General features: G+C 42.5%; 4 protein-coding genes across 13 annotated transcripts in view; 3 read left to right on the forward strand and 1 right to left on the reverse strand.

The window, feature by feature from the left end:
• The window catches only part of LOC135555919 (uncharacterized), a 28,629-nt gene extending 24,410 nt beyond the window's left edge, over nt 1–4,219 (forward strand). For all 6 annotated transcript variants that reach the window (XM_064988730.1, XM_064988731.1, XM_064988729.1 and 3 more), the window contains 3 exons: nt 440–549; nt 637–696; nt 818–4,219. In XM_064988730.1, coding sequence (XP_064844802.1) covers nt 440–549; nt 637–696; nt 818–847 — 200 coding nt within the window. In that variant the 3' untranslated portion in view covers nt 848–4,219. The remainder of the gene's footprint in view (nt 1–439; nt 550–636; nt 697–817) is intronic.
• A 7,505-nt stretch (nt 4,220–11,724) lies between these two features.
• On the forward strand, nt 11,725–27,986 carry pih1d1 (PIH1 domain containing 1). Of its 2 annotated transcripts, none has more exons than XM_064988735.1 (11): nt 11,725–11,795; nt 13,438–13,526; nt 18,323–18,383; nt 18,481–18,669; nt 25,865–25,926; nt 26,020–26,101; nt 26,279–26,375; nt 26,594–26,626; nt 26,767–26,845; nt 27,626–27,769; nt 27,887–27,986. In XM_064988735.1, the coding sequence occupies exons 2-11, from the start codon at nt 13,446–13,448 to the stop codon at nt 27,920–27,922; spliced, it is 864 nt and encodes a 287-aa protein (XP_064844807.1). In that variant the 5' UTR covers nt 11,725–11,795; nt 13,438–13,445; the 3' UTR covers nt 27,923–27,986. The 2 variants fall into 2 exon arrangements, with proteins under 2 accessions (XP_064844807.1, XP_064844808.1); XM_064988736.1 differs by having other exon boundaries at nt 13,443–13,526.
• Nucleotides 27,987–28,529: 543 nt separating this feature from the next.
• On the forward strand, nt 28,530–39,671 carry tnnt1 (troponin T type 1 (skeletal, slow)). 3 transcript variants are annotated; one of them, XM_064987433.1, is made up of 14 exons: nt 28,531–28,631; nt 33,937–33,969; nt 34,092–34,108; nt 34,572–34,634; nt 36,852–36,875; nt 37,372–37,393; nt 37,512–37,572; nt 37,747–37,863; nt 38,109–38,186; nt 38,339–38,452; nt 38,667–38,779; nt 38,974–39,064; nt 39,276–39,316; nt 39,445–39,671. In XM_064987433.1, exons 2-14 carry the CDS (start codon nt 33,944–33,946, stop codon nt 39,488–39,490), a joined length of 813 nt encoding a protein of 270 aa, XP_064843505.1. In that variant the 5' UTR covers nt 28,531–28,631; nt 33,937–33,943; the 3' UTR covers nt 39,491–39,671. The 3 variants fall into 3 exon arrangements, with proteins under 3 accessions (XP_064843507.1, XP_064843505.1, XP_064843506.1); XM_064987434.1 differs by having other exon boundaries at nt 28,539–28,631; nt 33,942–33,969; XM_064987435.1 differs by lacking the exon at nt 36,852–36,875 and having other exon boundaries at nt 28,530–28,631.
• Nucleotides 39,672–44,461: 4,790 nt separating this feature from the next.
• syt5a (synaptotagmin Va) lies at nt 44,462–58,266 on the reverse strand. 2 transcript variants are annotated; one of them, XM_064988737.1, is made up of 10 exons: nt 58,178–58,266; nt 49,915–50,078; nt 49,677–49,691; nt 48,583–48,761; nt 48,294–48,383; nt 47,560–47,727; nt 47,230–47,397; nt 46,923–47,040; nt 45,298–45,431; nt 44,462–45,130 (listed from the first exon to the last, which is right to left on the reverse strand). In XM_064988737.1, the coding sequence occupies exons 2-10, from the start codon at nt 50,066–50,068 to the stop codon at nt 44,921–44,923; spliced, it is 1,236 nt and encodes a 411-aa protein (XP_064844809.1). In that variant the 5' UTR covers nt 50,069–50,078; nt 58,178–58,266; the 3' UTR covers nt 44,462–44,920. The 2 variants fall into 2 exon arrangements, with proteins under 2 accessions (XP_064844809.1, XP_064844810.1); XM_064988738.1 differs by lacking the exon at nt 49,677–49,691.
• Nucleotides 58,267–71,405: the final 13,139 nt, after the last annotated feature.

Raw genomic sequence — 71,405 nt, forward strand, 5'->3', positions numbered from 1 at the left:
CTTGGTGGTTCCAAACTTCTTCCGTTTAAGAATGATGGAGGCAACTGTGTTCTTGGGCACCTTCAATGATGCAGAAATGTTTTGGTACCCTTCCCCAGATCTGTGCCTCAACACAATCCTGTTTCGGAGCTCTATGGGCAATTTCTTTGACCTCATGGCTGGGTTTTTCCTCTGACATGCACTGTCAACTGTGGGACCTTATATAGACAGGTGTGTGCCTTTCCAAATTATGTCCAATCAATTGAATTTACCGCAGGTGGACTCCAATCAAGTTGTATAAACATCTTAAGGATGATCAATGGAAACAGGATGCACCGGAGCTCAAATACGAGTCTCATAGCAAAGGGTCTGAATACTTTCCGAATGCACTGTACATACTAAGATACTATAAATAGATAGATACTGTATACTCATCTCTCTCCTCTGTGCTCTCTCCTAGGGAAGGTCATATCAGTCAGTACATTGTTAGCTCTCTCTCTGATAGCTAATATCCTCCTTTTGGGTGTTGTCATCTTGCGGACCCGGGGGAGACACCAGCATGAGGGCGTGGTGAGTGTGGTGTGTGTGTGTGTGTGTGTGTGCGCGCGTGCATGAGTGTGTGCTTTCTGTGGCTAAAGTGCTTCTTGTATTTTTCAGTCTCTTGCCATGCCTGAACTGACAGTATTGAACGCAGTAGAGGTAAATCATCTGATGCAGGTAATGTTCTCAGAATGCTACGGATCGATGACTTAGAGCACTCTTCAATCGAACCCAGGAGCGTTTGGATTTGCATGTAGTCAACAAAGTCTCTCTCTGTCTCTCTGTCACTCTCTCTCAGAACGACAACGGAGATGCTCTGCAGCACTGACCCCCGTTCTGTGGAATAATCCATCTCTCTTCCACCTGCCACCATTTCCCCCTCGCTTTCATTGGACAAATATATATCATGAGCCAAAGAAAAGGAGCCAACAGTCCTGCCTCTCTCTCTCTCTCTCTCTCTCTCTCTCTCTCTCTCTCTCTCTCTCTCTCTCTCTCTCTCTCTTGCTCTGCTCTCTCTCTCTTGCTCTCTCTCACACACACGCTTCACACTTCCAGGGCTGAGGCCACAACTCTTCTTCTCCTGCCACTGGGATTCTGGAGTTACTGTTGCAGACATTAATCAAATCTCCCCTCCGTGTGTTTTAATGAGGAGAATGGGAGAACTAATAAATGTCCGTCTGTCAAGAGTCTCTAAAGAACAAGACATGGATTAAGGGAACACGGTGGTCTTGAATGTCACCCCCTGCCTTCAGCTGTCCGTTCAGCCCAAAGATAAGATGTTCACGTAAATGGGAAGAAAATAGTGAGATGAACAACAAGATGAACCCTTTAGGGACGTACATTAAAACTAAGATGGTCGGATATTGAGTATTATTGTACTTTGCTGAAGTACATTACTTTACGAACAGAGCCTGCATCCATTCCTGACTGTGTTTGGATGATGTGGCTGTGTTACTTGATGAAAGGGGATTTTATGACGCAGAGGGAAAGAGAAATATCAAAGGAGTAAATCAGTGAAGAAAAAAATATTAAATAAATAAAGTGAAGACCATTTTATGTACAAAGTGCGTATATATTTAGAGTACCAGTCAAATTTTGAACACACCTACTAATTAAAAAAAAAAATTTTGGACTATTTTCTACATTGTAGAATAATAGTGAATACATCAAAACTAGGAAACAAGACATATGGAATCATGTAGTACCCAAAGAAGTGTTAACCAAATCAAAATATGTTTTGTATTTGAGATTCTACAAAGTAGCCACCCTTTGCATGATGACAGCTTTGCACAGTCTTGGCATTCTCTCAACCAGCCCCACGAGGAATGCTTTTCCAACAGTCTTGAAGGAGATCTCACATATGCTGAGCACTTATAAGAGCGTCTGCTAAATGACCTAAATGTAAATGTAAATGTATGCTGCTTTTCTTTCACTCTGCGGTCCAACTCAACCCAAACCATCTCAATTGGGTTGAGGTTGGTGATTGTGGAGGCCAGGTCATCTGATGCAATACACCATCACTCTCCTTGGTCAATATCCCTTACCCCACCTGGAGGTGGGTTGGGTCATTGGCCTGTTGAAAAACAAATGATAGTCCCACGAAGAGCAAACCAGATGGGATGGCGTATCGCTGCAGAATGCTGTGGTAGCCATGCTGGTTAATGGTGCCTTGAATTTTAAATAAATCGCAGGCAGTGTCACCAGTAAAGCACCATCACACCACCTCCTCCATGCTTCACGGTGGGAATCACACATGCGGAGATCATCCGTTCACCTACTCTGCGTCTCACAAAGACACGGCGGTTGGAACCAAAAATTTCACATTTGGACTTATCAGACCAAAGGACAGATTACCACCGGTCTATTGTCCATTGTTCGTGTTTCTTGGCCCAAGCAAGTCTCTTCTTATTATTGGTGTCCTTTAGTAGGTGTTTCTTTGCAGCGATTAGACCATGAAGGCCTGATTCACGCAGACTCCTCTGAACAGTTGATGTTGAGATGTGTCTGTTACTTGAACTCTGTGAAGCATTTTTTGTGGGCTGCAATCTGAGGGGCAGTTAACTCTAACTTATCCTCTGCAGCAGAGGTAACTCTGGGTCTTCCTTTCCTGTGGTGGTCCTTGTGAGAGCCAGTTTCATCATACTGCTGATGGTTTTTGCGACTGCACTTGAATAAACTTATTTGAGCAATTTATTTACCAAATAGGGCTATCATCTGTATACCACCCCTACCTTGTCACAACACAACTGCTTGTCTCAAATATGCTAAGAAGGAAAGAAATTCCACAAATGAACTTTTAACAAGGCACACCTTTTCATTGAAATGCATTCCAGGTGTCTACCTCATGTAGCTGGTTGTGAGAGAATGTCAAGAGTGTGCGAAGCTGTAATTAAGGCCAAGGGTGGCTACTTTGAAGAATCTCAAATATAAAATGCATTTTGATTTGTTTAACACTTTTTTGGTTACTACATTTATTCCATATGTGTTATTTCATAGTTTTGATGTCTTCACGATTATTCTACAATGTAGAAAATAGTAAAAATAAAGAAAAACCCTTGAATGAGTATGTGTGTCCAAACTTTTGACTGGTACTGTAAAAACACTACCGTTTAAACGTTTGGGGTCACTTAGAAATGTCATTATTTTCCATGAAAACATACATGAAATGAGTTGCAAAATGAATAGGAAATATAGTCAAGATGTTGACAAGGTTATAAATAATGATGTTTCGTTGAAATAATAATTGTGTTCTTTGCGTTCATCAAAGAACCCTCCATTTGCAGCAATTACAGCCTTGCAGACCTTTGGCATTCTAGTTGTCAATTTGTTGAGGTAATCTGAAGAGATTTCACCCCGTGCTTCCTGAAGCAACTCCCACAAGTTGGATGGGCACTTCTTACGTACCATACGGTCAAGCTGCTCCCACAACAGCTCAATAGGGTTGATATCCAGTGACTGTGCTTTGAGTCATTGAAATTGGCTCCAACTATGCGCCGTCCACAAGGGATGGCATGGCTTTGCAAAATGGAGTGATAGCTTTCCTTCTTCAAGATCCCTTTTCCCCTTTACAAAACACCTACTTTACCACCACCAAAGCACCCCCAGACCATCACATTGCCTCCACCATGCTTGACAGATGGCGTCAAGCACTCCTCCAGCATCTTTAAATTTTTATATATATATATATACTTTTTTATATTTAACTATTTGCTTTGATATCTGCACCTTGTGATGAGCATTACTAACAACATAAAACTTCTGTACCATGTCTATGTGTTGCAGAGACTGTACATAGTGGGTGTGTGTGTGAACTATGTTTAAATGACCTATGTTCTCTTTTGGTACAGTAAGAGATGTTGTTTTTTCCTAATCAGTGTTATGCCAAGACATATTTTTTATAGGCGGGACTCAAAAGCCCCAACAATGTTTTATTGAAAGGGGACGTTATTGTTGTGCTGTATCCAATTTGTAAAGAATCTTTACATCTAAAAAAGCTTGTTAATACGTGTTTTATACACACAATCTGTTTAATAACATACTTTGTGGTCTAGTTTCCCTGACACAGATTAAGTCTAATCCAAGACTAAACATTTACTTCTGTGGATATTCTCCATTGAGCATGCTTTTAACTCCGGGACTAGGTTTAAGAGCTATATTCAGCCTTGTCCAAATAAAAACCATGCCCTTCTTTTTAAATCTATTTCTACTTTTTATTTGCTTGATCTCAATGTGGAGGCTATTACATAGACAAATGTCTGTATAGAAAAACGTGCTCCCCGCAGTACTGTTTACTCTTGGGATTTTACAAAATGTAAACACAAGCTCTGGTATTGTAACTGTGTTGGTTATAGACCATATGAGTTCTATGTTCATAGATTGAGCCAGCCAAGTTTCTGCAAGGTAAATAATATAGAAGATTTTCTGATAGGAGACTCTCGAACAAAGCTCTCCATCGAGTGACTGGACATTTGCCAATACAACGGAGGAGAGTGCCAGTCGATTTCCACTTTTCTCTCCATGCGTATTCCGACCTTGATTTTAAGCATGAGAATAGCGTGCTATTCACCTGCGATTCGTTTTGGGTGGCGATCCAATGAAGGAAGTTGTGGCGGAGGTGTATCCACAGATATGCCGTATTCCGACCTTTATTTAATACCCTAATAATTCTACCACCTTTACGCGCGAGGAAACCATGAATAAGGCCTAGTGAACCTACCGGTTCCAAGTGGAACTTTATTTTTCCCGATAGAAATAACATCATTCTCCATGCACTGTAATTTACACCTTGATAAGAGCTAGGTAAATGAGTAAGCCTTTTGGATAAGGGAATTGTAAATACAAATGACTCTTTTTTCGATCTATTTTACATGATTATCGCTGGAGACAAATGTGAAACCAGTCATATGGCAGCAAACTGAAGGATATAAAGTTTTGAAACCGAAATTTATTTGTGTACCAGTTCATAAACAATGTGCCATGGAATCGGCAATTTGAAAATCTATTCTCAACTATTTACAACCTGTATGGCACAGCTGTACATTTTTTGGTCCTTAAATGAAGCTAGTATACTTTTTTATTTATCACAATTTTCTTTAACTAGTTTTGGTCTTTAACGCTATTGCCTCTTTTTTTGTTGTTGCTGAAATTGGTTGGTTGTAATTTTGGATAGGACAGACATTTCCATATATTTTGTTAGCTGCATGTTTGACATAACTCCACCAGTCCTATTCATTATATAATTTACAAAGTTGATAACGTTTTTTATTTTGTATTATTTTTAAATCAATTATTATATTTGAGTTTAACCACAATATATCTTGTAATATTTGTTCTGTTCATTTTTCTGGTAGCTTAAACTGAAATTTCAACCAACTATTTAAAAAAAATAGCAATTTGGAGATGATTTCATTTTCAAATACCTGAAAGTGAGAGATTGTAATCTGAATAAAGGGAAAAAGCCATTGTTACTAATCTGCTAGTGAACCAGTTTGGATTTAAGTATAGCTTTTGTATGACTGCAGCCTTTATTGAGAGGTCTAATGCTTTAATATTTAATCATTTCTGCCCTCCGAATTCATATTCATTATATAAATAGGACTGTTTAATTTTGTCTGGTTTGCCATTCCAAATAAAATTGAATATATTTGGATCATATATTTTTTAACAAGTCGTTAGCTGTAGGTAGGGCCATAAGCAAGTAGGTGAACTGGGATATGACTAAAGAGTTAATCAGGGTGAATTATCCGAGTATCATTATACCTGGTATGTCCACTTCAACCTCAGACCATTTTTAATTGGTAAACTAAACTGTAATTTAATAGTTGTATTTATTTGTGATCCAATATGTAATATATTATCATAGTTCAGTTATCATAGTTCAAATCAAATGTTATTTGTCACATACACATGGTTAGCAGATGTTAATGCGAGTGTAGCGAAGTGCTTGTGCTTCTAGTTCCGACAATGCAGTGATAACCAACAAGTAATCTAACTAACAATTCCAAAACTAATTTCTTATACACACAAGTGTAAGGGGATAAAGAATATGTACATAAAGATATATGAATGAGTGATGGTACAGAGCGGCATAGGCAAGATACAGTAGATGGTATCGAGTACAGTATATACATATGAGATGAGTATGTAAACAAAGTGGCATAGTTAAAGTGGCTAGTGATACATGTATTACATAAAGATGCAGTAGATGATATAGAGTACAATATATACGTATACATATGAGATGAATAATGTAGGGTATGTAAACATTATATTAGGTAGCATTGTTTAAAGTGGCTAGTCTTCTATTGTGTTCCAGTCTTATATTATCTCCAATGTATTGTTAATGTATATATTTTTTTAACTTTCTGATTTGGGTGAATTATATCTGACAATATCGTATTAATTCAATGCGCTATACATTTAGCTAGAATTTTTGCATCACAACACTGAAGTGTAAGGGGCCTCCAATTATTTTTAAATGGACTGGATCTTTATATTTACCATCTAGGTCCTGATTCAGTAATAGTGAAATCAGACGTTCTTGTTGAGTATTAGATAGTCTACTATTTTTATAGGAGTGGTTAAAAAAATATGCTAATAACAGTCCTCAGAGTACATTAAAAAAAGGTTTGATATACCTCAACTGGTATGCCATCCAGCCCTGGAGATTTCCCAGACTTAAAGGCTTTCATTGCAAGAAGTTCCTCCTCTATAATTTGGTCTTCACATGAGCCTTTCAGTACAGATGTCAATTTTACATTATTAAAATAAAAAAAATCCTTACAATTAACTTTGGTTAGTGGAGATGGAGACTGAAACGAAAACATATGCTTATAGCACATTCCTTCCTCTTAAAATATTGTTGGGTGACGCAATCCTGTCTCTGAGCTCTATGGACAATTTCTTCGAACTCATGGCTTGGTTTTTGCTCTGACATGCACTGTCAACTGTGGGACCTTATATAGACAGGTGTGTGCCTTTCCAAATTATGTCCGATCAATTGAATTTACCACAGGTGGACTCTAATCAAGTTGTAGAAGCATCTCAAGGATGGGCAATGGAAACAGGATGCACCTGAGCTCAATTTCAAGTCTCATAGCAAAGGGTCTGAATACTTATGTAAATAAGGTATTTCTGTTTTGTATTTTTTATAAAAAAGTTTCTACAAACCTGTTTTCGCTTTGTCATTATGGGGTACTGTGTGTAGATTGATGAAGGGGAAAAAACAATTGAATCCATTTTAGAATGAGGCTGTAACGTCACAAAATGTACGATGATGATTGAGTGTCCATATAGCTGTACCATGATATTTGCACAGCTACTGACTAAACCTCCAATTGTTCTCCACTACCTCCTAAAACTTGCCAGTCCCAGTGACTGGCATACCAGCACTGTCCATCTGGATCCTAGGATCTTTGAGAGATTGGGACTCATCCTTTGAAAAGTGCACACTGTGCCACCTACAGAACAGAAGCAGATCAACAGCCAAAAGCATTTAAGTCCCCCTCCTTGGATATACTGTATACAGTTATCCCCCCCCCCCCCCAAAAAAAAATGTATATTACAAATTCTTGCTTATCTTAATTTATTTTCACCATTAACAAATAATATGTTTAATAATGTAGGCACGTCCTACTAAGGAATATAACCTATAACCAGGACTGACATTACAAAAATAAAATGTTCATCAAGGAAACAATTATTGTGATTCATCCTATACGGTCCCTAACATCATTACTCCATGGCAACAGATGTGGGATACCTACACGCACTCTCCTAACCCCTCCCCTACAAACAACCATAAGCTCAGGTGTTAAACAGTTGTTCCAGCCCTGAGCCCAACTCAAGAGAAGACTTGATGTGTGAATGTGTATACCAGTGGCAACCCATCATTCAGGGCAGGTGGGGCAGAGCTAATAAAGCTGCAAACAAACATGGTCTCCTTTTTTGCTTTCTTCAGTAAGGCAGTTCCAAAATGCAGGTGTTTCAACCTAACTCAGTCCTTTCTGTGGTGGTGGGGCAGCCAGCAGAAAATACAGAGTGTAGAGGTTGGTAATGTTCTCTAGTTGAGCCGTGATTGGCTCAGTGTTCTGTCACTCATGGGGAAACTACTGTACGTCACCACAAAATCTACAAGGGAAAGCTCTAACATTCAAGCCCCTTGGGTACTGCCATAGAGTTACATTAGAAGTGCCATCCAAAAATTCCCACCAGCAAGGTATGATGTCATCAAGGTTCTCATTAACAGCTTTGAGAGATTTGATTTATATTATGATCACCCTTCCAGGGGCTTTGGCTTTGTTGGATCAACCCTACCAGGCAGGCTAGGACTCTTGAGGGGGCGGTGCTGCTTTAGTGGGTCTCTGATCGCATGTATCTTTCTGTCTTGGCTGCATATAGGCTACTTGCAGTAGGCCTATGAAACAGATAAGGACATTTCCTTAATGTGTGGGTCACTCAGGTGGGTGTCTAGGATATAGGGTTGTCTTAATTATAGACTACCCCACCATTCTCTGTTTCCTATTTCTATCATGTTATGTATTAGCCAATATCAGTATCGACAATCAGTAGGTCTAATAACAACACATATTCAACTGCCAATTTACTGTTAGTTACCTTCAGTTGATATAGCCTATATTATCATTCCATTTAATTACAAGGTTTAATTTACCTTCATGTGCTTCCCCTGTAAACATTGTCGTGACCATGGGGTTGTTGCTGAGGATCATTAAAATAGTTGATAATATACACTAAGTGTACAAAATATTCGGAACACCTTTCCGTCATATAGTCTGACCAGGTTAATCCAGGTGAAAGCTATGATCCTTTATTGAAGTCAGTTGTGAAATCCACTTCAATCAGTGTAGATGAAGGGGAGGAGACAGGTTAAAGAAGGATGCTTAATACTTGAGACAATTGAGACTTGGATTGTGTATGTGTGCCATTCAGAGAGTGAATGGGCAAGATAAAATATTGAAGTGTCTTTTGAATGGGGTATGGTAGTAGGTGCCTGGTGCCTGGTGTTTCATGCTTAACAGTTTCCCGTCTGTATCAAGAATGGTACACCACACAAAGGACATCCAGCCAACTTGTGACAACTGTGGGAAACATTGGAGTCAACACTGGACTTTTGAACTGAAAATGTGGATTGACTTTTGAACTGTAAATTTGATTGGGAACAGAATTATGTGCCTAATGATTTAGGCCAGGGGTATGTGATTGATGATAAGATTATTCCCCACAATTCTCATAAGATTTTCTTGCTCATTTCAGGAGCTACGGCTTTCCTAACTAAGGTCAAACGTTAAAAGCTCTCAAACTGGTAATGTTCCCAAATCACCAATGTCCATCTCAAGTGGATCAAGAAATCTGTGCACTTTTAATTTGAAAAAATATGGCATCATAAAAAACGTTTTTTTTTACAACAACATATGGTACAGTAACATTTGTGAACAAATGAAAAGGCTCAAACATCCTCAACCACACAAGCAAACAACAATTCAACATATTTTTGCCTCAATCGTACAGTCACTCCCCCCTGCCTTTGCTCAAAGTTAAAGATCAAATGGAATGGCCACAAAAACATTTACCATTTGTCCTCAATCTCTAGCTTCATTGAGAGCCAAAGTCAAAATCATTTGACAAAGCCAACAAAGTATCACAACCAAGTAACTATGTCTTGCTTTAACTGTGCTATTCAAATTGGTTGAACTGTGTTCTTTCTGACTCAATAATGTGTGGAGCACAAAGTGCAACATTTATTGTGTTTGTGGGTAATGGGGAAAAATAGATAATAATAGTTCAATGATGGTATTTTCACTATATGACAGACTTACAACCAACAGTTGAAGTCAGAAGTTTACATACACTTAGGTTGGAGTCATTAAAACTTGTTTTTCAACCACTCCACAAATATCTTGTTAACAAACTATATTTTTAGCAAGTCTGTTGGGACATCTACTTTGTGCATGACACAAGTCATTTTTGCAACAATTGTTTACAGACAGATTATTTCACTTATAATTCACTGTCAACAATTCCAGTGGGTCGGAAGTTTGCATACACTAAGTTGACTGTGCCTTTAAACAGCTTGGAAAATTCCAGAAAATGATGTCATGGCTTTAGAAGCTTCTGATAGGCTAATTGACATCATTTGAGTCAATTGGAGGTGTACCTGTGGATGTATTTCAAGGCCTACCTTCAAACTCAGTGGTTTTGTGCTTGACATCATGGGAAAATCAAAAGAAATCAGCCAAAACCTCAGAAAACAAATTGTACATCTTCACAAGTCTGGTTAATCCTTGGGACCAATTTCCAAACTCCTGAAGGTACCACGTTCACCTGTACAAACAATATTACTCAAGTATAAAGACCATGGGACCACACAGCCATCATACCGCTCAGGAAGGAGACGCGTTCTGTCTCCTAGAGATGAACGTACTTTGGTGCGAAAAGTGCAAATCAATCTCAGAACAACAGCAAAGGACCTTGTGAAGATGCTGGAGGAAACGGGTACAAAAGTATCTATATCCACATTAAAACAAGTCCTATATCAACATAACCTGAAAGGCCGCTCAGCAAGGAAGAAGCCACTGCTCCAAAACCGCCTTAAAGATGCCAGACTACGGTTGGCAACTGCACATGGGGACAAAGATTGTACTTTTTGGAGAAATGTCCTCTGGTCTGATTAAATAAAAATAGAACTGTTTGGCCATACTGACCATCATTATGTTTGGAGAAAAAGGGGAAGTCTTGCAAGCCGAAAAACACTGTCCCAACCGTGAAGCACGGGGGTGGCATCATCATGTTGTGGGGGTGCTTTTCTGCAGGAGGGACTGGTGCACTTCACAAAATAGATGGCATCATGAGGGAGGAAGATTGTGTGGATATATTGAAGCAACATCTCAAGACATCAGTCGGCAAGTTAAAGCTTGGTTGAAAATGGGTCTTCCAAATGGACAATGACCCCAAGCATACTTCCAAAGTTGTGGCAAAATGGCTTAAGAACAACAAAGTCAAGATATTGGAGTGGCCATCACAAAGCCCTGACCTCAATCCTATAGAGAATTTGTGGGCAGAACTGAAAAAGCCTGTGCGAGCAAGGAGGTCTACAAACCTGACTCAGTTACACCAGCTCTGTCAGGAGGAATGGGCCAAAATTCATCCAACTTATTGTGGGAAGCTCATGGAAGGCTTCCCAAAACATTTGTCCCAAGTTCAACAATTGAAAGGCAATGCTACCAAATACTAATTGAGTGTATGTAAACTTCTGACCCACTGGGAATGTGATGAAAGAAAGAAAAGCAGAAATAAATCATTATATACTACTATTCTGACATTTCACATTCTTAAAATAAAGTGGTGATCCTAAGTGACCCAAAACAGGGAAGAATTTTTACTAAGATTAAAAGTCAGGAATTGTGAAAAACTGAGTTTGTCTAAGGTGTATGTAAACTTCTGACTTCAACTGTATATGGAATATACAGAGAGAGAGTCTGAAATCTAGTATGAGGGAGAAGGGGATACAGGAAATTAGTTTAGAATATATTGAGGAGAAGGTCATTAGATATATTCTAATTATATATTCTAATCTATATTTTATATATTTTTAAGAGCAACGGGGCTGACAGGTAGGATTTAGTTTGTCCCTGTCTGTCCCACACTCCAGTACAGTAGGTGGCGGTAATGCACCATAACGTTGGATGCCAACCGCCGATAAACCCCACCGAAGAAGAGGTTGTAGCTAGCTGCTGAAACCAAGCAGGACGTGAAATAAGGTACGTGTTATCCTCATTGAAAGCGAAATAACCCCAATGCATTTCTTAGTGTTCTCACACATGTGTATATACTGACGTTTAAATACTTTTTGTTCGACAGATGTTACATAGCTAGCTAATGCTAGCTGGGCTAGCTCGCTAACGTACATTGCTAACTTGTCCCTAGCAACGCTCTCCTGTGGTCCACATTTATAACGGTTGCGTAAATGTTATAGTAATCTGCTCGCGCAATTTCTGAAAAGACTGCACGCACACAAATATTTGAGCAACAAGGCCCGAGTGGGTGTGGTATATGGCCAATATACCACTGCCAAGGACTGTTCATAACCACAACGCAACGCGGAGTGCCTGGACACAGCTCTTAGCCCAGGTATATTTGCAATGTACCACAAACCCCAGAGGTTCCTTATTGCTATTATAAACTGGTTACCAACGCAATTAGAGCAGTTTTGTCATACATGTGGTATACCACGGCTGTCAGCCAATCAGCATTCAGGGCTCGAACCACCCAGTTTATAATGAGAATTTATAGACGTGATGGTGATGTTGTGTTTCCATAAGTGGCTGAATTGGTCTAATTCATGTATGGTAAAGCTTCAGACTCTTCCAATTCAAATGAACTCATGACAAAAACTTTTTGAGCTTAGGAGTCGAAGGTGACAAACCGCCCACCTGGTTTCGGTTGGGTCATTTATAATTCAAAACAATGCATTCTGAAGCATAAACTGGGTGGTTCGAGCCCTGAATGCTGATTGGATGAGCCCTGAATGCTGATTGGATGAAAGCTGTGGTATATTCCGCGTTGATTCGTGTATTGGAACAGCCCTTAGCAGTGGTATATTGGCCATATACCACACCCCCTCGGGCCTTATTGCTTAATTATAAACGGAGTGGTTCGACCTCTGAGTGCTGATTGGCTGAAAGCTGTGGTATATCAGACCGTATACCATAGGTAGGACAAAACATTTGTAATTACGTCGGTAACCCGAATGGCACAGCGGTCTAAGGCACTGCATCTCAGTGCAAGAGGCGTCACTACAGTCCCTGGTTCGATTACAGGCTGAACACAAGCCTAAGATCACCATTCGACAATGCCAAGTGTTGGCTGGAGTGTTGTAAAGCTCGCCGCCATTGGACTCTGGAGCAGTGGAATCGCGTTCCCTGGATTGATGAATCACGCTTCACCATCTGGCAGTCCGACGGACGACTCTGGGTTTGGCAGGTGCCAGGAGAACGCTACCTGCCCCAATGCATAGTGTGAACTGTAATGTTTGGTGGAGAAGGAATAATGGTCTGGGGATGTTTTTCATGGTTCGGGCTAGGTCCCTTAGTTCCAGTGAAGGCTATATACAGGTTATATACAAGGAGTACCGGTTCTGGGTCAGTGTAATGGGGTACGAGGTAGTTGGGGATTGAGGTAATAAGTGCTTGTAGTTTTGGTAAGGTGATTAATTGAAGTACTATGTACATGTAGGTAGGAGCCTTTTGGTCCCAGACTTGGCATTCCAGTACTGCTTACAATGCGATAGCAGAGAGTACATATAATGCCATATCTTCTAGCATCAGTGTTTGGACCTAAGATGTAGCCTTTGGGATCTGATGAAGATTCTTCCAGATTAATCTCTTGCTCTTTCTTTTGTAGAACAGAAGATGGAGGCAGATTCGTGTCTCCTGAGCTCGGAAATGGAACTGCAGCAGCAAGAGGAGCTCTACCAACAGCTTTTAATACAGGTTTGGATGATTGTGTTAAAAGAAATTTGAAGTGTGCACTTTATTAAAGATGAACACCATTGACATCCAATTGCTGCCAAGTGGGCATACACATTGGGTATGCCCATTTGACTCTGGCCTACAGTGCCTTCAGAAAGTATTCTCAACCCTTGACTTTTTCCACATTTTGTTGTGTTACAAAATAGGATTCAAATGTTTAATTGTAAAAAAAAAATTTTTTTAACGATCTACACAAAATACTCTGTCAAAGTGGAAGCAAATTTCAAACATTTACAGTGGGGCCAAAAAAATATTTAGTCAGCCACCAATTGTGCAAGTTCTCCCACTTAAAAAGATGAGAGGCCTGTACTTTTCATCATAGGTACACCAACTATGACAGACAAAATGAGAGAAAAAAATCCAGAAAATCACATTGTAGGATTTTTAATGAATTTATTTGCAAATTATGGTGGAAAATAAGTATTTGGTCACCTACAAACAAGCAAGATTTCTGGCTCTCACAGACCTGTAGCTTCTTCTTTAAGAGGCTCCTATGTCCTCCACTCGTTATCTCTATTAATGGCACCTGTTTGAACTTATCAGTATAAAAGACACCTGTCCACAATCTTAAACAGTCACACTCCAAACTCCACTATGGCCAAGACCAAAGAGCTGTCAAAGGACACCAGAAAATTGTAGACTTGCACCAGGCTGGGAAGACTGAATCTGCAATAGGTAAGCAGCTTGGTTTGAAGAAACTGTGGGAGCAATTATTAGGAAATGGAAGACATACAAGACCACTGGTAATCTCCTTCGATCTGGGGCTCCATGCAAGATCTCACCCCGTGGGGTCAAAATGATCACAAGAACGGTGAGCAAAAATCCCATGACCACATGGGGGGACCTAGTGAATGACCTGCAGAGAGCTGGGACCAAAGTAACAAAGCCTACCATCAGTAACACACTACGCCGCCAGGGACTCAAATCCTGCAGTGCCAGACGTGCCCCCCTGCTTAAGCCAGTATATGTCCAGGCCCGTCTGAAGTTTGCTAGAGGGCATTTGGATGATCCAGAAGAAGATTGGGAGAATGTCATATGGTCAGATGAAGCCAAAATAGAACTTTTTGGTAAAAACTCAACTCGTCGTGTTTGGAGGACAAAGAATGCTGAGTTGCATCCAAAGAACACCATACCTAGTGTGAAGCATGGGGGTGGAAACATCATGCTTTGGGGTTGTTTTTCTGCAAAGGGACCAGGACGACTGATCCGTGTAAAGGAAAGAATGAATGGGGCCATGTATCGTGAGATTTTGAGTGAAAACCTCCTTCCATCAGCAAGGGCATTGAAGATGAAACGTGGCTGGGTCTTTCAGCATGACAATGATCCCAAACACACCGACCGGGCAACGAAGGAGTGGCATCGTAAGAAGCATTTCAAGGTCCTGGATTGGCCTAGCCAGTCTCCAGATCTCAACCCCATAGAAAATCTTTGGAGGGAGTTGAAAGTCCTCTGTTGCCCAGCAACAGCCCCAAAACATCACCTCTCTAGAGGAGATCTGCATGGAGGAATGGGCCAAAATACCAGCAACAGTGTGTGGAAACCTTGTGAAGACTTACAGAAAACGTTTGACCTCTGTCATTGCCAACAAAGGTTATATAACAAAGAATTGAGATAAACTTTTGTTATTGACCAAATACTTATTTTCCACCATAATTTACAAATAAATTCATAAAAAATTCTACAATGTGATTTTCTGGATTTAAAAATAATAATTTTGTCTGTCATAGTTGAAGTTTACCTATGATGAAAATTTACAGGCCTCTCTAATTTTTAAGTGGGAGAACTTGTACAATTGGTGGCTGGCTAAATACTTTTTTGCCCCACTGTATTTAAAACATATATATATATATATATAGTTGAAGTCGGAAGTTTATGTGCATGTATGTTGGCGTCATTAAATCTTGTTTTTCAACCACCTCACAAATTTCTTGTTAAATTAACAAACTATAGTTTTGGCAAGTCAGTTGGGACATCTACATTGTGCATGACACAAGTACTTTTTCCAACAATTGTTAACAGACAGATTATTTCACTTTCAATTCCAGTGGGTCAGAAGTTTACATGCACTAAGTTGACTGTGCCTTTAAACAGCTTGGAAAATTCCAGGAAATTATATCATGGCTTTAGAAGCTTCTGATATGCAAATTGACATAATTTGAGTCAATTGGAGGTGTACCTGTGGATGTATTTCAAGGCCTACCTTCAAACTCAGTGCCTCTTTGCTTGACATCATGGGAAAATCAAAAGAAATCAGTCAAGATCTCAGAAAACAAATTGTAGACCTCCACAAGTCTGGTTCATCCTTGGGAGCATTTTCCAAATGCCTGAAGGTACCACGTTTGTCTGTACAAACAATAGTACGCAAGTATAAACACCACGGGACCACGCAGCCGTCATACCGCTCAGGAAGGAGACCCGTTCTGTCTCCTAGAGATGAACGTACTTTGGTGCGAAAAGTGCAAATCAATCCCAGAACAACAGCAAAGGACATTGTGAAGATGCTGGAGGAAACCGGTTCAAAAGTATCTATATCCACAGTAAAATGAGTCCTATATCGACATAACCTGAAAGGCCGCTCAGTAAGGTCGCAAATGGGTCTTCCAAATGGACAATGACCACAAGCATACTTCCAAAGTTGTGCCAAAATGGCTTAATGACAACAAAGTTAAGATATTGGAGTGGCCATCACAATGTCCTGACCTCAATCCTATAGAATATTTGTTGGTTAGAAATGAAAAAGCGTGTGCGAGCAAAGAAGCCTACAAACCTGACTCGGTTACACCAGCTCTGTCAGGAGGAATTGGCCAAAATTCACCCAACTTATTGTGGAGAGCTTGTGGAAGGCTTCCCAAAATGTTTGACCCAAGTTAAACAATTTAAAGTCAATGCTACCAAATACTAATTGAGTGTGTGTAAACTTCTAACCCACTGGGAATGTGATGAAAGAAATAAAAGCTGAAAGAAATAATTCTCTCAACTATTATTCTGACATTTCATATTTTTAAAATAAAGTGGTGATCCTAACTGACCTAAGACAGGGAATTTTTACTCTAGTTAAATGTCAGAAATTGTGAAAATGGAGTTTAAATGTATTTGGCTAAGGTGTATGTAAACGTCCGAGTTCAACTGTAAATATTCAACCCTCTTTGTCAATACACATTTTAATCACCTTCAGCAGCGATTACAGCATTGAGTCTTTCTGGGTAAGTCTTTTTAGAGCGAGGCACACCCTGATTGTACAATATTTGCACATTAGTCTTAAAAAATTCTTCAAGCTCTGTGAAGTTGGTTGTTGATCATTGCTGGACAGCCATTTACGTCTTTCCATAAATTGAACTAGCCAGGCCACTCGGGAACATCCAATGTCATCTTGGTAAGCAACTCCAGTGTATTATTTGTCCTTGTGTTTTTAGGTTATTTTAATAAAATAAAAAAAAATAAAAAAATTGTCCTGCTGAAAGGTGAATCCTGTTGCAAAGCAGACTGAAGGTTTTCCTCTAGGATTTAGCCTGTGCTTATCTCTTTTCCGTTTCTTTTTATCGTAAAAAAAACTCCATCGTCTTGCCAATGACAAGCATACCATAAGACATTTTTATTCTGTACAGGCTTTCTTCTTTTCATTGTCATTTAGGTTAGTATTGTGGAGTAACTACAACGTTGTAGATCCATCCCCAGTTGTCTCCTATCACACCAATTCAATTGTGTAACTGTTTTAAAGTCACAATTGGCCTCATGGTGAAATCCCTTGAGTGGTTTCCTTCCTCTGGCAACTGAGTTAGAAAGGATGCCTGTATCTTTGTAGAGACTGGGTGTAGTGATACACCATCCAAAGTGGAATTAATAACTGCACGATGCTCAAAGGAATATTCAATGTATTCTCTTTTTTTCTTGCTTTTACCCATCTCCCAATAGGTGCCTTTCTTTGCTAGGCTTTGGATTGAATCTCTGTTTGAAATGCACTGCTCAACTGAGGGACCTTACAGATAATTGTGTGTGGGGTACAGAGATGAGGTAGTCATGTTAAACACTATTATTGCACTTATTTAGGCTTGCCATAACAAATGGATCACATACTTATTGACTCAAGACATTTCAGCTTTTGTTTAATTTAAAATTTGGAAAAAGTCAAGGGATGTGAATACTTTCTGATGGCACTGTATATATTGCCATTTATGTTGTTTTCACAGCTTCTATCAAGATTATAACTTTGGCTTTGGCTCTCAATGAAGCTGGATATGAGGGCCTAGGTTAAATGCATTTGTGGCCATTTGAATTGTTCTTCAACCATGAGCGTAGGAAGGATGAAGATTTTGTAATTAAGCTGTAGCTCTTGAAATGAGAAAATCATAATTTTGTAGTTTTAGCATCATACACATATCTCAGGCACATAATCCTGGTCCCAATCCAATTTTCAGTTCAAAAGTCAATCCAGTTTTCTGTTCAAAAGTCAACTGTGTAAACATTTATCCCTGCATGCATCTATCCATCCTCAACTTAAGCCCTGATCAAACCTACAGTGTCATTGCGCAAAATGGTGCACGGCATCATCTGGATATGTGTGCAAGAAAATATTAATATTCCTCTTCTGATACCATTTCTGCCAAGCAATCTGCACGAATTTGATGCAAATCCAAAGTATGCACCTGACTGCAACTGCCTCTGCAACGCAAATCTCTACTGAGAATGTGCCTGGCATTGAATCAATTTCCTTCTCTCTCTTTTTCTCTCTTACTCATCTTACTCTCTCTCTCTTTTAGACAATGGGAAAAATGCAAAGTGAAAATCCTTGTGATTCTAGAGTCATCCGGCCACAGCCTGGTCAGTCTCCCTTTGGCACACACACACACACACACACACACACACACACACGCACACACACGCATAAACAACAGCGGTGTGTTTGTTGAATCCGTAGGTCTGTGTGTGAAGACTTTCACCCTGCCTGATAAACGGAAGGTATTTGTCAACATCTGCCAGTCTGCTGCCGTCCCGCCCCCGCCCCCCCTCTCCAGGGAGGCACTAGTGGAGCTCCTAGAATCAGAAGACCCCACAGGATACAGAGTGCCCATGAGCATCGGAGAGGCCCACACAGAGGTGGACAACAGTGAGTGAATGGCTACTTTCTGAGGATGTCTTGACTTAACAGTTAATGCAGTTTTTCCATTCTGATCATGGAGTTATATCGAAAAACATGTTTTCACTTAGTTGTTATAGTGTATTGTGTGTAGGTGTGTGAGAGAAAAAACATATTTCATCCATTTTGAATTCAGGCTGTAACACAACAAAATGTGGAATAAGCCAAGGAGTATGAATACTTTCTGAAGGAACTAAGTGTCAGTTGTAGACGTGCATTGATTCTCTACACTTCTCTCGGTGTTCACTCTTACACTGCCCCTCTTGGATTTAAGAATGGACTGGTGTGAGGAATATGGTGGAAACCATCTCCAGCCATGCTTACTTTTCAAAGCAAGAGAGGGAGGGAAGGAGTGTACACTTCTGGAGAACAATTGGAACGCAGCCATGTATCCCAATATTCCTGCATGAATTCCTCTCCTTGTTTAATACTCTCCTTCAACCCGCTTCACTTATCCCTGAAGTGTGTACTTGTACCGGAGCAGTTCTTCCCAACCATTAGTTTTTTCACCCCCCCCAAACCTTTACCCTAAATCGGGGGTGTTCAATCAGCTACACTTTGTACAGTATAGCAAAATAAATGCTGCGGTAGCTGTTTTCAAAGTTTTTCTCTCATTTTGTTTCATAGTTGGTAGATAATCACACAAGAACTACGAATCCTACAATATATCCCACTGCAGCAACACACTACCTGGCAGGGGAGCTGTGCGCACTGTGATTGAGGTGCTGAAGATACATTTTTAGAAGCACTGTGCACAGGCATAAAAGTTGGCCTAATTTACTTGAAAGTCTACTAAAGTGAGACTTTGTCCAATAATACACTGCTCAAAAAAATAAAGGGAACACATAAACAACACAATGTAACTCCAAGTCAATCACACTTCTTTGAAATCAAACTGTCCACTTCGAAAGCAACACTGATTGACAATAAATTTCACATGCTGTTGTGCAAATGGAATAGACAACAGGTGGAAATTATAGGCAATTAGCAAGACACCCCCAATAAAGGAGTGGTTCTGCAGGTGGTGACAACAGACCACTTCTCAGTTCCTATGCTTCCTGGCTGATGTTTTGGTCACTTTTGAATGCTGACGGTGCTTTCACTCTAATGGTAGCATGAGACGGAGTCTACAACCCACACATGTGGCTCAGGTAGTGCAGCTCATCCAGGATGGCACATCAATGTGAGCTGTGGCAAGAAGGTTTGCTGTGTCTGTCAGCGTAGTGTCCAGAGCATGGAGGCGCTGTACTGACAGGCCAGTACATCAGGAGATGTGGAGGAGGCCGTAGGAGGGCAACAACCCAGCAGCAGGAGCGCTACCTCCGCCTTTGTTTAAGGAGGAGCAGGAGGAGCACTGCCAGAGCCCTGCAAAATGACCTCCAGCAGGCCACAAATGTGCATGTGTCTGCTCAAACAGTCAGAAACAGACTCCATGAGGGTGGTATGAGGGCCTGACGTCCACAGGTTGGGGTTGTGCTTACAGCCCAACACCGTACAGGACGTTTGGCATTTGCCAAAGAACACCAAGATTGGCAAATTCGCCACTGGCGCCCTGTGCTCTTCACAGATGAAGGCAGGCTCACACTGAGCACATGTGACAGACGTGACAGAGTCTGGAGACGCCGTGGAGAACGTTCTGCTGCCTGCAACATCCTCCAGCATGACCGGTTTGGCGGTGGGTCAGTCATGGTGTGGGGTGGCATTTCTTTGGGGGGCCGCACAGCCCTCCATGTGCTCGCCAGAGGTAGCCTGATTGCCATTAGGTACCGAGATGAGATCCTCAGACCCCTTGTGAGACCATATGCTGGTGCGGTTGGCCCTGGGTTCTTCCTAATGCAAGCGAATGCTAGACCTCATGTGGCTGGAGTGTGTCATCAGGTCCTGCAAGAGGAAGGCATTGATGCTATGGACTGGCCCGCCCGTTCCCCAGACCTGAATCCAATTGAGCACATCTGGGACATCATGTCTCGCTCCATCCACCAATGCCACGTTGCACCACAGACTGTCCAGGAGTTGGCGGATGCTTTAGTCCAGGTCTGGGAGGAGATCCCTCAGGAGACCATCCGCCACCTCATCAGGAGCATGCCCAGGCGTTGTAGGGAGATCATACAGGCACATGGAGGCCACACACACTACTGAGCCTCATTTTGACTTGTTTTAAGGACATTACATCTAAGTTGGATCAGCCTGTAGTGTGGTTTTCTACTTTAATTTTGAGTGTGACTCCAAATCCAGACCTCCATGGGTTGATAAATTAGATTTCCATTGATAATTTGTGTGTGATTTTGTTGTCAGCACATTCAACTATGTAAAGAAAAAAGTATTTAATAAGAATATTTCATTCATTCAGATCTAGGATGTGTTATTTTAGTGTTCCCTTTATTTTTTTGAGCAGTGTACATTACTTAGGTTGTTTTCCAAGTTATGAATTTACTTATACTGTTACTAGTCAGAATCTCACAGGCATACTTTCACTGATGACTCGAGTGCCCCTCATTGCCACGGTAACCTTCTGCCCTTAAAGGGGCAGCTGAAATTTTTTGCCTCATCGGGTCACAAAAATGTTAATAAAATTGAGCAATATACCACTTTTAACTAGTAACAAATTTATTGTTTTAGAAACATTACAAAGCATTTACCTTATTGCGGATCAAAGGCTGTGCGTGATTTCATGGTGCACATAAGAACTTTTGCATGTAAATTATCATATACCTAATAAAAAATCCAAGTTAAATCGGTTTCCATCACGTTTTCAACTCTACTGATGGTTTTGTCACAAAAACTGTTGCGTTATGTACACCGTTATGCCCATTCTGGTCCTTGCATGGGTAGTCAACCTACATGATGAGATCATTATGGATAAGAGTGAGAGATTTCTTTTGTCAAATGGCAGCCAAGCACCAATCATCATGTCACCAGAGTAAGACCTCTCTGTATTTATTATAACTTATTTAATGTGTAGCATAATAAACTGCATGTTTTCCTGAGTCGTAGTGGGAGGACCACACAACATATCATCACGTTACTTCCAAGTTTACTTTGATATGATGGTTATATCAATAATGATATATGCCATACATATATTTGCGGTAGGGCTGTCCACAACTAAAAAATATCTTGGTCGACCGAGAGCTGTCTGTTCTTTCGACCAATTGTTTGGTTGAAATTTTAAAAGGTGTATTTTTCACCTATACGGTATGTACTGAGCTTTTCTGATGCTTTAAGCACACTGTTTGATTAAAAACCGACCCCACCCCACTGCTGCTGGTCTTCGCAGATTCTGCTTTATGCTCCTGAAGTTGCCGGTAATAGGCTACACCAGGGGTCGGCAATCTTTTTCCGTTTCCTTTTTTAAAATGATCAATCATTAACCACATGACAATCTGAATTATATCTAAATGAAAATGATACAAATCTAAAAGTAACTTCTATCCAATTTGTAAGTCGCTCTGGATAAGAGCGTCTGCTAAATGACTTAAATGTAAATGTATTGCAATTGGCAACTATATAAGAATAGCCTACATAAAGCCAACAAATAAAAACATTGCATCCTGCAGGTAGAGAATATCCTAATTTTGAAAATAAATATCCCATACATCTAATTGGCTATGCATGACCTGTCTGCAACAAACTTAATATAAAAAAAATCAAATATCAAATGGATCCGGCCCTAAGCTCGCCCTAACAAACTTGTTGTCTGGGGCCCTCTGGGTTTCTGGGAAAGCGATATCAGGTATTTCAAGACGTTTCCACTGGATCAGAGCATTACTTTTTTTCCATTTCATTACAAATGGTTATCGAAAGGGAGAGTGATTCAAATACATTAAGGAACTATTGTAATTCTCAATGTATTCTAATGGTATTAGGCATCCCCAAATGGGCACATTTGTAGGCCTACATTTGCGCGCAGGCCAGGTAGCCTAGGCATACTACTATTTGCATAGTCAGGTGTGTGTCCTTACTCAACATTGACATGAGCACACCAATCAAATGACAATCAATTGACTAAATTCGTAAATGGAGTGAAATAAACCAAAACTTGTTTCTCACAAGTATAGCTCTGCAAACAACGTGTCCACTTCGACAATGAGACTGGTAAACAACTAATAATAATATTATATTGAATGCATCAACAGAAATTACCATAATCAAACAATCATTGTAATTTATAAATTATAGCAATTAACGGTCAATGTACTACTGGTGATATGTAATGGGAAATTGATAACCACTAACTTAACCACAATTTAAGTTATGAAACAATGAATGCTGACAAAATGGCGCGAGAGAGTGCATTGTGGAGAGAGACGTGCCTAGTGCATCTTAGCCACACTCCCCTTGTTCTTGGACCATGTCATCCCCACAGCCTCCACGACGGATTAGTCCACTGAGACAGGCGTGAATCAGACAGGTGTTTCGTGTGCCATGAAAATCAAAATCCAGTTCCAAAAATAGTTTGATGATCAAGAATATTAACTATGTACTTAGCAAGCTCACCAGCAATGGAGCATCAAGCAACAATTAGGCCTACTATCATATGTCCTACTGGTCTTTTGGCATGTCAAAATGCCCTAGGCGTGTCTCTCCATTTGCACTCTCCAAACTCCCACCATTGGAGAGCGCTTGTTCTCTTGTTGAAATGTTCGGTGGTGGAAAAAGTACCCGTTTGTTATACATATTCAAACCCCTTGACTTATTCCACATTTTCTTGTGATACATCCTGAATTCAAAATGGATTAAATAGATGTATCTCACCCATCTACACATAATACCCCATTATGACAAAGTGAAAGCATGTTTTTCTTTTGTTGCTAATTTATTGAAAACGAAATGTGAAAATATCTAATTTACATATATATTCACACCCTTTTGCTATTACACTCCAAATTGAGCTCCGGTGCAAACAATTTCCTTTGATCGTCCTTGATATCACTACAACTTGATTGGAGTCCGCTTGTGGCCAATTCAATTGTTTGGACATGATTTAGAAAAATACTAAAGTCTATATAAGGTCCCACAGTTGACAGTGCATGTCAGAACAGAAACTATACTATGAAGTTCAAGGAACTGTCTGGAGAGCGCTGAGAGAGATTTGTGATGAGGCATATATCTGGGGAATGGTATCAAACTATTTCTAGTTTTATACTGTTCCAGTGGGAAATTGAAAAAATATGGAACTAACTATAGCTGGTCGTATGACCAAACTGAGCAACCGGGCAAGAAGGATCTTGGTCAGGGAGGTGAACAAGAACCCAATGACCACTCCTACAGAGCTACAGAGTTCCTTGGCTGAGATGGAGAACCTGCCAAAAGGGCAACAGTCTCTACAGCACTTCACCAATTTGGCATTTTTGGGAGAGTGACCAGACAGAAGCCACTCCACAGAAAAAGGCACGTGACAGCACGCCTGGAGTTTGCAAAAAGGCACGTGAAAGACTCAGAGTGTAAGGCATAAGATTGTGGTCGGATGAGACAAATTGAACATTTTGTCTTGAATGCAAATGTCTGAAGAAGACCAGGCACAGCTCATCACCCGTCTAACACCATCCCTACCGTGAAGCATGGTGGTGGCAGCATCATTCTATCGGGATGCTTTTCAGGGACTGGGAGACTGGTAAGGATAGAGGGAACAATGAATGGAGCCAAATACAGGCAAATCCTTGATGGGGACTTGCTTCATAGTGCAAACAACCTTTGACTGGGGCCTACACACAATACCATATAATGTCAAAGTAGAATTATGTTCTTACAAATTAATTAAAAATGGAAAGCTAAAATATATTGAGTTAATAAGTATTCAACACCTTTGTTAAGGCATTCCTAAATAAGTTCAGTAGTAAAAATGTCCTTAACAAGTCACAATAAGTTACATGGACTCACACTGCGTGCAATAGTGTTTAACATGATTTTTTGAATGACTGCATCATCTCTGTACCACACACAGTATTATATGTATGGTTCCCAATGGTAACTTTTTTTTAAACAGTTAGAGTTTATTGGCGGTGATGGGGGAAAACTGAGGATGGATCAACAACATCATAGTTACTCCACAATAATAATCTAAATGACAGTGAACAGAAGGAAGCCTGTACAGAATAAAAATATTCCAAAACATGCATCCTGTTTGCAATAATGCACTAATGTGAAACTGAAAAAAAATGTAGCAAAGAAATGAACTTTATATCCTGAATACAAAGTGTTATGTTGGGGCAAATTCAACAAAACACATCAATGAGTACCACTCTTCATATTTTCAAACATGGTGGTGGCTGCATCATGTTATGGGTATGCTTGTCATTGGCAAGGAATTGGGTTGTTTTTGACCTAATTAACGTTTTGAATTCAATCGTCTCGAAAATCTATAGCAAGACATAAAAATGGCTGTTTAGCAATGATCAACAACCAATTTAACAAAGCTTGAAGAATTTTTAAAATAATAATGTGCAAATATTGTATAAGCTCTTAGCGACAAAGACTTAAAGCTGTAATCACTGCCAAAGGTGATTAACATGTATTGACTTGGGGGTTGACTACTTATGTAATCAAGATATATATATATATTTTTTTTTTTGTGTGTGTACATCGTTGACAAAAAATTACAGTTAAATCCATTTTAATCCCACCTTGTAACACAACAAAATGTAGAAAAAGGCAAGGGGTGTGAATAATTTCTGAAGGCACTGTACCTGTTTGAGCTCCTGTTAGACAGATTCGATTTGGTTTCTCAAGGGGATGCTGTGCAGTCTTACCCTCTACCTGTGTCCGTTCAGATAGGACAGGTCACACCCTGATACAGAAGCAATCTTTTTTGACCGTGTATATTTGGTCAATCGAGTTGTATATTTTGTATGATATGGCGTTTTTACCATTGGATCACCAAGACCTGTAAATAATATACACTCTGAGCACGTCAACCTGCCTTCTGCTGATTTCATTCCCCTACCACCGTTCCAAGGTCCCTATTTTACAATTACATAGGCTAATCAAAGATTTTCAGTCATTGCATGTATAGATCATTTATTTGCATGACTTACTTGTGACTTGACTAACTCATAGAATGCATGACTTGGGCTTGACTCGAGAGATTACATGTTCTACTTGGGACTCGACTTGAGACTCGGATCTCAAGACTTGCTTGTGACCTGGTTCTGTCCTGTGCCCACAGACTCCCAAGGCTGCACAGCCTACGACGTGGTCATCAGTGAAGAGTTCTTCCAGAAATGCCAGGTGTGTGTGTGTGTGTGTGTGTGTGTGTGTGTGTGTGTGTGTGTGTGTGTGTTTGCAGGGGTGTGTGTGTAACTTATGTCTGTGTGTTTGTAGAAGGATCCTCTATTCCAGCAGTTCCTGATCGCTGTGTCATTGGAGGGGCTGGAGAACAAATACAACCTAGAGCTCAGCCGAGGTATGTATGCCTGTATCTTCAGTGTGCGTGTAAGCTTCAATATGGATTTGTTTTATGTTTCATGTGAGTGAGTGAGTGAGCATTAATCAGACCCATGTTCTGTGTGTTCTGCTCCAGATGAGGTAATATCCATCTGTTTGACCTTGCATCCTGTGTTTTTCTCTCCTTCCCTCCCAGACTGGAAGGTTCTGAAGAACAGGAAGTTTCTGGGCTCTGTGAACGAACAAAATATTCGCACTAAGAGCAAACCTGTGATTCAGGAAATAGAACCCAAGTATGTTTTTGCTTGCTCTTTCTTTCTTTCTCGTTCTTTTTTTTTTTTTTGTACCCTCACTCTCTCTCACACACACACACCACACAACTCACATCTGTTATCATTAATTCACCACTACAGGATGGTGTAGAGTTAACTACAGTCTGTATGTGGAGGAGTTCAATCTCCTCTCTCCCTCCCTCCCCCTTCATTCTCTCTCTCGCGCTCTCTCTCCACAGGGATACTCGCACAGCGCCAGAACCAGCCAAACGGTAGGTCTGTCTGAGTTTTCCGCTGTGGATTTAATTGTCACATACCAAACTGGAACATGTGAATTTTCCCCTTCTTTCTCACTCTCTTGCGCTAACCCACCTCTCTCTCCCTCTCGTCTCTTCTCTCCATCCATCTCCAGGCCAGAGTTCTGTCTGCTGGTGGAGCCCCCTGTAGGTGATCCAGAGTTTCTGATAGCAGAGATACAGCTGCCTGGAGTGGTGAGAGACAAGCCCAGTCCTAAACACATCTCTCTCTCTCCCTATACTCTGTGTTTAACTTCTTCCCCTATAGCAGGGGTGTCAGTCATTTGGCCCCAGGGGCTGCATTCGGAGGGCCGCACTAAAAATCGGTAATTTCTTCACCGTCAAAATTTGCAACGAATAGTCCTCTATCCATTGTTTTTTGGGAATTTCGATGCTCTCTGACTATTTAGTGATTTATTAGCGAGCTGGACACAGTCAAGAAACTGTATGAATGTAGGTCCATTATTTAGTCATTTTAAAGTATATTGAGTTTGTTTTTTATTTAACCCGGGGGGCTGGATTATACCCCCTCGCAAGCCATATTTTATCATGATCATTTATACAGTTTCGACACCCCTGCCCTATAGACTAGGTCCTAAACCCATTCCTTCACCACTTATACTCAAACCATTTCCTCACCCGTAGATCTATAATCTATATACTATTGTAAACCCATTCTTAATTTCATATTCTCAACGTGTTAAACAGCTTCCTCACTCCCTCCCTATACTCTATGCCAGTGTTCTTCTTAGCTGGTCCTGAGGACGCACAGGATGTGCTGGGGTTTGTTCTAGCCCAGCACTAACACACCTTTTTCAAATAATTATCCAATCAACATATGTGGCAGTGATTTTAATAGGACCCAGAGTTTTTTTTACTGGTCAACTTTGGGTGCTTATTCTGACAGTAATACGTAAGCCAGCAATGTTTCCCTTGTCCTCTCTCCTTCACTCCCTCCCTCCCTTATCTTTCCAGGCCTCCTCTCTCTCCCTTGTTCTGGACCTTGGGGAGGACAGGCTTGTCCTGAATGCCCGGCCCTCCCTCTTTCATCTGGACTGTTTCATTCCCTTCTTCATTGACCAGGACGGCAGTGTAGCACAGTTCAACACCAACACACAGGTACACACACACACATTCTAAAACGCAGTACAGCTATTCACTGACACACGGTGTCTGATATTGACACTCTTTGTTCTCCTCTCTCACTCTCTCCGCCTCCCCTTTCTCTCTCCACAGATTCTCACGGTGACAATGCCAGTGGTGTCTTCATGAAGAAGCTGAATGTCAGATATCTGTCCGTTTTTGTTGTATATGAAAATAAAGCTGTTATTTTTAATCACCGTCTGTGAGCGCTTATGTTCAAATCACTTCAGTTCATCTTTGATAAATGAAGAGTTATCACACAAAACATTAGCCATGCATTCTCATTATCACACCAGTCATATTTAGCCATAACAATCCTTCAAACACTCTTGCAGTTAGTCGACATGTATCCCAACAATACCCCATTCAACCGTCTCTTTAGTATGGGTTTTACTCTTTTTTTTTTACTACTTGTTTCTTGGAGTCCCTCTATGAACGGAAGACCCTATTCGTGGAAAGGGATGGAAGAAAATACTCATCCCACCTATTTCTGGCCATTTATTTCTGGCCCTGGTATGCTCCTCTCATCCATCCCTCTTTTGTCTCCCCTTTCTCGCTCTCCGCTTTCATTCTCTGTGTGTCTCTGTCTCTCTCGCCACCTGCCCCTCTTTTGTTCAGTGAGGTCATTCCCTCGTTCTCTTAATCCCAGTAGGCGGTTGTCTTTCTCCCAAAGTTCTCTCCTAATCCGCCCATGGCCCTCTGCCCTACACACACACACACACTGCCCATCACCACCCCTCCCCTGTATAAAACTCCCATTGTCTCACGACAATAGTCATTCTCCGGGGCTCCTCTGTCTATCGGTCTGTCACACCGTTGAATCCTCACCTTGCTCTCGGTAAGTCTTTCTCCAACTCCTCCTGTACATCCAGGTTCTGAATGACCTTTCACCTCTTGATGCTGCTCGCTCAGTTTTGGTCATGTAGGGTCAGTTTCTCAGACAGAGATTATGCCTAGTCTTGGCCTAAAGTTTTTTTGATCCAAGACTCAGTTTCACCTGTGTCCGGGAAACTGGCATCTTAAGATATTCCTAACACAAATATACTTATCTGTCTGTGGCATCAGTTTTTGTGCCTTTTTAGATCAAACCGATACGCTGTCATTGTCTTTAGTTGGTGCATATACAGTTGAAGTCGGAGGTTTACATACACTTAGGTTGGAATCATTAAAAATGGTTTTTCAACCACTCCACAAATTTCTTGTGAACAAATTATAGTTTTGGCAAGTCGGTTAGGACATCTACTTCGTGCATGACACAAGTCATTTTTCCGACAATTGTTTACAGACAGATTATTTCACTTATATCTCACTGTGTCACAATTCCAGTGGGTCAGAAGTTTACATACACTAAGTTGACTGTGCCGTTGAACAGCTTGGAAAATTCCAGAAAATTATGTCATGGCTTTAGACGTTTCTGATAGGCTAATTGACATCATTTGAGTCAATTGAAGGTATACCTGTGGATGTATTTCAAGGCCATACCTTCAAGCTCAGTGCCTCTTTGCTTGACATCATGGGAAAATCAAAAGAAATCAGCCAAGACCTCAGAAAACAAATTGTAGACTACAAATCTGGTTTATCCTTGGGAGCAATTTCCAAACGTCTGAAGGTACAATCTGTACATACAATAGTATGCAAGTATAAACACTTGGTCGCAAAGGGATCTTACAAATGGACAATGACCCCAAGCATACTTCCAAAGTTGTGGAAAAATGGTTTAAGGACAACAAAGTCAAGGTATTGGAGTGGCCATCACAAAGCCCTGACCTCAATCCCATAGAAAATTTGTGGGCAGAACTGAAAAAGTGTGTGCGAGCAAGGATGCCTACAAACCTGACTCAGTTACACCAGCTTTGTTAGGATGAATGGGACAAAATTCACCCAACTTATTGTGGGAAGCTTGTGGAAGGCTACCCGAAACGTTTGACCCAAGTGAAACAATTTAAAGTCAATGCTACCAAAATACTAATTGAGTGTGTGTAAACGTCTGCCCCACTGGGAATGTGATGAAAGAAATTAAAGCTGAAATAAATCATTCTCTGTACTATTATTCTGACATTTCACATTATTAAAATAAAGTGGTGATCTTAACTGACCTAAGATGGAATTGTCAGGAATTGTGAAAAACTGAGTTTAGATGTATTTGCCGAAGGTGTATGTACACTTCTGACTTCAACTGTTTGTATTGCCTGTACTGTACCGACTCAATGTAGGCCTGGTCATGTATGATGGTTTGTGTTTTGGTTATTTTGTCTCCTGTGGATGATTATGGATTGTACTTTAATTGCAGCGGCTGGGATAAGTCCAGGACCCTCATTGACCTTGTAGCTCTTGTAGCCAGCCCTAACGTCCAGTCAGCTAGTCCGTCATACTGTGCTAACTCTCTTCTTCCTCCCTCCTCCTTCTCGTTCCCACCGGGTTAGATAGACATTCTGACAGACAGATAGCTAGGGGCAGTGATCCCCGTTCTCCCTCCCTCCCTAGGACTATTAATACTGTCCTCTCCCCTATAGCAGTGATAATGAGCCGCTGTGACTCACACTAATCTCCCACCGTCTCCCCACCCTGCCTCCCATCCCACGGCGTCCTTGACTAAAATGAACCCATCAGAATTCCACCATCAATGCTCCCTCCGCTGCTGTCCCGGAGAAACTTTACACTTGCCTCAAATCCCGTCTGTCTTGCCGGACCGCTTACCAACCAACTGCCATTTAGCTCCAAATGGTGGGCTTCCACTGCCTCGCCTGGTCGGCCTAGCATATAGGCCGGCATTCTTAACCCTCCCTCAGTTCACACCCTTTTTCCATATCAATGCTGGCTTCTCCTGGGTCGGTCATTGGGGCCACGCAATAGAACATTTTATAATGTTTTGCCACAGAACCACAATGTATGTTTCTTATTGTACAATTCCATTTGTCTGTTTAAAAAAATATATATATATTTATTTACCTTGGTGCCTAATGACCATGACCATGACCCTGTTCCTGGTTGGAGTGGAATAAGCTTGGGTACAGGCCTAGAGTCAGGTCTTAAACAATGGTGGATTTCAGATGTTAGCCCAGTAAAAACAGGGAGAACTGATCTAGCGCTGATAATTGTCTTCAAGTGAATGTGGTAATGGCCAGGGAGAGGGAAGCAGCACCAGGACTAGCTTTTAGGAGCACATCATTTAACTAACCAAATACGTTGGATAAACACAGTCTACTGAGTGAAAACAAAACAACAACAAAAACGTCAATCAACTCATGACGATGTAGTACCACAAACGAGCACGAGAAGTCAAACAGAACACAGCGGAGCTTTGGAAGCGAGGTAACGACAGGACCGACTCTTATCAGCGCTGGACCTCCACCGATGTTGTCACCCAGCATGTGTTCCTTCGTCCATCCGTCAGTGCGTCTCATTGTCCCCTCTGTTGGCTAGGTAAACACACTGAGTAACTCATTAGCCGTGACACAGCGTTGGAAAGCGGAATGGATTCATCTCTGCGAGGCGCCGATGGCATTTTAGGACGGCCGACATTGTTTCAGGCACAAAACCAAGTGAGGGAGAGACAGCTATGTGCCCTATAAATATTTCCTGGGCAATGCTATGCTATAAATTGTTTCAGCTGACACCATTTGTAGAGAGACGTCACCGGGAAAAGAGAATAGAGGTTTATAGACACAACAAAGAATACGGGTTGATAGGCATAAGAGGAAGATGAGAAAGAAGGACTGGGGAAAGAAGGACCAGGATTCAATCGAATTGTCTAATGTGCTGAAACCAACCCCATGCCACAAGTGTAACGTTTTATAAAGCCCTTCCATTCAATGACAACATGTATTGCTGAGGACTAGACCTATAGGTTTTGATTATACAAACCCAAGTATAACCAACCACGGCTATCACAGTACATTTTTGCAGTATTAAATCAACACTTAAAGTACATTTTAACACTGCCACAGATAACATATGGGCCCACTCTACAGAGTGTAAAAAGTACTCTGATTATAGTGTTACATTTTGCGTATTAATGTAACACTTGGTAGTGTAAAAAATGTACTCTACATTACACTTGCCAGTGTTACGCAAATTTAACACTGGGTTAATTAACACTGTTTTATTTATATTCAACTCTAGTTTTAATCTAGAGTTAAGTCATATTAGTGTTAAACAGTCCTTTTGGGTGTTGTTTTAACACTATGGTCTAAATCCTCATTTGCATATTTCCCATGGTGCCTTTCTTGTTGTTGAATGAAGCTACTCCTGAGTGGTGCAGCGGTCTAAGGCATTGCATCTCAGTGCTAGAGGCGTCACTACAGACCCCCGTTTGATTCCAGGCTGCATCACAACCAGCCGTGATTGGGAGTCCAATAGGGCGGCACACAATTGGCCCAGCGTCTTTAGGGTTGGGCCGTGGTAGGCCGTCATTGTAAATAAAAATTTGTTCTTAACTGACTTACCTAGTTAAAAAAAAATAATAATAATAATTAAATACAATTGTAGAGATACCACACATGACTGTATTTGTTATTTACTGAGGCACGGTTGTTGAATTCTTTCTATTTAAAGGCATGTGGCTTTCACTAAATGAGTACCTAGGTGAATGTTATCATTCAACTTAATGACTCTGCTTTACATATATCATAAGGCCTTGCTTTGATGGCCTAGTTTTACTCCAATACAGTGATGTTAGGAGTAATTCCTATTGGAATCCAGCCAGAGGTAGGATGTCATACAGTTGTAATTTCTATTAACCTGCATTCAGCATTGATTTAAAAAAAGACTACGTAAACCATTTAAACCAGTAACAAGTACAATAAATCTTACTACCTGATTGGATTAGTTCAGAAAAAAGATGTTAGTTATATTTGTGCAGTATAAGATTAATCAATCAATCAATGTACATGCAAAAACACAGATACTAAAAACAATCCTAAAAAAAATCTACCTGCAGTAAAGCATGCTGGGAAATATGAGGATAGGTGTGGTTTTGATGGGACTGTTTTACTCTTCAAAGTGTAAACAATACTTTTGGCTATTAACACCAACGCTTGGGATTCTTTTACACCACTGAGTATGAATTTCACTCTTACAGCGTTCATTTAGTTTCTAAATCAACACTAGAAATGTTACATTGAACAATCAACGTGAGCCAATTTGCTGTGTACCCTCAAATTGACTCTCTACTCCTTCACACAAGTCATCTACTGGTCTATTGTTCAAGGTGACAGATAGGAAACTGTATATCCCCGTCTGTGTTTAGGGCCGTAACATTCTCACCTGTTCACACTGTCAATCTCTCTGCTTGTCAGCCAGAAAGATGTCAGCACCATGGGACAATTTATAGCAGAAACCCCTGTGGTCCAACATGCACAATCCCCTTGTGTGTGTGTATCTTTCTCTGTTCATGTGAACAACCATTATTTTCTGACATTTTTATTGGACATATGAAGCCAAACGACAACGTGAAAACAAACGAAAGGCTCACGCACACGCACAAAATACGTACAATATGAAAACAATATTAAAATATATCACATCTTGCCCCCTGTCGGCCCAAATTGTTTTAAATCATTTAAAGGTCAACATCTCAGGAAAAAGTTATCAGTACGTCCTCTGGGTGTATTTTTCTTTCTTTTTCAAACAAAGAAAGGACATTAGGTCTTTCAACCTGGGTTGATACAGTGGGTGGTTTGGAGGACATCCAGTGAAGTAAGATCAGTCGGTGGGCTTTCAGCATGCTGTAATGTCTGTCTGCTTTACTTTTGGTGAAACCGCAGCACGGATGGAACTCCAAACGTAGCTGTCAAAGGGCACAGGTCAAGACCAAGAACTTTAGAGAGGCTCGTGGGAGAGAAACCCCCTATCCCGTCTTCCATCTTTCCTCTCTTATTGTGGGAAAAAGGATGACCAATACTCTTGCAGCCGCCTTAGAGCAAGCATGAATGGAATATATGGGTGGGATCAATCATACGTGTGATCAGCGGGAGACATGTGGGGGGGTTAAGCCATCAAATCGACTGTCAAAAGAGGAGGGAGAGCACCTATTTTATTTTTGTGTCGTGGAAGTGCGTGATAGTTACTAGATAATTGTATTGTAAAGAGGTTGGTGATTATGTATGAGATGTATATCGACTATCCTTTCGGTTTTCTTCTAGTGCAGCCATGTCTGATGTAGAGGAGGAATACGAGTGAGTATGGAAATAATATACATTACCGATGTAATGGTGTGATGGCCACTTTCCTGGTTTAAATTTTGAATGTATTGCCAACTGAATCTCTCTCTCTCTCTCTCTCTCTCTCTCTCTGGTAGGGGGGAGCAGGCGGAAGGTGAGTGGGTTACTGAGCTGAGGTGTTAGTGTTGTCATTCATGCTGGACCACACTTGGTCTTGCATGTGGCAGTCCACGGCCCTGTTATTATTAGCCTGTTCTCTCAGACCCTTTTGCTTTCAGCACACCGCTGACAAATGGTTTTTAAAGCCCCAAGCCTCTGACCCCCCTATTAGCCACACACTCTCCGTCTCTCTTTTCATCTCCCTCCATTCCATTCCTTTCATCTTCTATCTCTTTAATCATCATTCTAATGTCTCTCCCCATCCCCTTGTCTCATATGTGTCTTTTTCGTCTCCACACTTGTCTTTCTTAGCCCCCTGCGTTGCCTGGATTTCTTCATTGCTCCCTGTCCCTTCTTGTGTCCTCTGAACTGTTCTCTGACTTTCTCTCTCTCCATTTGGCTCCCCCTCTCTTCTCTCCTCTCTCTCTCGCTCTCTCTCTCGCTTTCTCTCTCTCCAGAGGAGGCAGAGGAGGAGCAAGAGGAGGAGCCAGAAGAAGAACCGCAGGAGGAGGATGAAGGAGGTGAGACTAGTTGTCTCTCAAATGATACCTTATATGTACAATAACACTGCACTACTTTTGGCTGTGTCTCAAATGACAATCTATACCCCTACAACACAACACTACTGTAGACTGCCTGTGTCCCAAATTATACCCTATATCCCCTACAACACAACACTACTTTAGACTGGCTGTGTCCCAAATTACACCCTAAATCCCCTACAACACGACACTACTTTAGACTGGGTGTGTCCCAAATTATACCCTAATCCCCTACAACACACCTACTTAACAATGGCTGTCTCAAAAGACACCTCATATCCTGTATAACACTTCAGACTAGAACCATGTGACTTGCTCTATGTGACTTTGGGTTCTTAATTGGATTTGTTCCGACATTTCCTGTTGTGTTTCTACACATATATATATATATATATTAAATCATTTGTGTACTTGTTTGACATTTTACTGCATTGTTAGGGGCTAGTAACATAAGCATTTCGCTGCACCAGCTATAAAATCTGCTAAACTGTGTGTGTGACCAATCAACTATGATTTGATTTGATTACATGGGAATTGCCTAGGATGTCATGCCATAATGATGATTAGCCCACTGTGTAGAAATAGCCAATCAGAATCTAGAAATGAACAGACCTCACAAGTCATCATCAGCGACAGAACCTGTCTGTCCAATCAGACTGACTCCAGAGCCAAGGTCACTCAGATGAGATACGGACGACATTAGTATCTTAATGAGCAAGGTATTCTGTGTATAATGCCAGACTAATGGGTGATGCACTCTGACCTGTCAATATCCCTTCCTGACCCTGTGCTGGTCCTGGCTATCAGAGAAATAAGAGTACACAGGTAGGGTGAGAACACATTATACCAACAAAAATATTAAAGAAATACATGCCAATAAAATAAAAAATGATGATATGATCTATATCTATATATCTATATTTTCGGTATGGGTTTTACAGTTTTGCGGTACTTTTCAGTGTTTAACTGCTTGTTTTTGTTGCTCGCTGTTTAGTTTTCGACTTTTTTAATGCTCTGCACTTCCTTATGTGGGGACAATATGCATGGAGTGAACAAAACATTCGGAACACCTTCATAATATTGCATTGCAACCCTTTTGGCCACAGAACAGCCTCTATTCGTATATCCCCTACAACACAACACTACTTTAGACTTGGGCGGCAGGTAGCCTAGTGGTTAGAGCATTGGACGTTCGGTTGCTAGATCAAATCCCCGTGCTGACAAGGTAAAAATCTGTCATTTTCCACCTGAGCAAGGCAGTTAACCCACTGTTCCTAGGCTGTCATTGTAAATTAGAATTTGTTCTTAGCTGACTTAAATAAAAATAAGTAAAAATAAAACATTCGTAGGGGCATGCACTTTACAAAGGGGTTAAGTGTTACACAGGGAAGTTGGCTGGCTGTCCTTTGGGTGGTCGACCATTCTTGATACACACAGGAAACTGTTGAGCGTGAAAAACCCAGCAGTGTTGCAGTTCTTGACACACTCAAACCTGTGTGCCTGGCATCTTCTACCATACGCCGTTCAGAGGCACTTCAATATTTTGTCTTGCCCATTCACCATCTCAATGGCACACATACACAATCCATGTCTCAAGGCTTAACAATCCTTCTTTAACCTGTAACCTCCCCTTTATCTACGCTGCTTGAAGTAGGTTTAACAAGTGACATCAATAAGGGATCATAGCTTTCACCTGGATTCACCTGGTCAGTCTATGTCATGGAAAGAGCAGGTTCCTGATGTTTTGTACACTCAGTGTACATCCTCATATGTAGAAGATTTGCAATTACGTCTTGTATGTGCATGTGTGAACGTGTGCATACGTAATTATGAATGCTTGTACAGTACAAGTCTCAGAAAACTACATTTCCCTCTAGTAACTGTTGGGGTCACACAATTGTAGTCAATGTTGTGGCCCTCAGTGCATGATGGGAAATGTGAGTTTTCCTAAGCCTGTCGGCACCACTGCATTAAACTTACTCTCTCTTCAATCGTTCCATATCTCTCTTCTTGCACCTCTGTTTTTCATATTTTCCTCCTTTCTTATCAATTTTCTGCTTCAATCTTTTATCCCCTCTTTATCTTTATCTCACCATTCCCATCTCTCTCTTTCTCTCAATATCTACTGTATATCTCTCTTTTTTATCTCTCTCTCGCTCTCTCTCTCTCTCGCTCCCTCTGCCTTTGGCACATCAGAGCAGGAAGCTCAGGAGGAGGAAGGTGAGAGTGATTCTAACACACCCGAGGCACACATTGATTTTTTTTTTTAATCACATTAAATCTAACCTACATTTGAAATGCCTGTAAGAAGAAGGAATCACATGTTCTAACTCTTTAACTCATGACCTCATCAACAAAGCTGTACTGTTGCTGTAGCTACACACCCAGACACATGATGATGATGATGATGATGATGATGATGATGATGATAGTGCATGCTGTTGCTCCTGTTGTACTCTGGAGGTCAAATACTAACTTTCAGATCTGTAGGCATAACTCAAATCTTTTTTGTTGTTGTACACCCTTTTGATATCAATGTATGATTTACGCAAAACATATGGCCTTGTCTTTTTGTCATGTTTTTGAGATGTGTGTCCTCTATTTTCTTCAGGACAATGGATTTCATATGACATCTTCAGAATGAGAGCAAGAATATACATTTCTGCGCTTTCATGTGTTAATACTTCTCTCTTTCTCTCTCTCTCTCTCTATACAGAGGAGAAACTCCCCATGCCCAAGTATGTTCACTTTTGTTTGTGGCAATTTTGCTTTGTGTTGTGTGACAAATAGGTTAAAACTTTTATTTCTCTGTTCATCCTCTATTTCACTTATTCTATCCCCCCCCCCCTCGCTCAGGCCCATGGTGCCCCAGCTAGCCCCTCCCAAGATTCCAGAGGGGGATAGGGTGGACTTTGATGTGAGTGATGTCATCTCATATCAAGGAATTGGTCCATTATTGGGTCCTGATTGGCTGTTCCCCTTCAATATCCAACTTCACCACTGAACAGTAATAGTGATTGTTAGTTTGATGCAGCTCCGCTTTCCACCACATCTCTGAATAAGAATCTATTTCATCTCAATCCTCTCTCAGGACATCCACAGAAAGAGGATGGAGAAGGACCTCATTGAGTTGCAGAGTCTGATTGATGTCCACTTTGACCAGAGGAAGAAGGAGGAGGAGGAGCTCATTGGGCTGAAGGACCGAATTGTGAGTCAACTTCCTGTATACGTCATGTTGAAGTGTTGAAATGGAACAGAGGAAGTACCACCTTAACTACATGAACTTGTCCAATAACAATGCCCATGTTTTTGAAATATATTTTTTATTACGTTTCATCCCAACAGACCACGACCCTGGTCAAGGAGCGCACAAGCTCATGAAAAAAAAAAAGTTGATATGGGAAAAGTCCAATGCCCTTTCCTCTCATCCTTTCCCTCTCTCATCCCCCACAGGAGAAGCGTCGGTTTGAGAGGGCAGAGGTGCAGCGGGTTCGAGCGGAGAAGGAGCGGGACCGTCAGAACAGGATTGCGGTAGGCCAAAACACACTATTGCGGTAGGCCAGGATTGCGGTAGGGACAAACAGACACCACTGTGGTACTCCTGGTTTTAAGTAACAGGTAGACTTGTGTTGTGTTCGGGAATGTCCTCTCCCTTTCTAACTTTATCGTTCTCTCTTTCTCAGGAAGAGCGGCAGAGAAAGGAAGACGAGGAGGCTAAAAAGAAGAACGAAGACGAGGCCAAGAAGAAGAAGGTTCTTTCCAACATGGGGGCCAACTTTGGGGGCTTCCTGCAAAAGGTACTTATGTCCACTGTCCTTCGCTTGTTAGCTTTAGGAGCAGATTTTGTTTTAGATTCATACAGCAAATATGTTTCATTAAGATAAATATCTACGCTGTTGGTCAGTTGCAGGTCAAATGTTCTGTCAGACTGTTGCAAACATACAGAGAGAATCAGAACATTCTATATAGTTTGAAGTTTGTGAAGTTCTAGGCGTGTTTGACATGTTCCAGGCGGAGCATCGTGGGAGAGGGAAGCGTCTAACGGGGAGAGAGATCAAGAAGAAGACCTTGGCTGAGAGACGACCCACACTGGAGATCGACAACCTGAGAGAGGACGCCCTGAAGTGAGTCCCGGGCCAATCACGCAACACCTCACCTTATCCCCAAGCCAAATACACATGGGCCAAAAATCTTCCTTAAACCACCACATCGGAGTTTTCTACAATTCACGTCCAAAGCCCACACAGCTGGCTGCCAACTGTGTTTCTATGGTTACCACCTGTAAACACCCCCCCCCCACCTTCTCTTGGTCTCCCAGGCAACAAGCTCAGGAGATGTGGAACTGGATCTATGCGCTGGAGTCGGATAAGTTTGACTTCATTGACCACATGAAGAAACAGAAATATCAGGTGGGAAAACCTGGACACATGTACCAAACTCCCACATTACTGAACTAGAGAAACGCTACCCTCTGCTGGAGAGATGTGTAACACCCACTGTAGAGCAGAATCCACAGATGTTTAGGCTCGTGTGAGAGCGACTGTGTGCGTCTGTTGTGTAGTATTCGTGAAACCACTGATGCAAATGTGATCTCGTCTCATTTTTTTTGTGTGTGTGCAGATTATCGTTCTCTTGAATAGAATCACGAGTGCCCAGAAATTGTAAGTACAGTAACCCTATTCAATTTCTTGATTTCTTTAGATGAACTTTTTAGCCACTTTTTTTCAGTAACACGTGTTTGTATGGTATGTGCATTTGTCGACAAGTAATTGCTCTCTCTCCCCTGTAGTAAAAAGGTCCATGGCAAGGGGAAGGTTGGCGGTCGGTGGAAGTAAAGAAGCTCCCGCTCTCATAGGGGAGAAGGGAGAAGACGACTTTGGAGGGAACAAGAAAGGAGGGAGATCCCACTATCCCCTCTTCCATCTTTCCTCTCTTATTGTGGCCACCCTCTTCTTTGGCATGTCCTCATGTGTTTCATTGCAAAATACAAGTTCTAATAAAATGTATTGATAATAACACGGTGCACACTCGCTGAGATTGCTAGTTTGATGTTCCTCTGGAAATTGTCACACACACACACACACACGTATGACTTTATTGGGAGCGTGGGAGAAGTATAATGACTCAGAATCGACCGTAGATCAGTGTCAAGGCTGGCCAACCTCCTCCTACTCCCACATTACTGAACTAGAGAAACGCTACCCTCTGCTGGAGAGATGTGTAACACCCACTGTAGAGCTACATACAGTAGGTACACTACACCCGGGTGACCACTAATGAGACACACTCATTGGTTTAAACACACATATTAGCTGACACTATAAACCATTATTACAGCACATACTAGTAATCATCAACCCATAACGTTACTAGACAGGCAGAAGGGAATTATAGGCCTGATCAACTTGCAGAGAGCTCACACACACACACACTTTTGCTCTCTCTTTCTCTCTCTTTCTCTCTCTATTATTCTACGATGTAGAAAATAGTAAAAAAGTCAAGATTGAATGAGTAGATGTGTCCAAACTTTTGACTTTTGACTAGCCCTTACACAATCAGTCAAAGGTTTGGACACCTACTCATTCAAGGGGCTTTCTTTATTTTTTTTACTATTTTCTACATTGTAGAATAATAGTGAAGTTGTCAAAACTATGAAATAACACATATGGAATCAGGTAGTAACAAAAAAAGTGTTAAACCAAAAAATATATATTTTAGAATTTAGATTCTTCAAAGTAGACATGCTTTGCCTCAATGACAGCTTTGCTCACTCTTGACATTCTCTCAACCTGCTTCATGAGGTAGTCACCTGGAATGCTTGAAGGAGTTCCCACATATGCTGAGCACTGGTTGGCTGTTTTTCCTTCACTCTGCGGTCCAACTCATCCCAAACCATTTCAATTGGGTTGAGGTTGGGTGATTGTGGAGGACTGGTCATCTGATACAGCACTCCATCACTCTCCTTCTTGGTCAAATAGCTCTTACACAGCCTGGAGGTGTGTTGGGTCATTGTCCTGTTGAAAAACAAACGATAGTCCAACTAAGACCAAACCAGATGGGATGGTGTATTGCTGCAGAATGCTGTGGGGAAGGTGAAAGAGCCATGCTGGTTAAGTGTGCCTTGAATTTTAAATAAATCACAAACAGTGTCACCAGCAAAGTACCACCACACCATCACAGCTCTTCCTCCATGCTTCACAGTGGGAACCACACATGCGGAGATCATCCGTTCACCTACTCTGCGTCTCACAAAGACACGGCGGCTGGAACCAAAAATCTCAAATTTGGACTCATGAGACCAAAGGACAGATTTCCACCAGTCTAATGTCTATTGCTTGTGTTTCTTGGCCCAAGCAAGTCTCTTCTTATTGGTGTCCTTTAGTAGTGGTTTCTTTGCAGCAACTTGACCATGAAGGCCTGATTCATGCAGTCTCCTCTGAACAATTGATGTTGAGATGTGTCTGTTACTTGAACTCAGTGAAGCATTTATTTAGGCTGCAATCTGAGGTGCAGTTAATTGCCCATTTTTGAGGCTGGTAACTAATTTGTCATCCACAGCAGAAGTATCTCTGGGTCCTCATGAGAGCCAGTTTCATCGTAGCGCTTGATGATTTCTGCGACTGCACTTGAAAAAACTTTCAAAGTTCTTGACATTTTCCTGTTTGACTGACCTTCATGTCTTAAAGTAATGATGGGCTGTCGTTTCTCTTCGCTTAATAGAACTGTTCTTGCCATAATATGAACTTGGTCTTTTACCAAATAGGGCCATCATCTATCTGTACACCAACCCTACCTTGTCACAACACAACTGATTAGCTTAAATGCATTAAGAAGGAAAGAAATTCCACAAATGTACTTTTAACAAGGCACACCTGTTAATTGAAATTACCTTCCAGGTGACTACCTCATGAAGCTGGTTGAGAGAATGCCAAGTGTCCAAAGCTGTCATCAAGGCAAAGGGTGTCTACTTTGAAGAATCTCAAATATAAAATATATTTTGATTTCTATAACGCTTTTCTGGTTACTACATGATTCCACATGTGTTATTTCATAGTTTTAATGTCTTCACTACTATTCTAGAATGTAGAAAATAGTACAAATTAAGAAAAACCCTTCAATGAATAGGTGTGTCCAAACTTTGGACTGGTACTGTGTATGTTCCCTAGCTCCTTGCCCCCCTCCCTCCTCTCTTTCCCCCTCTCTCTAAATCCCTGCTCACATGTTTTGCTGAGGCCAGTCCAGTCCAATGCGTCAGATTGACAGAGAGCGAGGAAAGAGGACACAGAAATAATCCAGTCTTTTCCCTCTCACATGCAGCCATCCCACAGATGTCGCTCAGAAGCTTAAATTGTAAATACAACTCGACCACTGTGGAAAATTCACCACCCATTTTTAACAAGATAGAAAATACTACAAGATACAGTACTGAACACACTTTCTAAATTGTTTTAATGACCATCAATGTTTTCATCTAAATGGGATTACTTGGATACATAGTAATAGTATGATGATATGTTAATAGTATGATGATATGGGATTGGATGAAATTTAGGTTTTGAACGCCATTTTTCCACTTCGGTGTGTTTAACGGATGGGTTCAATCCGTATCACAATCCGTATCACGGAAGATCTGCGTTATAGTTTGATTGACATGTAAAGGCAATGTTCCCACATTCGCGGAGATTGCATTCATGGTAAAGGCTGCATATGTTGGCTCAATATTAAATGATGTCAAAATGTTCAAGCGGATCTTCCGCGACACGGATTGAACCATCCATGAAAATTAGGGCTCTAATCAATCCGTATCGCAGAAAGTCAGCGTTACAAGATGTTTTTCTTTTAAAGGCAATGTCCCCGTGTTTTAACGATTGGTCCAATGTCAGTGTAGCGTGTATGTGTGGCTGGGGGTATGTGCGTGTGTGTCCCCTTACAGAAAAAAACACATTATTTAACTTGTTTTTAGAACACTTCATATGACATTTCACATCTGAAAACGTGTTTTTGGAACACGACACATGAAGAAAATGTGTCATTATGATACACACCGTGCTTTTAACATACAATGTTTTCAATTTACGCATTTGACATACAGGACTACATTGTGTACGTTTATTTATAGAGTAATAATTTTTCAACGTGTCCTCACCTGGGATTTGATCTCCAAACATTCCAATCTTTCTGCTAAACCACAACGCCGTGCTAATAACGGATTACACCTTTATTCCTATATTTTGGGCTTCAAAGTGGATCTCAGCTCATAAACTCAAGAAAAACGAATATAATTATCATACTGATTCAGGAGTACAATTTAAACAAAATAATATATAGCCCCACTGACTTTAGAAAATACAGAAAACTCTCAAATTGCTGAAATAAAAAGTAAATTAAATTATGAGAGTCAGATGAATTGATAACTAAAATAGCAGTGCAGGTGGCACTCGTTTGCAAAACGCTGAGATGTATTATAGGTCAATTACCTAAGGTAATGTATGTGTATGGGAATGCTACAGAATTTGTGGCGTAGCAGAAAGGTTCTGACGACTGGTAAATCAAACATCGTAACATGTTCCTAATCCTTATGGAAAAGCTACATGAATTTTACATTTCACATGTGACGTGATGTATTCCAAAAACACGTTTTCACATATGAAATTTCACATTTGAAGTGTTCCAAAACCACATGATTTCACATGTGGAAAATCACATGTGAAGTGTTCCAAAACCACATTTTCATAAGATTTCACATGTGTAATTTGTGAAATCATGTGGTTTTTCCTTAAAGTGGATGCCAGCCATCTGAATTTCCTGCTACACCACCAGGTCTGTGGCCATGACTGAGATTGGCCACATATTTATTGGCAAGAATACATTTCTGCACTTCTAAAAGATGCCCAGAACCAAGACAATAATTGTGCGATTATCTGACAACACCAACAAAAGTGTAGCAGTGTTCAGGGAGACTTGATATTAACTGTGCAGAAATGCTCTCAGGATATGAACTTGTAACCTTTTGGTCCAGGCATTAATGTCTCAGCAGTACCTCTAGATGATTATTTGTTACCAAGAACATACAGTAACACCTTCAAGTTGTATATACTTTTGGCAAAGTGTAAAAATATATTCTTGGCAATATATGTATAGCCAAACACTGTTATTTGCATAGACCTGGTGGTGCAGCAGGAACTTCACATATCTAGTAACCAAAAGCTTCTGAGTTCAAATCTCAAATGAGGTATAACACAATGTTATTTTATACCTTTATTTAACTAGGCATGTCAGTTTAAAAATATTACAATGATGGCCTACCTCGGCCAAACCCGGATGACGCTGGGCCAATTGTGCGCCACACTATGAGACTCCCAATCACAGCCAGTTGTGATACAGACTGGAATCAAACTAGGGTCTGTAGTGATGCCTCTAACCCTGGAACAGAATGTGAGCTAGACAAAATATGATGGGGGACCATGACTGATTGAATGAATGTAAATTATGCCCTTTAATGTCAAATATCATTGAGAATATTCTACATCTGGGTTTTCACCTACGCTCAAATGTTGCGTCTCCATGTTGTCACATTTATTTCACATGAGATCATCTTTTTCGCATGTTGCCACTCAAGATCACATGTGAAATTCATGTGGTTTTTGTGTAAGGAGCGTGTGTTCATACTAATACTGTTTCTCTTCCTGCTTGCATTTTGATTTGATATTTTGATTTGATTTGATATCTACTTCCTGTAAATGACGTAACTCAGGGCTCATATGTAATAAAGGTTAAATAAATAAATACTCAAGCTGGCAAATCTATCTGACTATATCTGACTATCCCTCTGGTAATTTTGGGAATGATTTATTTCGTTATTTACAACCACTCACATTACATTCGGGAAATAAACCAGAGAAAGCTTTCATGTACTACGGTTTAACACGAACACACACAGACACACGCGTTCGTACACACGATAAAAACTTAACATCATACAGCACAACGAGTTAATACGCAGACAAAAAAAAGTTACGAAAGAATAATAAGTAAGGAAAGAGTACACAAAATGATCCGAAATGGCAATCCAGCACTGCATCGATGTACAGGTGGCTTGTAGTGTTTGAGTGGTAGCTCAAGTTGGTTTTCTTGGAAGTTTCTATTTGAGTAGTGCCGTTGTGTCATGATCAGCACTGCTGAGCTTATTCGCTGTTGTGTAATTTTCAGGTCTTGTGCTGTTTTCTTTGAACATGCACAGGAATGCTCAGTGTACGTGTGTGTGTTTAGCGGAGGGGTTTCTTCAGGGCTTCATCCACCTCCTCCTCAGGACACAGGGCGTGCCACTGGGCCACGGGACGTCTTGGATTGGCCAGCATGTCTGACCAATGGCGGAGGCCCACCCCTGAGGCGCCGAAGCCGATCCAAACCTTCCCGATGGCGTCGTTGCTGCCCAGCTTGTCGTAATCGTACACCGTGATCAACACTTGGACTTTCTGCAAGAGGAAAGGGAAGAGTGTAAAAAAGCGGCATGTTCAAAAAAAAAAAAAAGAAATCAGGTGAAATCAAAATACCACCACATGTACTGTGTTGTTCAACACACAGGAAAACCTGCCATAACGACCCCAAGATGTCTTCCTTGCGGGACGTTTGGTGTACAGACCTGTATTTGGCCAAAGGGGATCTCGAAGCTGAAGCTTTCGTTGAAGTAGGGGTTCAGAGTGTTCTGTTTGACCGTCGTCTTCTTCTTCTTCAGCCGCTTGCCTTGGTGCTGCAGCACCACTTTAACGAAGGGATCTGGAGGAATGTTAGTTACAGAGGTCAAACAGAGGTCAAACAGAGGGTGAGCCGGGATGAAGAACACCTGAGGACACATGATTGTGCAGCAGATTAATGTGTGGTGTCTGCAACTCTGTAATGTTGCCCAGTGTTTCATGTTACTTCAACAACATTTAGGCAACCAGATGTCATTAACAGGTCACAACTGGCTAATATTGGTTAGGAGAGTGTAAAGTCACAGCATGGCTAGTATTAACTAGTTGAGTGTAAAGCCACAGCATGGCTGGTATTAACTAGTTGAGTGTAAAGTTACAGCATGGCGAGTATTAACTATTTGAGTGTAAAGCCACAGCATGGCTGGTATTAACTAGTTGAGTGTAAAGTTACAGCATGGCTGGTATTAACTAGTTGAGTGTAAAGCCACAGCATGGCTAGTATTAACTAGTTGAGTGTAAAGCCACAGCATGGCTGGTATTAACTAGTTGGGTGTAAAGCCACAGCATGGCTGGTATTAACTAGTTGAGTGTAAAGCCACAGCATGGCTGGTATTAACTAGTTGAGTGTAAAGCCACAGCATGGCTGGTATTAACTAGTTGAGTGTAAAGCCACAGCATGGCTGGTATTAACTAGTTGGGTGTAAAGCCACAGCATGGCTGGTATTAACTAGTTGGGTGTAAAGCCACAGCATGGCTGGTATTAACTAGTTGAGTGTAAAGCCACAGCATGGCTGGTATTTATTAGTTAAGTGTAAAGCCACAGCATGGCTGGTATTAACTAGTTGGGTGTAAAGCCACAGCATGGCTGGTATTAACTAGTTGGGTGTAAAGCCACAGCATGGCTGGTATTAACTAGTTGAGTGTAAAGCCACAGCATGGCTGGTATTAACTAGTTGAGTGTAAAGCCACAGCATGGCTGGTATTAACTAGTTGGGTGTAAAGCCACAGCATGGCTGGTATTAACTAGTTGGGTGTAAAGCCACAGCATGGCTGGTATTAACTAGTTGAGTGTAAAGCCACAGCATGGCTGGTATTTATTAGTTGAGTGTAAAGCCACAGCATGGCTGGTATTGGGTAGGAGAGTGTAAAGCCACAGCATGGCTGGTATTGGGTAGGAGAGTGTAAAGCCACAGCATGGCTGGTATTGGGTAGGAGAGTGTAAAGCCACAGCATGGCTGGTATTGGGTAGGAGAGTGTAAAGCCACAGTATGGCTGGTATTGGGTAGGAGAGTGTAAAGCCACAGCATGGCTGGTATTGGGTAGAAGAGTGTAAAGCCACAGCATGGCTGGTATTGGGTAGGAGAGTGTAAAGCCACAGCATGGCTGGTATTGGGTAGGAGAGTGTAAAGCCACAGCATGGCTGGTATTGGGTAGGAGAGTGTAAAGCCACAGTATGGCTGGTATTGGGTAGAAGAGTGTAAAGCCACAGCATGGCTGGTATTGGGTAGAAGAGTGTAAAGCCACAGCATGGCTGGTATTGGGTAGGAGAGTGTAAGGACTAATAGAAGGTCACCTGACAAGCCTCCACAGTCCATCGCCTTCAGGTGCTTGGCCTCCATGATGTTGATGGTCAATTTACCGGCCGTGGGGACGTAGCGCAGAGAGATACAGATGTCCCCTAGCTTCTCTACCTGTGTGACCAGACAAACACACACAGGCACGAAGACAGAAAGATGTATTAAAACAGGCAGTTCGATACAGTTTGATGTGCACAGACAGACAGACAGACAGACAGACAGACAGACAGACAGACACATACAGGTAGACGTAGAGAAAACATGCATCCAAAACCCAGACAGACTGTATACATCCTTCCTCACCTCCTCTTTCTCTCCTCCAACCAGATCCCTCCATTCGTGGAGTGGCTGAGCCAGGTCCACACTGTTCATGGGGATGGAGATCTGCCCAATCACGTCATGTTTACCAAAGCGATCAAAGTCAAAGACCTGCAGGACCAGAGTCTGACCGCCCAGCTCCTGGTAGGGGATCTGTGGAGGGACACACAGAACAGGGAGGAGACGGTCAGGACAGAGAGTTCTCGACTACAGAAACCTCAGTACTGTAAGAGCTTTTCTAAGGGTTATACCTGTACACATGAATGTGTACCACATCTCTCTATCGCCATCTGTTCTCCAGCACCACAGACTGACCTTGAAGATGAAGGTCTCATTGAACACGGGGCATAGGTTCTTGCGCTGGACTTTGGTCTCAAACTTCTTCTTCTTGTCTGGTAGCATGTAGACCTTGACATAGGGGTCTGAGGTGCCGCCCATGTCCATGGCTGCCAGGTTTTCAGCCTGCAGGATGCCCACGATCAGCTGGAAGAGGGGGCAGAGAGGGGGAAAAGGTCAGAGGTAAGCAATGGCCGTCACAATATATTTAACAACGTCCGTAAGAACGCAGTGATGATTTAGGCGGATTTAGGTCGGGATTCAATCCATATAGGGCTATTGCGATAACATACCTGAGATTTGACCAAACACAAACGTAACACTTCAAAACAACGGCACAGCACTTCGTCCCCCAAAATTATTTTGGAGTGCTTCTGCAGTACACATCTCATTTGTCACATATATGCAATGTTACCCGGGATTCAATTCAAGCCGCATAATAGCGCAATGCACTTAAACTGACTTTTAAATGTAAGAGTGGCTCAGCGGATAGAAAATGCCCCCTCTAAAGGCCACAGCTTAATGCTGAGCCGTGAAGAGGAAAAGGTCATAGGTCACTGAGGACACAAATATGAGGTCAGAGGTTAAAGCTGAGATCTGAGCAGAGGTCAGAGACTTTAGATGTGTCATTAGTCTGACACTTCACATCAAGGAGGTCAAATGTCAGGGAGGACAAGACACATGCACACAAACACACACACAAACACACACACCTGGTTGTCAGTGAAGTTGTAGTCCAGGGTGAACTCCAGTTTTCCGAAATTCTCTTTTTCCTCCTCCTCTCCTTCCTTACCCTCTCCTTCCTTAAAGACAGAGAACATCACATCAATCATTTATCACAGGTATCATTACACAGTCACTGCATTAGTCTCTCCCTTCACACAGTTACTGACGCTACATCTGGAAATCACTTCAGATCATTTCAAAACAAGTTGCAAATGAGGTACTTGAACCCATTACACCACCCACTATATTGCCCTCCCTCCCTCCATCTCCTCTCACCTTGCCCTCCTCTCCTTCTCCGGCTCCCTCCTTCTTTCTTCTGCCCCGGCCTCCTTTCCTCTCGCGCACTTTCTTGGGCTTCTTGCCCTTGTTGATGCACTTCTTCCAGATACAGAAACAAAGACAGGCCACCAGAGCCAGCACCACCACCACTATGGCTCCTATTGCCCACATGGGCACTGGAGGAGAGACAAACATAGGCCTTATGTAGCCTTATGACATATATAATACAACATACATATAACATACATAAAATACTTATGTAGCCTTTATGACATCTATTATACAGCATATTGTACATAGGCCTTATGTAGGGTTATGACATATACAATGAGTGTACAAAACATTAAGGACACCTTCCTAATATTGAGTTGCACCCACCCCCTTTTGCCCTCAGAACAGCTTCAATACGTCAGGGGCATGGACTCTACAAGGCGTCGACAGCATTCCACAGGGATGCTGGCCCATGTTGACGCCAATGCTTCCCACAGTTGTGTCAAATTGGCCGGATGTCTTTTGGGTGGTGGACCATTGTCGATACACACGGGAAACTGTTAAGTGTGGAAAAATCCAGCAGCATTGCAGTTCTTGACACAAACTGTTGCACCTGGCACCTACTACCATACCTTGTTCAAAGGCACTTAAATATTTTGTCTTGCCCATTCACCCTCTGAATGGCACACATACACAATCCAATGTCTCAATTGTCTGAAAGCTTAAAAAATATATTTTTTTAATTTATTTCCTCCCCTTAATCTACACTGGTTGAAGTGGATTTAACAAGTTACATTAATATGGGATCATGGCTTTTTTTTCTCTCCAAACATTACAAACAACAGTCAGGGGAATACAGACTATACATTATATAAAGACTTTATAAAACAAACATTCTAAGGGATCCTAGCTGTCACCTGGATTCACCTGGTCGGTGTATGTCATGGAAAGTGTCCTTAATGTTTTGTACACATAGTGTATAACACGACTTACATAGGCCTCGTGTCGCCTTATGCCATGGAATAATAACATCTGACATGTTATTGTGAGGAGGGATGGAAAAGGAGAGCACAAGCGATGGGAAAACAATAGTAACTTACTTTTGAGTTTATGATCTGGGATAAGTGGAGGAAAAGCAGGGGATGGAATGAAAGAGAAGAAATGACGAGAGGACATTATGTGAAACAAAATGACACACACAGAATTAGCAATGAGTGTGTGTGTGTGTGTGTGTGTGTGTGTGTGTGTGTGTGTGTGTGTGTGTGTGTGTGTGTGTGTGTGTGTGTGTGTGTGTGTGTGTGTGTGTGTGTGTGTGTGTGTGCTGTGTTCAGGGCTCACTTGGCATGTGGGTGAGTTCGTTGAAGAACTTGCTCTTCATGTTCTTGAACTGGTGATCAGAGTGGTGGGTGGAGGGAGGGGCGGGGCCTGGGGGCGGCTCTTCTCTCTCCTCAGCCGCCCGACGAGCCCGCGCTTGCACACTGGCCAATCGCATCGCAGCTCAACTAAACGGCAGAGGAGACAAAAGAGCAATCATTAAGAGCTGTGTAAAGAAATATTTTAATATGCCATGAATTTTAAACATCCTGGTAGGTAAGTCAACTAGAGAGGGTTAGGGTTGTGGCTTAACCAATTCAGTGGCCTTGTGGTTTGAGTGTCTGCCCTGAGACTGGAAGTTCTTAAATGGTTCTTCCTCAGCTCTTAAGGTTCCTTGGAGAACCTTTGAGTTAAGTGTGGGGTCCTTGACCTGGCATCTACGGTTCTTCAAAATTCTAAAAGGTTGTTGAAATGTGTGGAAGCCTGCAGATGTGTCCCATTCACAGGAAATTGGCCAGTGCAAACTGTTTATTATCCAATGTAACATTTCTAGTGTTGATTCAAGAGTTAAATTAGCACTCATTGGTATAAAGGAACCTCAGTGTTGGTATTATTATCATATTTCCCAGCATGCTCTATTGCAGGTAAATTCTTGCATGAACATTGATTCATTAATTAATCTCATGCTACCCAAATATAAATAACATACATTTTTCTAAATGATTCCAATCTGTTACTTGGACTTATTTCACTTCCTGAAATGCTTGTTCCAGTTTAGATGTTTAAACTCACCTCATATCTTAGTCTTCCCAACCGTGGCAGTCATTCTGAATGCAGGTTATGGGTGATTTTTTTCACTAAATGTTGGATGTCCCTACTCTCACTTTGCCCCAGGATTGAAAATGAATGAATGAATGAATGCAACAACCATGTCTCTGTCACCAGCAAACAAAGTTATATGTGGTACTATAAAACTAAAATTAACTGGAAAGGCACCCTGGGAAATATGCAAATAAGGCTTAAACCCTACAGCAGGGCTATTAAATTGCGGTCCTGGGGGTTCAAAACATTTCTGGTTTAGGATTTTTGTATGATTCTTCAAAAAACCATCCCATTCGTGGTTCTCTAGAGATCCTAGAATGGTTACCCTATGAAATTGCTCTCAATAACCTTATTTGGTTCCAACTTGCACCTTTATTTTAAAGAATGTACCCTGCTGAGTCATACCATTTTCCCCGAAACATGGTAAGTAAGTTAAGTGAGTCAATGCACCTTTGCTTGACACTCAGCTTTAAAGAGACAAATTGGTAGGTAAATCCCTGTGACAGAATAGCGCCAATTTAACCAATTGGTTAATCAGCATTATTCTGTGAGTTTGGTAGACATAAGAAAGACAATAAATTGAGCTAATGTGTTCACTCAACAAACTTTGCTCACAGTAAGCTGAATGTATAAAAACTTGTTGAGTCAAAATACAAATTCATGTTTGTCTTCACTGTAAAAAAAGAAAGAAGCCAGTTTAGCTTAACCAGAATAATTCTGTGAATTGGGTGGACTTCAGAAGGACAAGAAATGTAGCTAATGTGTGAACGTTTGTTCACTCTACAAACCTTTCTCGAAGTGAGCTGAATTTGAAAAGGCTTTGGGTAAATTTATGCCCAAAGTTTGTGCACTCACAATCCCACTGCAGCTGGGCTCCTTATAATTATATGTTGTATCAACAAACTGCTCGAAGTGACCTGAATTTGAACAAGCTTGTTAGGTAAGATTACAAATGTTTGCTCAAAACCACGGCCATCGTTATATTTCCCAGCATGCTCTATTGCAGGTTGATTTTCAGAATTGTTTCAATAAATATATATTTTTTGTATGTACATTAATTGGTTGATTACACAAACCATAAATAAGATACATTTTCTAATCTAATTCAATCTGTTAGTAGTTGGACCTTTTGCTCCTGTCACTGAGGTGGCTGTTCCAGTGTATATGATTTAGGTAGTCTCACCAATCAATTTTCCTTACAGTCATTCTCAATGCAGGCTGCAGGTGAATAAAAGTTCCAATTGCTGGATATCCTCACTCTGGATTCCAATAGGAATTACACATCACTTTGCAAGTCAGCATTGAGGTTTGAATCAATGTCAAATTGTAAGGCAACCAGCTGCAATAGGATTGTGAGATTGCTCAACAAAATGGCAATGACGTTGATTCAACATACAACTGGAAGGCAACCGGCTCTCGTGTTTGTCCCTTCATTTAAAACAAAGCCTCAAGGGATAAGGCTTTGCCTCGGCTTCCAATCTGTCTCCCTCTAGCTCTCTTTCTATCTCTCTCTCCTACTTTGTGTGCGTATGTACTGACATGTCTGTGCAACTGATAGACACACACACACACACACACACACACACACACACACACACACACACACACACACACACACACACACACACACACACACACACACACACACACACACACACACACACACACACACACACACACACACACACACACACACACACACACCTGGAATGTCTACATATTAATGGTTTTAAATGTATGTAGATTGTAAAGTATTTTTGTCTGCAATGTCTTTGTTTTTCATTGCGTCAGACCCCAGTAAGACCAGCTTTCGCTAATGGAGATCGTAAATAAAATAAAATCTCCCTGTCTGTCTGTCTCTCTCTCCTTCTCCCTCTATGATTTTTTTAGTCTGCTTTCCCCTTTCTCGCACCCATTATCCAGTCCATCAATATGTCTCTCTCGATATGTCTATTTTTCCTCTGTTTCCTCACAATCGCTCTCCCTTTACTTCCTAGACACTCCCCCCTCCGATACTAAACTTCCTACTCATCCCTCTCTCCCTGACTCTTCTCAATCCCACTCTCCTCTTGAGACTTTCTTCCCCCATCATCACCTCCTGCCTCCCTCTCACTCCACCCCTTCCTCTCATCAGTTAATCTCTCTATCTACTGCATCGTTCTCGTCCCGTCTGTGTCCGGTATCCCCTCCCTCCATGCCTCCCTCCTCACCCGCTGCCTCCCGCTCACCAACCCTTTCTCTATCTCTCTCCTCCCTTCCATATCCCCCTATGTCATTCTCCCTCCCTCCTTCCTCTCTTGTTTCATAGGGTCCATCACTAATCCCCCTGACTCCATCACAGCCTGGCTGTTGACACACACATGCATGCACATGCACATACACGCACACACACACATACTAACATGCAAACAAGACCAGCTCTGTTACATATGCATATGAATACCTCCCTGCAAGGCTGCATTATGCCACACACACACTCCGACCCTCCAACATCTGCTGTCCTCCGCTCACTGTGCACAGACACGTAACAGGATTAATTGCCAAAGGTAATCCCCAAATCCCAGAGCTTAACTAAATTAGGGACAGGTCAGTTCGCTCTCTGTTCCTGTCCTATCCCCCACTATCCCTTATCCACCCTAAGCCACTACTATTAACCCCCACAACATCACCTGCTGTCACACAGACAGATCCCACCTAGTTATCCATACCAATAATCACATTTCCATAACAATATCTGATTTATGGCTTGTCAAATCAACCCGTTTTATCCCAACAGAGTGAACGGCACAGGATTAGTAAGCACAGCTATGTGATGGTGAGTGAGGGGAGGCAAACATAAGAGGTTATAGACTGCTGGCTAATAGGCTTGTGACTTCATCAGTCAAGATCACACACATACGCACGCTAACACACACACACACAAGCACACGCACAGTGCGGGTGAGACGTAGCCTAGCTTGGTTGAGTAGCATAGGGTCGGCCACAACTTCTCACTCATGGTACGTTCCCTTAAACTGGTCATGGTGGCTGAATGCAGGGATTCAGGGCAGGGCCTTACTGATTAGATACTGATTAACAGGTAGATCACTGTGTCAGTGATTAGGGTTTTCATGCCTGACTGACCACTCTGTTGGAGGCTTCTTTTTTCGCTTCCGGTCTTGGATATATTCACTGTTATTCCAAGGGTTTTATGGTCACACAATATTATAAGCCTTTGGATTGGTTTGTGCTGGCCAAGGTCATTGGAATAGGCCTAGCTAAACATGCTACTGGTTGATTCTATTGGGCCATTGGCAGTTAAAGTTATTCTGCAATGAAGTCCAGATAAAATAATCTCCTTAAGAATGTGGATGGATGAACTCATGTTGGAAAGTGCCTATCTAGATTCAGTTATAAATTTGCAGTTTGTAAAGGTCAGGGATGCGAGGACTTTTTTGTATAACTAGGCAAGTCAGTTAAGAACAAATTCTTATTTACAATGACTGCCTACCCCGGCCAAACCCGAACGATGCTGGGCCAATTGTGCGACCCCCCTATGGGACTCTCAAACACAGCTGGTTGTGATACAGCCAGGTGAACGGATCTCCGTATGTGTGGTTCCCACCGTGAAGCATGGAGGAGGTGTGATGGTGAAACTGTTGGTGATTTATTCAGAATTCAAGGTACACTAACCAGCATGGCTACCAAAGCATTCAGCAGCGATACTCCATCCCATCTGGTTTGTGCTTAGTGGGACGATCATTTACTTTTCAACAGGACAATGACCCAACACACCTCCAGGCTGTGTAAGGGCTATTTGACCAAGAAGGAGAGTGATGGAGTGTTGCACCAGATGACCTGGCCTCCACACTCACCTGACCTCAACCCGATTGAGAGGGCTTGGGATGAGTTGGACCGCAGAGTAAAGGAAAAGCAGATGCTCAGCATATGTGGGAACTCCTTCAAGTGTTGGAAAAGCATTCCAGGTGAAGCTGGTTGACAGAATGCCAAGAGTGCGCAAAGCTGTCATCAAGGAAAAGGGTGGCTTCTTTATTTTTATTTATTTTTTGGTTACTACATGAATCAATATGTGTTATTTCATAGGTTTGATGTCTTCACTATTATTCTACTGTGTAGATAATAGTAAAAATAAAGAAAAACCCTTGAATGGGTAGGTGTGTCCAAACTTTTGACTGTAACTGTATAAAACCCTTGGAATAACATAAAAATCAATCAAATAACAGAACAAAAATATAAACGCAACATGAACAGTGCTGGTCCCATGTTTCATGAGCTGAAATAAAATATCCCAGAAATGTTCCATACGCACAAAAAACTTTTCTATCAAATTTTGGGCACAAATTTGTTTACATCCCTGTTAGAAGACAATTCTCCTTTGCAAAGATAATCCAACCACCTGTGGCATATCAAGAACCTGATTAAAGAGCATGATCATTACACAGATGCACCTTGTGCTGGGGGGACAATAAAAGGCCACTCTAAAATGTGGAGTTTGTCACACAACATGATGCCACAGATGTCTCAAGCTTTAAGGGAGTGTGCAATTGGCACTGAATTGGAATTGAATGTTCATTTCTATACCATAGGCCGCCTCTAACGTCGCTATAGAGAATGTGGCAGTACGTCCACAGTCCACACCTGCCTCACAACTGCCCACTCCATGGATGGCGTCGTGAAATACGAATGGTTTTCTGACGTCAACATTGTGAACAGAGTGCCCCATGGTAACAATGGGTTTAATTGTATGGGCAGGCATAAGTTACAGACAATGAACACAATTGCATTTTATTGATGGCAATTTGAATGCAGAGAGATACCGTGATGAAATCCTGAGGCCCATAGTTGTGCCATTCATCGGCCGCCATCACCTCACGTTTCAGCATGATAATGTCACAAGGATCTGTATAAAATTCCTGGAAGCTGAAAATGTCCTGCATACTCACCAGACATGTCACCCATTGAGCATGTCTGGGATGCTCTGGATCGCCGTGTATGACAGGTTGTTCCAGTTCCCGCCAATATCCAGCAACTTCGCACAGCTATTGAAGAGGAGTGGGGACAACATTCCACAGGCCACAATCAACAGCCTGATCGACTCTATACGAAGGAAACGTGTCGCGCTGCATGAGGCAAATGTTGGTCACACCAGATACTGATTGGTGTTCTGATCCACACCCCTAACTATTTTTAAGGTATCTGTGACCAACAGATGCATATCTGTATTCCCAGTCATGTGAAATCCATAGATTATGGCCTAATGAATTTATTTCAATTGACTGATTTCCTTGCATGAACTTTAACTCAGTAAAATCTTTGAAACTGTTGCATGTTGAGTTTATATTTTGGTTCTGTATATATAAAATAATTGTGCATTTCCTGTACCCAATACCTGTGACAGTTCCCTCCTTATTTGTCCCAACATCAGTATTCCATCCCCAATCGATCCTAGCCTTAAAGACGTCCTCCATTGATTTTTTTTTTTACTTTTGAAAAGTACACACACTAAAGGTTAAAAAAAAAAAAACATGTTTTGAGCAAAATAGTGTTTCTTAGATACAACTGAAAACTTCAAGGAGTATGGGCATTCAAGGTTTGATTTGGTTTGATGAGAAGTTGTGATGTCATCGTCCTCCCCCCTTGCTTGAGGAACAATAGAGGAGCAATAGAGAACAAAAGAGAAAAGCCCCCCCCCCCCCCCCACTTGTGCCATGTCATGACTTACCTGAACCATCTATTGAGATGTGCCTTTTGTTAGGTAAATGGGGTGGTAAATTAGCTGAAAAGGAGACTGGAGTAGGACTTCAAGTAAAGCAGGTGTGAAACGATTTGACAAGGAGAAAAGATTACAACTGAATCCAGGCCGGAACTTTCCAACATGAGTTCATCAACCCAAATTCTAGAGTGTCCATCACAAAATGAGACCTTGACCATCTGAAATGTTTCTGACTTCCTCTGGAAAACATGTCGGGTAACCAGATTGCCAAGAACCATTTATCTGCCTTCTATGCTTATATCCTGAACAACAAGAGTATGTAGGAAACAATCATGGCACACATCATCATCACACCTGTCTGTTTTGTGGGTTAGACACCAGGAAGACCATGTAGGCCAGTGTTTCCCAATCCTGGTCCTGGGGATCCTAAGCGGTGCACATTTTAGTTTTTGACCTAGCACTCACTACACAGTGACCTGATTCAAATAATCAAAACTTAATTATGAGTTGATTATATGAACCAGGTGTTTGGACAAAAACACAAATGTGCACCCCTTGGGGTTCCCAGGACCACGATTGGGAAACACTTCAGAAGGCCTATGCTGGGCCATCTGTTACAGGTGGTAATATCCTAAAACCAATCCCAAACTGATTCCTCACCTCTCGGTTATACTGGCCCAACGTCCTAACCACTAGGCTACCTGCCGCCCCAAAACTGTAAGGGGAGGGACTAGTTTTGAGATTGGTGATTTGGCTCATATTTCCATGGGAGCACAGACCAGACACAATGCAAAACAAGTAGGTACAAACGTGGGAACTGAGGACAGAGTAGCGCGCTAGCGGTGGTAAAGCGATGACAGGAGAGGTGAACAGCTGGCAGGGGGATTTTGAGAGGGTTCAAGGCTTAGTAGCTATGTGGTGCTTACGGCTGACTGTATGGCCCTCTCTATTGTGCGAGTCAGTAAAAAAAAAGGAAGTTGACCATCTGAGACTGGAGTGCACTGTCTCATCTTCATCATCACCATTGTCATCATCGTCAAGCCTGCCTTGTGCAATGCGCATGCATGGTGCACACTGTAGACAACATCAAAGATGTACATCTCCTCCAATTTGATACGTTTTACTCCAATAACAGATACAACTACGGGATTTAACGGCTTACCAAGCAAACATGGCACAAGACACAAATGTACCAGTCCAAAATTGTTAAAACCCAAAATAAGCGCCAACTTCGATATGTCATACGTGCTGGTTGTCACGCGCGCAGGGAGCTTTGGAGGGGAGGGGTGGACATTAGACATGTGCACACACAAAATATCAGAGGTGAGGTAGCTACAGTAAAATAGTTGTTTTTCACCTAATGAAAGTAAACGGATAAAAATACATTATCAATCCAATTAAATAAGTGTCGCCAACTTTGGACCAGCGAAAACGGCTAAGCACCTTATGGGTAAAAGCTTGGATATGCGATAGCTCAGAATATGGAATATAATGTGAATGGTAGGCTACTCTCAAGTAGTAATTCAAAGCAGCAATAGCGTATGTCAGTTAACAAATATGTTAATCAGATATGGCAAATATTGTGCCCATCAACCGGTAACACTGGACGTCCCATTCACCATAACCGCTCGCCAGCAGATTTACCGAGCATAGCACAAGGGTTTGAATGACCTCTAGGCCGTCTAATTATACACTTTTAAAATGCAGTGTGGAGTATAGGCTACCCCATGAACATACACCAACAGAACTCACCCGATTGCAATCCCCAATTTAAACCCAAACGTCTTCCTTTTGTTAACGATGAATTATGGACTCCGTGTTGAAAGAACTGTTGCGCTGCGCACCACCCCCTCCCTCAGTCGCGTTCTCCCTCCCCCTGTCCGTTAATCTTCCTTAATATCGCTGTGCCAACTACTTATCATCCACTTTATAAGCCATTGGTCACTCGCTCTCGAAAAGCATGTGAAACACCAAAACCCGACATCACTCAAATTAATCTTTCCATCCCCATCTGTTTGGCTATCATTTCTCTCATGCAATGCCTGTAAAAAACTATCCATTGCTGTGAAAGAGAGAACTACTTTGAAGGCCATTTGTCAGTCTGGGCTTTTTTTCCACCTTGGTCTATTGTCATCCTGTGTTATGGTTCATCTTCAGACTGTGGGAGGGGAGCTAGTGAATACCGTAAAAAGCCCAACTTATTGATACACAATTTCAAAGGATGTCTGCTATCATGTATATATTTAAATTGTATTATGCATGTAACATACGTTTCCACAGACCACCATTTGATCGAGAAAATGTGGCTCTCATTTCACTCCGTTATGACCCTCGAGTTGACGGTTGTTTTATGGGCCACGATTAAGGCACCGTGACAAGATACGGTAATGGCGCCACTCTGTGTTCATCAGAGGTAGTGTCCGTTAATCCTCAAGTCAGCCTTTCCCCATTTTATGACCCTCGAAGTCACTGTTGGCCTACAATTGTCAGTATTATATAAATACATGCACACTGATGTAGACTTAGGGCAACCAGCATTTGAGTTAAACAAAGTGAATCCAGCTCAAAACGTTTCACTCTTCAGATTCAGTGCAGATTAAAAATGTTCTACACTTAGTGAAAAGGATCCTTGTTTGGTATTGAGCTACTCACTACTCACCAGAATAAACTGATACATCCATTACTGAAAAGCAACAACTTTTGTGATATTTTTACTTAATTGTTTCACAAGATGCATTCCCTCCCAAATCTAGTACAGTGTTGTCGAACTGAAACAGATGCATTGCTCTCCTCAAACAGTGGTGGGCCGTCAGGGCCAGCAAGGCCTTCTCTGCTGGTCTAAACATCATCAGAATATATATATTTTTTTTAAATATATTTTCCCACAAATATGTATTCAATTATTCCCCAGAGTAAGAGTTACACTCTTCATTTCATAGCGTTCTTCTTGGTTGCACTGCTTCCAGCCCCAGGTTGAGATTTGGAGGGCTGGTCTTGATATTAGATATTTTATCCAATCATATTCAGCCATCATGTGTTGCCAGGGGTCTAAAATCTGCCCTCAGGCCTTCAGAATCAACAGTGCGGGCGCTTGTAGCTTAAAGTGAATGGAAATTAAAATTTAGTGTCAACCAATCAGCTTTAGAGTTGGCTATTGTACGCCTGCTGGCTGTCTCCAGTGTTACACAGGAGCCAGCTAGCAGGCGTAGTGCCTGCACGTCTTTTGATTGGATTAACAATATTGAGAGGCAGGTCCTATATGGGCAGGTCTCAGCACTAGGAAACTTAAATTGACCAACTAATTAATTTGCGTACTGCTAAGCTGTTTTTTCAACCCACAATGGCGGAAGGAGAAGATATCGATTTGGTCGAGGATATAATTATAACGCCATTCTCAAGACAAGCTTTTCAAGAAAAGTTAGACATTGTCAGGAGAGGTAGATGCCGACGCTACAAAGCCTGTCACAGGCGGGAAAGGGGTTTGTTCGCCACTTTCAATTATGGGCGCTATCAATGACTCACAGGCTCCGAGAAGCACTGCAAACTGTACTGCTGGGAATGCCTATTATTTGCAAGTGATCAATTTGGTGTTTGGAGCCACACTGGCTTTGCAAACCTGAGTTGTCTAACCAAGGCAGCAACGAGACACCAAAGTACGGCTGGGCACTTGCAAACAATGGTGCTTTTGAAAACTTTTGGGGACACCCGAGTGGATCTACTGCTGCAAAATGAAAAGGTATTGTACTCTTCCCCTGCAATTCTCTGAATAAAAATGTCAATTTCAAGGTGACGCAACGCCTGGTTATACTGCGTTTCTGTCTAAATGTATAGTGTCTAGAGCCATGGCATCATAATGATGGTAATAAGAGGTGGATTAATTCGGGTGGGACTGTGTAGGACTTCACTGAAGGCCCAGGCCCCAGAACCACGGCACGCTACTGTCCTCAAAGATGCAAAGGCAGCAGGATAGAGCAGAGAAGCCAGGAGTCCTGGTCTGAGGCCAGAGGCCGTGGCCTGGAGATGGAAGTGGTTTAGCTCTGGCCTCCCAGGGTGAGCCTGTCAAACAGGTACTCTGCCATCTTGTTTTTGACAACATCCATCTTGGTGAGGTTGGTGATGTGGTCACCCAGCTTCTTAATGGCCTCCACCTGCTCATTCAGGTAATGGGTCTCCAGGAAGTCACACGGCTAAACAGGGAAAACACAGGTCGAGACGAGTGACTACAGACACTACTGTAGATGCATCAACACACAAGAGCCTGGTGGGAATGGCAAAAGGGCAGCTAACTCAATGAGGTGTATGCGGCTGTCCAACTCATGCATGAGCTGCATTGTGTGTATAGTGTGCATCCGTGTGTCTGTGGACTATTGTGTTTGTGTGAAGAGGCAGGTCACACAATCCTGTGTCATTAGTTATCAGAGCTACAACAACCTGATCATCTTCTGGGACAATACAGTAGCTGGATTCTATGTGATATATACATGTGACATGTGGTTCCACCATACTGTGGGGGACATATCTTACATGGGGGTCAACCTTGTCGGAGGCAATCTTGTGCATGTTCAGCAGGGCCTGTTTCACATTCTTCCCCAGCTGCATAAGAGGAAAACATCCAACATGTTGATCATCAGGTCGATGGCAGTTTCGCAGTCGCTGTGGTAGTTCTGGCAGATCTGAGACTGCATTTTGGCAGATTTTTTATTTATTTTTATATCAAACAGAACGGTACAAAAAATAGAGTTTCTTAGACTATTTTACTATTATAGTTCAAGTACGTGTTAAGTTATAAATCCAGAATGTTATATAGTGCGGGACGAAGGCAGAGGAGTTCCGTTCAATCACTGTTGAAGCAAGAGCTTCTAGATGCGTCTACCCACAGATGTGAATAGTGATGGGTCGTTCGCAAACGAGTCAGCTCTTGTTGGTTAACGTTGGGAGCCGGCACTATTTAAAACATAAAATAAAAAATAAAGGCATGAATAATCAAAAGATTTAAACGAATAACTTAATTCAAAGAACAAAATAATAAATGATAAAATATAGGCCTAAATGCTCAAGTGCACACACAATCGTTCTGACTGTCTGATCAGACCAACTGTCACGACTTCCGCCGAAGTCGGCTCCTCTCCTTGTTCGGGCGGCGGTAGGCGATCAACGTCACCGGCTTTCTAGCCATCGCCGCTCCATTTCTCATATGTCCATTTGTTTTGTCTTGTTCCATACACACCTGGTTTTCATTCCATAATCACACTGCATGTATTTAGTCCTCTGTTCCCCTTCATGTCTTTGTGTGTAATTGTTTATTGTTCTGTGAGTATGTTCAGACGCTAAACTTTTGTATCATGTTCCGTGTTTTTTTGGGGCACTTGGATTTCATTTTGTGCCTATTTCTTGACCGGAAAAAAGTGCACCTGTTTACTCTACTCTGCTCTCCTGCACCTAACTTCGCCTCCCTTACACAGCCATAACAGAATTACACACCCTACTATGGAGTCAGCAGGAGCAGGTACCCCGGTTAGAGGAGTCGAGGAGCGTGTCCAGGAATATTCCGCTATGTTATATCATCTTGGTGCCATGATGAATTGCATTGTCCAGACTATGGACCGCTGGGAGAGACAGGATGTCTCCCCAGTGCCTCGACCAGCGCAGCCGGGGTTACCTCCTCCTGTCCCGTCCGGAGACTCTCCCTTCCCAGGGAGCATGATGGAGTGGCAGCACAGTGCCAGGGATTCCTGTTACAACTGGACCTCTACCTGGCCACTGTGCACCCAGCTCCCTCGGGAGGGGAGAGAGTGTCTGCCCTCGTCTCATGCCTCTCAGGAAGAGATGATTTTACCCGTCGCTTCCGGGCTGTCTTCGACCATCCGCCCAAAGGTAGAGCGGCGGGGGAATGTCTCTTTCATTTGAGGCAGGGGACAAGGAGCACCCAGGAATTCACCCTGGACGTCTGGACCTTGGCCGCCAGAGCAGGCTGGAACGACAGGGCCCTCATCGACCACTATCGGTGCAGCCTGCGCGAGGACGTCCGACGTGAGCTGGCCTGCAGGGATACCACCATCTCCTTTGACCAACCGGTGGATTTGTCCATCCGGTTGGATAACCTGCTGGTCATCCACGGACATCCAGAGGGGGCTCTGTCGGTGCCATCTTCCAGCACCCCCGCTCTGGTGCCCATGTAGTTGGGAGGGCTGTGCGTAGGGAGAGTGGAGGAGGAGCCATCACATGCACAATCTGTGCCAGTCAGTGCCGCATCGGTTCCTCTGGGAGTCGAGGCAACAGGCGGGGCACTCTGGCGTCACCCCAGGTGAGTCTGCACCACACCCACACTCATGTTGACCACCTGTTCGTTTCCCTGATTTTTCCCGCGCATTCCCAGCATAAGGTGCTCGTCGATTCAGGCGCAGCTGGGAATTAGTTTAGGGAACCCCATTATTCCTGGAGGTAGACCTTTCCCGGTTCACGCTCTGGATAGTCGGGCAAATCAGGGAAGCCACCATCTCCCTGGCGATGGAGACGCAGGGGGGTCCTGCATTTACCGTGGTACTAGGCCTTCCCTGGTTAGCTCATCATAACCTCACCATTTCCTGGCAACAGAGGGCTCTCACGGGGTTGTCGCGAGAGTGCTCGGGCAAGTGTGTAGGGGTTTCCGTTGGTGCTACCACGGTGGAAAGTCCAGACCAGGTCTCCACCGTGCGCATCCCCCCCCAGAATATGCCGATTTGGCTCTCGCGTTCTGTAAAAGGAAGGTGACTCAATTGCCACGTCATCGACGGGGGGATTGTGCGATAAATCTCCTGGCAGGCACTGCGCTTCCCAGGAGTCACGTGTATCCCCTGTCGCAAGCGGAGACGGTGGCTATGGAGACATATGTCTACGAATCACAAGTTTATTTTTTGTGAAGAGAAGGATGGAGGTCTGCACCCGTGCATTGACTATAGAGGTCTCAATTAAATCACGGTGAGGTACAGTTACCCGCTACCTCTTATCGCCACGGCGATTGAGGCAATGCATGGGGTGCGCTTCTTCACAAAACTAGATCTCAGGAGTGTGTATAACCTGGTGCGTATCCGGGAGGGAGACGAGACAGCGTTTAGTGCCACCTCAGGGCATTAAGAGTACTTAGTCATGCCATATGGGTTGATGAATGCTCCATCAGTTTTCCAATCCTTTTCAGGCAAGATTTTCAGGGACCTGCACGGGCAGGGTGTAGTGGTCTATATCGATGACATCCTGATATTCTCCGCAACACGCGCCGAGCATGTGTCCTTGGTACGCGAGGTACTTGGACGACTGTTGGAGCATGATCTGTACGTCAAGGCTGAGAAATGCCTGTTCTTTCAGCAGGTCATCTCCTTCCTAGGGTATCGCATTTCTACATCAGCGGTGGAGATGGAGAGTGACCACATTGCAGCCGTGCGTAATTGGCCGACTCCCACCACGGTAAAGGAGGTGCAGCAATTTTAAGGGTTTGCCAATTACTACCGGAGATTTATCCAGGGTTTTGGTCAGGTGGCTGCTCCCATTACCTCACTGCTGAAGGGGGGTCTGGTAAGGTTGCAGTGGTCGGCTGAGGCGTACAGGGCTTTTGGGCAGTTAAGAGCTCTGTTTACTTCGGCTCTCGTGCTGGCTCATCCAGATCCCTCTTTGGCATTTATAGTGGAGGTGGAGCCGTGCTCTCACAGCACTCGGGGAAGCCACCAAAACTCCGCCCCTGGGCTTTCTTCGAAGAAGCTCAGCCCAGCGGAGCGTAACTATGATTTTGGGGACCGGAAGCTGTTGGCTGTGGTCAAAGCGTTGAATGCGTGGAGACATTGGCTTGAGGGGGCTAAACACCCTTTTCTCATCTGGACTGACCACCGCAACCAGGAGTACATCCAGGCAGGTTTTCACCCCAGGCAGGTAGAGAGAGTCAACCAGCATGTGGGCTGGTTTCTGCGGTCCTATTGCCCGGACCGGCCGGGGGAGTGGGTGGCTTCACGCCCTGGGCCGGGATGGCACACAACTAGCTTTGTCACTCCTCCACTAACCTCTCCCCCTTTCAGTGTGTATTGGGGTACCAGCCAGTTCTGGCGCCGTGGCATCAGGGTCAGACCGAGCATCCTGCGGTGGACAACTGGTTCAGGCTTGCGGAGGAGACATGGGAGGCCACCCATGTTCACCTCCAGCGAGCCGCGCTTCGCCAAAAGACCAGCGCGGACCGTCACCGCAGTGACCGGGGTACCGGGTCTGGCTCTCGACCCCGAAACCTGCCCCTCCGCCTGCCGTGCCGGAAGCTGGGTCCGCGGTTTGTGAGGCCATTCAAAGTACTGAGGAGGGTGAAAGAGGTGTGTTACAGATTACAGCTTCCCTCTGATTACCGTATTAACCCCTCGCTCCACGTGTCTCTCCTCAGGCCGGTGGTGGCTGGTCCGCTCCAGGAATCTGAGGTCCGGGAGGTTCCTCCGCCCCATCTGGACATCGAGGGGGTCCCGGCGTACTCCGTTCGTTCCATCCTGGATTTGAGGTGTCGGGCATGGGGCCTTCAGTACCTCGTGGAGTGGGAGGGGTACGGTCCGGAGGAGAGGTGCTGGGTTCCGGTCGCAGATGTTTTGGACCCGAACTGCCGCGGGAGTTTCACCGTCGCCGGTGTCGGCGCGCGTCAAGAGGGGGGCACTGTCACGACTTCCACCGAAGTCGGCTCCTCTCCTTGTTTGGGCAGTGTTCAGTAATCGACGTCACCGGCTTTCTAGCCATCGCCGCTCCATTTCTCATATGTCCATTTGTTTTGTCTTGTTCCATACACACCTGGTCTTCATTCCATAATCACACTGCATGTATTTAGTCCTCTGTTCCCCTCCATGTCTTTGTGTGTAATTGTTTATTGTTATGTGAGTATGTTCATGCTCTAAACTTTTGTATCATGCACTTTGATGTCATTTTGTGCCTATTTCTTGACCGGAATAGAAGTGCGCCTGTTTACTCTACTCGGCTCTCCTGCACCTGACTTGCCTCCCTTACACAGCCGTTACACCAACAGCCTCATCTGTTGTTCCTGTCAATCAGACAGGAACAGAGATGCAGGATGCAGGAACAAGGAACAAATATGTGCAAAGATGCGTGAGGGAGGGCAGGGCCAACTCCCTCACAGTCACACACTTAGCAGCCGAGGACAGAGAGGAAGGACAGCCGTGAAAACAACAGCTGAAAAATGAGTCGGAAGCACAGTAGCATTTGGATGCATTCTAATAATGTAGACAATTATAGAGCACAGTGTAGAATTTGCCAAAACAAAATCTCATATACACACAACCTACACCGGCATATGCAAACTGTGCACCCAACTGTGAAGCTAGCTGTAGCGGAGCTTCGAGGAACTAGCGGGCCTGCTAGTGATGGTGATAGAGCCAGCACCTCCACACGTGGAGATGTATCCACTCAGTCAAGTCGGCCTACTCCGCGACGCACAGCAACACAGTCTACTATGGACCAGTTTATACCAAAGTCCATGTCTGTAGCAAAACAAGGCCAAATTGATATTGCTTTGGCTAAAATGATTGCCACTGATTTCAAGCCATTCCCGATTGTTGAGGACAAAGGTTTTAGAAATTATATTAATAGTATAAATTCAATGTACAAAACGCTTTCAAAATCACTTATTCCACAACTGTACAAGAGCACACAGGCTTCGGTGTGGGAAAGAGTCCAAAAAGCTACTGCAGTTTGCCTTACCACTGACTGCTGGACATCAAGGGTAACCAAGGGTAACCGGTTACATGTCACTTCATTGAAGATTTTTTTTATGTCTAATTGTCTTCTGGACTGCTTTGAGTTCAGCGACAGACACACCTCAGAGAACTTGGCAGAGGAGCTGTTGAGTGGCCAAGAATGGCAAGTAGATGGAAAAGTGGTCTGTTGTATTAGCGACAATGCAGCTAACATAACCAAAGCCATGAAAATGTTAAAATGGACCCATCATCCATGTCTTGCCCACACAATCAACCTGATTCTAAGAGATGCTCTGAAGGTGATGAACCCCACTGTGGACAAAGTGAAAGCAGCTGTGGAATACTTCCACAGGAGCACAGTAGGTGCTGAAAAACCCAAGTCTACACAACACCAGATGGGGATGAGGCCTAAAACAAGACTGCACTACAAGGTAGAATTCAACATTTAAATGTTGAAGCAGTTTCTTGAGTCAAAGGACGCCATCATCACTACCCTGGCCATTGTCAATGCACCTGTTGATGCTCTGACCCAAGAGGAATGGGAGGTGGTGGTGGAGGGGTGCAGAGTCCTGGAACCCTTTGAGCAGGTCACTGTGGAGATCAGTGGAGAGAGGTACAGTAATCAGTTATTACTACATCATTATTTAATCCAGTATTATATATGTATATGAGCAGTAGGTGAGAGTGTAGTATCAGTAGACAAAACATGAACCTGAACTAATAAGTTACTGTTCTCTCTTTTCAGTTATGTGACAGCCTCAAAAATGATACTCCTGTGTAAGGGTCTGCAGCGAATCACAGTCAGCCGCCAGAGAGAAGCAAATGTAACCACAGGACATGTGACAGAGTTGATGGACACCCTATGTTCAACAATAGACAGAATGTTCCACAGAATGGAATATAATCACATGCTATCAGAAACCGCTGCACTTGACACCAGGTTTAAGAAGTTAGCCTTCAGTGATGCCAGAGCGATTGATGAGGTTCTTCAAAGAATAACCTCAGCATCAGGGAGGGACAGCCCCAGCAGTCAGCTGGCTCAGGCACCAGGGCAGCAGGAAGAAGAGGGATCAGATGGAGCAGAAGCACCAGCAGTAGTGCCACAAACGTCTGCTGTTTGGATGCTGTTTGACGAGAGAACAACTGGGGATGCAGCACGAAGGAGTCCCTCATCCATAATGGAGGGCCGATCCTATTTGGAGGAGATCTGCAGATCCTCTGAGCTGGTGGAAGAACAAGGGCTCTGTCTACCCACGGCTTACTAAAGTCATGACAGTGAGACTCTGCATAGTGGCCACATCCGTTCCCTCTGAGAGGGTCTTCTCGAAAATGGGACAAATAATTACTGAGAGAATAAACCGCATCAGCCCCTTGAATGTGAGGCAGCTTGAATTTCTGAATGCAAATCTCTGATAAAGGCAGAATATGGTCAGCATTGCTGTGTGCTGCTGGTTATAACATGGCAATAAACAAGAGAGAGAAAAACGGGACCAGTTTAATGCTGTAAGTGGGATGCTGCAGTTTTGCACATTGTTATTTATTTTTCTTTGGTATGGTGCAATATTCTATTATTATGTTGTTCAGATTGTATTAGTTTTGAATGGTTACATTTATATGCACTTTGTTTATATACATAAAAAAAAGTTCAACTTTAAATGCAAATGTTTAACAGCATTCTTTTTCATAACAAACCAATGCATTTTTAAATACATTGTGGTTAAGGTAGAGTATCATTTCATTTCATAATTTAATTAGAATTGATTTAACACCAATCATAGTCAAACTATCACAAAACAGTTTTTGTTAAAGAGCCGTTTGGGAACAAAATGAGCCGGGATGCACATCACTAGTTGTGAAATGTAAGGAGCCTTGTTCGCTGCATTTATAGGTCCAAACGGAATGCGTCAGTGAAATCCACCCTCACGTTTAGAATATAAACAGGAAATAGGCGGATCATTTGATGATGATCTCGCTCATACACATGACCTGAAGAAATCAATGTTTGTTACAAAGTAACATTTTATTGGCAACATTTAAAACAGTATCAACTAAAAGCAGTGCTACTGTTTAAATACAGCTGTTATTGTTGCAAAATGTGTGTATTATGTCCTTAGAAGAAAATAGTGCTAATTTGACAATTATTTTGGATAATAGGCTAATTGAGAAATAGCCGAGGTCTACATTTTATTTAGGCTATTAAAGGAATTGAACTTTGAGACACAGTTCTGTGAACTTCGTGTTTCATTCTCTAAGAGCACATGTTGCAATAGCATATGTAGCTTAATTATTTACCTTTATCAGAAGGCAGGCAAAAGAAAAGCTGTAGGGTTTAACACACTTTTTCATATAAACTCAATTTGCAGTACGAGGTATGGGAATACAGTAGTGGACAGAGTTACTGTTCTCTCTTTTCAGTTATGTGACAGCCTCAAAAAGGATACTCCTGTGTAAGGGTCTGCAGCGAATCACAGTCAGCCGCCAGAGAGAAGCAAATGTAACCACAGGACATGTGACAGAGTTGATGGACACCCTATGTTCAACAATAGACAGAATGTTCCACAGAATGGAATATAATCACATGCTATCAGAAACCGCTGCACTCATTTTATTTTATTTCACAATAACACCTTTCGGTTTCAAATGACGTATTGTAGTTGACAAGTAGTCTATCAAAGTTGATTACATTAGCCTAGAAATAACGACACAAAATCAGTAGCTACATACATCTAACCATACATAGGTTATTAAGCTAAAACTATGAAGTGGAAACCTTTTTACAGCAAATGAAAATCAAAGACTACAGTAATAAAGTACCTTCCTAACAACTTCAGTTCACATGACCTGATCTTCCACAACTGTTGACAGGGTGCTTTCAGGGTGCTGGGTTATTGCTCAATACCGCCATGTTGTTGAAACGTCATTGGTATTCATAAGAACTAGGTCTTCTGGGGCAGTATGTATGAAGCGTCTCAGAGTAAGATTGCTGTTTTGCCTTTTTGATCTTTACGAATAATATCCCTTTCATACATAGACTGAATCCCACTGACCATGCCTGCTTCTTTTTGCCAGATTTTTTTGTGAAAGGGGTAGGTGGTTAAAAAACAAAGAAGATTAAAACCCACCTAAAGACCTAGTCATGATTTCTGCATTTATACAGACCCTGTAACCAAAATACAGGTATCAGGTCTGTGTGAATGGTTCTGATTATTTGTAGGTAAAGTCATTAAGATGTCCATTGTGTAAAACATCCCTAATTTGATGCAAACATCCCATGGTTTAACAACTGTCACGGATGTTGAAAAGGTCGGACCAAGATGCAGCGTGTGTTGAGTTCCACATCTTTTATTTAAGTGAAACTGTCAAACAAAACAATAAACAAGCATCAAAACGTGACTTATGTGGTACAACCAGCACAAACACAAACAATATCCCACAAGCCAGGTGGGAACAATGGAGAACTTAAGTATGATCCCCAATTAGAGACAACGATAATCAACTAGGAACCATACCAAGAACACCAACATAGAAATAGGAAAACTAGAACACCCCCCAAGTCACGCCCTGACCTACAACAACATAGAGACCCAAGGGCTCTCTATGGTCAGGGCTTGATAACAACACCCCCCTGCTCCCACCCCTGCCAATTTGCCAGTTACCCACTGACATGTATAAAAAGTATATACCTGCAAGAAAATGGTAAATAAGGGGATGTTTGAAATGGCGTCATATAAACATGGCCTTATATTGTTTTTACAGGTAATGTACCCAAGAGTATGTGGACAGGGAGGACCTGATCCTAGATCATCACTCCTACTCTGACAAGAGGCTTGATACATTTATACGGCCCCTAGTCTGTCCTGGCCTAATATGTATGGTAGCACCTCTACTCCAATTGTTTGAGAACAGAACCACCTTTTTCCGAACATGTAACCCAAAACAGGCTCCATCTATCAGGCGCTACTATCTAGGTGTCACGCCTTGGTCTTAGTATTTTGTGTTTTAGTTTATTAGTTAGTCAGACCAGGGTGTGACATGGGTTTATTATGTATTGCAGTTTCGTATTGGGGTTTGTAGTAGTTGGGATTGTAGCTGATTAGGGGTGTGTGTGTGTTTTAATAGGTTTGGCTGCCTGAGGCGGTTCTCAATCAGAGTCAGGTGATTCTCGTTGTCTCTGATTGGGAACCGTATTTAGGTAGCCTGGGTTTCGCTTTACATTTCGTGGGTGATTGTTCCTGTCTCTGTGTCAGTTTCACCAGTCAGGCTCGGTCACTTTTGGATTTTCGTTTTTTCTTGTATTGGAAGAGAAAAGAACGAGCGCCATTCTCCTTGCGGAGATGGTGCTAAATACATCATCACGGTCGATCCCTGGGATTGGGCTGGCTAACACGATTCGTTTTGCTTGGAAGGAAAAGGAGTTGGAGCCGTTAGGACGAGAATCTTTTGGAAGAATTATATTGATGGGGATTCTAAAGCTGATGGTGAAGGACGTGTTTTGTTTCCAAGGCAACTCGTTGGAGGGAGCATACGACGTCGCGCTATATACGGAAGAAAAACATGATGATATCCTTAGAAGGGCAAGAGCAGTAGGAGGTGAGAGGCCGATGTGCCACTATGAAATATCAAGTCTGGCGAAGAATAACTTTAGGGTTGTAACTGTTAACATGTACAACCCTTACGTTAAGGATGAAGAGGTGAGGGCTTTTCTGGGGAGATACATGGATAACGTTTCCTCAGCTAGGCACCTCAAAGACTCCCTTGGGTTTTGGAATGGGAGGAGAGGTTTCCAGGCCCTCCTCAGGGAGGACCCAAAGGGACATGGTGGATACCTTCATCCTCCTGCTATGTTCTCCCTTGGGGCTGACAGGGGGACATTGTTTTATGCACGTCAGCCCCCATTTTGCAGGCGCTGTATGGCCTATGGACACATTTTTGTCTCGTGCAGCATGAGAAAATGCAGATTTTGTGGATCTGAGGATCATGAGGCGAGGGATTGTGACAAGCCTAAGCCATGCCATGGGTGTGGCTCGTCAGCACACCTGTGGCGGGGGTGCCCGGCCCGTCAGAGGTCATATGCGTCTGCGGCTGGGGGGGAGCAGGAGCGGGGGATGGGGGAAGAAGAGGAGGGGAAGGAAACACGCCTCATGACAAGACTACAAGTCCAGAGGGGAAGGCCAAAAGGAAGGAAGAGGAGCAAGAAGCGGCGGATGGAAGAGAGAAGGAAACGGAAGGCACGGGAGTAGGAGAACCAGGAAAAGCGGTGGAAGAAGGCAACCGAG

This window comes from Oncorhynchus masou, chromosome 15 (assembly GCF_036934945.1).
Source record: "Oncorhynchus masou masou isolate Uvic2021 chromosome 15, UVic_Omas_1.1, whole genome shotgun sequence".
NCBI lineage: Eukaryota > Metazoa > Chordata > Actinopteri > Salmoniformes > Salmonidae > Oncorhynchus > Oncorhynchus masou.

What these genes read in the sequence shown, in the direction of transcription:
- pih1d1 (XM_064988735.1), top strand. Translation starts at nt 13,446, where the DNA reads ATGGAGGCAGATTCGTGTCTCCTGAGCTCGGAAATGGAACTGCAGCAG. An exon ending in AGTTCTTCCAGAAATGCCAG is followed by an intron (nt 25,927 to 26,019) that starts GTGTGTGTGTGT and finishes GTGTGTTTGTAG; the next exon opens with AAGGATCCTCTATTCCAGCA. An exon ending in AGTTCAACACCAACACACAG is followed by an intron (nt 27,770 to 27,886) that starts GTACACACACAC and finishes CTCTCTCCACAG; the next exon opens with ATTCTCACGGTGACAATGCC.
- syt5a (XM_064988737.1), bottom strand. Translation starts at nt 50,068, where the DNA reads ATGCGATTGGCCAGTGTGCAAGCGCGGGCTCGTCGGGCGGCTGAGGAG. An exon ending in GAGAAGGAGAGGAGGGCAAG is followed by an intron (nt 48,384 to 48,582) that starts GTGAGAGGAGAT and finishes TCTGTCTTTAAG; the next exon opens with GAAGGAGAGGGTAAGGAAGG. An exon ending in GGACTGTGGAGGCTTGTCAG is followed by an intron (nt 45,432 to 46,922) that starts GTGACCTTCTAT and finishes ACATTCCTCCAG; the next exon opens with ATCCCTTCGTTAAAGTGGTG.
- tnnt1 (XM_064987433.1), top strand. Translation starts at nt 33,944, where the DNA reads ATGTCTGATGTAGAGGAGGAATACGA. An exon ending in GGAAGCTCAGGAGGAGGAAG is followed by an intron (nt 36,876 to 37,371) that starts GTGAGAGTGATT and finishes CTCTCTATACAG; the next exon opens with AGGAGAAACTCCCCATGCCC. An exon ending in ACCGTCAGAACAGGATTGCG is followed by an intron (nt 38,187 to 38,338) that starts GTAGGCCAAAAC and finishes TCTCTTTCTCAG; the next exon opens with GAAGAGCGGCAGAGAAAGGA.